This window comes from Staurois parvus, unplaced genomic scaffold (assembly GCF_062004578.1).
Source record: "Staurois parvus isolate SC_StPar_1 unplaced genomic scaffold, SC_StPar_1.0 ptg000013l, whole genome shotgun sequence".
Taxonomy (NCBI): domain Eukaryota; kingdom Metazoa; phylum Chordata; class Amphibia; order Anura; family Ranidae; genus Staurois; species Staurois parvus.
In genome coordinates, this window is record NW_028317809.1 from 5,949,550 (window position 1) to 6,020,908 (window position 71,359).

General features: G+C 44.4%; 1 long non-coding RNA gene across 1 annotated transcript; it reads left to right on the plus strand.

The window, feature by feature from the left end:
- Nucleotides 1–1,728: 1,728 nt before the first annotated feature.
- LOC149473588 (uncharacterized) lies at nt 1,729–37,000 on the plus strand. Its single transcript, XR_016312558.1, has 3 exons — nt 1,729–1,857; nt 18,484–18,618; nt 36,870–37,000. It is a non-coding gene; the product is annotated as an uncharacterized LOC149473588 (long non-coding RNA).
- Nucleotides 37,001–71,359: the final 34,359 nt, after the last annotated feature.

Consider the following 71,359-nt stretch of genomic DNA (forward strand, 5'->3'; position numbering starts at 1 on the left):
ACCCCTGCTCCTTGGTTAAAAGGGTTACAGAGATGGACCATATTATTATTATTATTATTATACAGTATTTATAAAGCGCCAATAGTTCGCTCAGCGCTGTACAACCATATCAAGAAGATGGAGAGAATTCTGGCTCATGAATTCAGGGCCGTAGATAATTTTATGTCCTTTTGGGGGGTCAGCAGCAGGTACTAAGAAAAAGTCTTTTTTTTTTTTAAAATAAAGTGCGCCAAATTCATAAAGATTGGAAAAAGAAAAACTATATTCAGTGGGTGTTACTGCAGTCTTAACAGCACCCCAAACACAGGCAGTAAATGCAGCACATTTGCCTGCACTGGATTGTATGGTACAAAACAACCATGCATTCTGGCTGCAGTGCTGTTCCAAAATCGGTGCATGCACGACTTTTTTGTGATTTGAGCCCTTTCAAAATGAATAGGCCCAAATTGCACCACCCTGAATTGTATGTGAATTGAACAGCAATGTGGCGTGGTTCCTGTGCGATTCATATGCAGGTCATAATGTGAACTTAATCATTCCAGCCTGACTCTGGCAGTTATCCTGTGGTACTCACGGCTGAGTCACAGAGTTGAGGGAGAACCCAGTGAGCACCACAGCATGGCTGCCAGTGCCAGGCTGGACTGCCAATAATGCAACAGCAATGGAAAACTCAGCCCAACCTCAATCAATATCATTAACCATTTGAAGACCAGGCCTATTCTGACACGTGTCTCCTACATGTAAAAATCAATATTTTTTTGCTGAAAATGGCTTAGCACCCCAAACATTATATAAATATATATATATAAAATGTTTGGGGTGCTAAGCCATTTTCAGTAAGAAAATACTGATTTCTACATATATATATATATATATATATATATATATATATATATATATTAGCAGAGGCCATAGAGAATAAAATGGTGTCGTTTTTATGTCACACGGTATGTGCACAGCGGTTTTCCGAACACAATTTAAAAAAAAACGCTTTAAACACTATAGCCCAATTTTCAGTAAAATGTAAAAGATGATGATACGCTGAGTAAATAGATTCCTAACATGTCACGGAATGGCAAACTACAATACCTAAAAATCTCCACATGTGGCTTACTACTATCTATCTATCCATTCAGTCATATCCGACCCTTGGTGCTTGCATGGACCGTCACTCGTATGCAACTTTTTCCATGAATTCTCTTAGCAATTATTTTTACAGGGTAGATTGCCAGCTCTTTCCCCAACCCCTACCATGCAGGAGATCCCACGTGGCCAGGGATGAAACTAGGGTAATTTAGACACTTACTACTATAATACCTAAAAATCTCCATAGGTGGCTTACTACTACAATACTTAAAAATCTTTAAAAACTTTTACAGGTTACCAGTTTAGAGTTACAAAGGAGGTCTAGAGCTAAAATTATTGCTCTCGCTATAACGTTTGCAATAATACCTCATATGTGTGGTGCTAACACTGTTTACATATGCATGCACGACCTAGGTATGTGTTCGCCTCTGCACAAGGAGGTGATGGGGGTGCTTAAAATTTTTTTTTTTATATATTTTATTTTTTAAAAATTATTTTTATACTGTCCCTTTATTTTTTTAACACTTTTATTTCAATCACAAGAAATGTAAACATCCCTTGTGATAGCAATAAAGCTCTTTATGTAGTCATCTGATCTCTCCTCTACCCTTGAAAGCATGAGATAAAAATAACTGCTAGATGTGAACAGGGCCTAACACAACAGCAATGGAAGACTCAGCCCAGCCTCAGTCACTGACATTGCCAGTTGCCACACAGTCTCTCAGAGTTACCTAATATGAACAGAAGAATGGCAGCAGCAGCACAGCAGTGGTAAGTCTGGAGGCACTCTCTGAGGCTAGGCCAAAAGGGAAAGAGGGACGCACCTGTGACCTGGAGAGCAGCCGTTCATTTATGCGGCAGACCGGCAGCTACACTATGCCCTTGTAAGCCTTGCATTCTGCGAGCCAGGGCCCAGGCAGAGCTCCTCCCCCCAAAGCCCATGGTGGGACGTACTGCAAGCCAATGGGAATACAGGGTGTAGAGAGTGGTGGGTGGGACTATGGGCACTGCTCCCACTGTGCTAAATGTGCTGCCTGGTGGTCAGGGCCGGGCTGACAACTCATGGGGGCCCCGGGCAATAGAAGATCACGGGGCCCCCTATTCCCTGCTCACACTCAAACATAACAGAACAGAAACATAACAGAAAGTGACATTCTACACACACAAGTTTACATTATATAATCAATGCATTGATCTCATGAATACACTGTCTCTACTCTTTCCCATTACTTTAGGACTCGTTCACATGGGCCACCAGGGGTCGGTAAAATCAGGCAGTAACAGCATAGTACCACCTTCTTGTGCAACCCATGTAAGTGTCTGAGGCTGCACCGCAACTGTTGTCATCGAATTCCCATTTTCTCTTCAATGGCACACTGCAACTGTCCCACAAAATGCACATGGTTGCAGGGTGATGGTGTGACATTTATAGGGATATAGCAGGCTGTGAGAAGGCAACGTATCACCTCCCATTAAACATGTCTGAGAAGTAATTCACCGTGGATTACTTTTCCAAGAGACAGCAATGGCTGACCCCTCTACCCATTCTCTCCCCTGATACTCCTGCACTGTTACCCCTCTACTCCCCAGATACCCCTTGCACTGTCACCTGTCTACCTCACAGATATCCCCCGCACTGTAACCCCTCTACCCATTTCCTCCCCACCGATACCCCCTGCACTGTGACCCCTCTAGCCATTCCTCCCCAATACACCCTGCACTGTGATTCCTCTTTTCATTTACTCCCCCAAATACCCTTGTACTGTAACCCCCTACACATGCACCACAGTACCACCCTCACTGTGACCCCTCTACCCATTCTTCCCCCTGATACCCTTGCACTGTGACCCCTCTACACCCCAGATACCCCCTGCACTGTGACCCCTCTAACCATTCCTCCCCAATACACCCTGCACTGTGATTCCTCTTTTCATTTACTCCCCCAAATACCCTTGTACTGTAACCCCCTACATATTCACCACAGTACCACCCTCACTGTGACCCCTCTACCCATTCTTCCCCCTGATACCCTTGCACTGTGACCCATCTACCCATTCTTCCCCCTGATACCCTTGCACTGTGACCCCTCTACACCCCAGATACCCCCTGCACTGTGACCCCTCTAGCCATTCCTCCCCAATACACCCTGTACTGTGATTCCTCTTTTCATTTACTCCCCCAAATACCCTTGTACTGTAACCCCCTACACATGCACCACAGTACCACCCTCACTGTGACCCCTCTACCCATTCTTCCCCCTGATACCCTTGCACTATGACCCCTCTACCCATTCTTCCCCCTGATACCCTTGCACTGTGACCCCTCTACACCCCAGATACCCCCTGCACTGTCACCTCTCTACCTCACAGATATCCCCTGCACTATGACCCCTCTACCCGTTTCCCCCCCACCGATACCCCCTGCACTGTGACCCCTCTATCCATTCCTCCCCAATACACCCTACACTGTGATTCCTCTTTTCATTTACTCCCCCAAATACCCTTGTACTGTAACCCCCCTACACATGCACCCCATCCCCCCATCCATTGTGACCCCTCTATGCCCTTGATACCTATGACTAAGTTCCCCCCATCCCGCCTCACCACTGTTTCCCTCCATACGCCCTAGATGTCCCCCAGCACTGTTATCTTATCAATACAATACCCCTTTTCTAATGCAAATACAATTATGTGAAGCTTTATGTGCTCCTCTCCAGCACTGTGACAAGGACTTACCTATGTACCATGTCATGCCGGCAGAAGGCGGTCCCAAACTCAGCAGCATTCACAGTCCACCACACAGTCACAGTTCCCCCTCACAAGGCTGCTTTCCGGATTCATGATGTAGTTGCTCACACGAAGACGACAGCTGTCAAATCTTCTGGATGATGTCAGGAGAGGGAATGTGCATGACGCGTTTCCAGGGACTTTGCCCTCTTTTTCAAATGCAAATTCAAAATGTACTTATACACTTTTTGGATTTGCTACACTGGATGGATGAGCATAACAACTCTTTTACCACAAGGCACCCTATTTTACTATATTTGTAACCTAAAAAGGTGGCTTTAATTTGCTGTTGGAATAATTTTTAAAGCAATTTTAATCACAAACGATAAAACACACAAATCCATTTAACTGATTATTGTATCACAGTTCCAAATTGAAAGTTACAAAACAGCCAAAAAATAACAGGTACAATTATTTTAATAAATGTCTTATTAACTTTTTAGAACCATTGATATAAATGAATACATATGGTTAACACTCAGTAATTACAGTTTTCTTAATTATAGTCATAGAGTTGTTATATTGGCTGTGAATCACAAAGGAATGCTCTCTTTATTCAAGAACACATTGAATGAGAACACATTGATAAAATATACACAAAACTCAAAAAGTGAGCAAGGTGTACTCGAATGAAAGGATGTTATCAATTAATTCATGCCAGTTTCTAAAGAGCTTACTCAAGGTGTCATGGTGGCTTTCATATTGGCTGACACAATCACATTTGGCTGTGAACTCCACATCCGTTCCTCTTTTAGGAAATCCATTCACCTTTTAAAAGAGAAACTTCCTCCTCTCAAAGCTGTAAGACCTTGGCGAAGTATATAAAGCAAATAGACTCATTGTGCAAATTTGAGGCCTCTTGATTATTAATTCTGCCAATGTTTTTGTCAACACAAGATTCCGGTACATAACTTCATAATGGTCACTTAGCAAATTTACCAACAGCAACAAAATTAGCATTAGACAACAAGCACTAATTGTGTTTTTTTCTTGGGGATGTATTTCATTAAACACTAATACCTCTTTAAACAGTCATTTTAATGCTTTATGCTAAAATATACCGGTATATTGCAAAATATGGAAGTTTTTTTTTTAATTTGTTTTATAATTCCTCTTCCTCTACACTGAGCTTTCATAGCACTGAACTGGTTGCTGGACCATTGTCCCAAACACTATTCATGTGCTTTAAACATTGCTAGAACATTTTTTTTTTTTACAAAATTCACTGATATCAAAGTATATTAGGTATTGCAAAGTCAGAATATTACAGTATTTCTTTCATGCATTACTGAGGGGCAGAAGATGGGGGTTGGCATACAATTCAGACCCCTACTAAGTGCTACACCAGAGAAACACCTAAAGCCAAATGGGTTTATTTACTAAAGCAAAATCTGGGTCACTTCTGCATATTAACCAATCAGCTTCAAGGTTTCATTTCCAAAGCTTATTTGAACAAGCTGAGATTAGAAGCCGATTGGTTTCTATGCAGAAGTGACTCTGATTTTGCACTCTCCCGCTGTAGTAAATAAACCCCACAGTATACATTCCTTTGCATCCAATGCAATTTGAACATAGCCTACAATTTTTCTGCAAGCTGCAAAAGAAACTGCATCAGTATGCTATAACATGTAGAAGCTAGAGGTAAACCTCCATTTATTGTGCAGATATTGTTACTGCATTGTTTAGTATTCTGAGTAATGCAGAAACTCTATTTGCATAATTGTAGGTGTTTTTTCCTTTTACTGCCATTTATATTTTCACTTTTCAGAATTTGGTTTTTTTATAGTCCCTTGAGAAATATACTGTAAATAAGTGTCACTAACAATGCCTTTACTTCTAAATCATTTTACTGAAACTTCTTCTTTTCTTTAAAAGAATACAGACAAATTAAAGAGATAAGAGCCATAGTCAGGGCTGGAATTCAGTGAAGCCTGTGGGTATACAACCCCTGCTAGGATTGCTTTTCTTTCTGGTTCTACCAGTGCAGACTTGGTCATAACTATCATGACAATGTGTAAAAAAGCTTATGTAAAGTTACTATGTTTCTGTTGATTGTGTCAATATCTGTAAAGGGAAAACTTATCAGCCCACTGTGCCTAACAGTAAATCCAGCCCTGGTCTTGAAGCAGCTCCAGCGATGGAAAATAGGAACAGGAAGAAATAAGATCCTGTCAAGGTCCTACCTTTTCCCTGAGGTTATGTTACTCCATGTGCTGGCATCCATCTTGGATTTCTGCTGTGCATGGTGGGAATCCTTTTATGCCTTCAGGTCTCTGAGGTCCATCCCCCAGAGGGGTGTGGCTGATGACATATAAGCCTGTGGCCCGCACATGCTCTTTGCACTTGTGTCTTTGTGTTGCTATTACTCTGTTCTGACTCTCGTGACTCTCCTGGTATCTGATTCGGCTTGTGACTCGACTATTCTTTGTATTCTCCTTTGATCTGACCCTCTGTTGCTGAACCCGGCCCGTGACCTGTGATTCTCGTCTGCTGTCCTGTACTGTTTTGTCCCGTTGTTGTTGACCTGGCCTGCCTGACCACTCTTTTGTCTCTTCCACCAGCTACACACCATTGGCGGCGGCCATTACCGCAGCTGAGGTGTCTCGGGGGCCGCGACCTGGTTCCTGGCTGCATCAAGTCCATCCCCACCATCAGGGGCCCTGGTGAAGGGCAGCCTGGGACTTAGACTCCGCGCCCTGAGGGACTTCGGTCTGTGGGTGGTGGTTGTCGTCAGCCAGTGCGTTACATTGTTAGGCCTGCCTGTCCGTTCCTTGGCCCCTGCCCTGACAGATCCACACTGGCTTTCAAAAGTGGAAGCAGGTCAATTTTTATACCACCTAAAGGATTTCGGTTTTGATAAAACAACTATAGCTACTTGGGTTCAAGGCAAACAAAACTACATAGATGTTAGACAAATGGTCAGACTAATATAATCCAACCACCTAATGTTTTTGTTTTCACTAAATATACATAGAGACAGAAAAAGATATTATGTCTAAATAATACAATTTTCAGCTTAAAGGATAAGTTTACCTTTCATGTTACACCCATATTCAGGGAAAGGACCAGCCCCCACTCCCCCGCCCCCATCGATCTACCATTTTGATAGCTAGTGGGAGATCTTCTCCCTCCACTAGCTGTTACAATTTAGAAAAAAAAAAGCAGTGTGGGACTCCCCCTGTCATGTCACTCATTCACAGTGTTCTGTGAATTGAAAAACTGCCTTTGCAGCTGTTGGCTTGCAGTTCTCAATGAACTACCATGGCGCTGATGAGCATTCTGGTAGTTCATTGATTCTTCCTGTCAGTGTGTATCAAGGTACGAGCTCACAAATACACTGACAGGTCTGCAGGAGTCCTGCAAGGCACCAACGTTCTGCTGATCGCTGATGCAATGCTTTCCAGGCTCCCAAAACAAAAAATATTAAATGCATGTGCAATTATTATTTATTTGTTAAAAAAGTGAACTTATCCTTGAAAAAATTAATTGGCTGGACTATTGTACTAGTATGGAAAACTAAGAACCTTTGAGCTGAGGGGCAAACACCACCAACCAGCACTTTAATGGTAGAGACAGGTTTACGTGGGCTAAAGGATGGTTGCCATGGTGTGGCAGGGATTGGAAGGCATGGTGAAAGGTTGGTTTTCTTAAAGAACATGGTTTATTGTGGCATATCTCTTTAAATCTTCCAGTATCCATTTCCATTGTAGCTTTCAACTTTCAGTCACATTACATATCACAGCTGCAAAGGAAACTGGTGAAAGCATGTAGCCATATGATGCCCAGCATCTTTGAGTGGCTATAAGGCCTACTCTGATCAATATTTGAATGGTGAAGTATCTCCACTCCAGGACAATCAGCCCAGCATATCTTATTAGTATTACACTCCTTGCCCCAGCTCAGTCTTTCCCTGAGAGTGAAGTTGTGTGAGGGCATTTATACAGTATTTTTCCTGATCATATGATAAGTAACATAAGTAAACACTATCAGTAATTAATTCTACACTATAATTTTGCTTTCAGCAATGTTCATTATTCTTTAACCACTTCCCGACTGGCCATTGCATATAAACGGCCGGACAGTGGCAGTGCAGGGTCGGGTGGCCGTTTATAAATGTCCTCCCCACACCCTGCTTGTGCGCGCTCCCTGGGAGCGCGCAGCACCGCGATCCGGTGCCGCTGTGTCCTCTGGACACAGTGAAACACCGATCGTCAGACGGGACCTCTGTACGAGGTCCCGATCATGTGATCACTGATTGGCCAATCAGTGATCACATGCAAAGTAGTAAGCAAGATGTCACTTGTGACATCATTGCTTACTACGTGTGAAATCTGTGAATGATCACAGAAGTCACATGGTACAAGGCTATTCACAACAGCCTTGTACCATGTGACAAGCTGTGACCAATCACAGCTCACTCAGTACTTCTCAATGAGTGCAAGAATGCAGACAGAGAGAAAGAGAAATGATTGCTTTTACATCCTATATGGGTGTAAAAGCAATCAGTGTAAAAAAAAAAAAAAAAAAATCTTCATCACCATGGTGACACTGTGCTGCTAGGGTGACAGTATGTAAAAAAAATAAATAAATAAAAAAACAATAATATAAAAAAATAAAATAAAAATGTAAAATAAAATGTTTAAAAATTATAATTTTTGGTTATAAACTAATTTGTTTTTTTGTTTTTTTTTTACTAAAAAGGTAACGGAATAAATTTTGGCAAAGATTTATGATGAAATATTATTTATTTGCAAAATTTTATAAAAAAAACACTTTTGTTCAAAATTTTTGGACTTTTTCATTTACATAGCAAAAAAAATTAAAATCCCAGCGGTGAATAAATACCACCAAAATAAAGCTTTATCTGTCTCAAAAAAATGGTAAAAAATTAATTTGGGTACAGTGTTGCATGACCGCGCAATTGTCATTCAAAGTGTGATAGCGCTGAAATCTGAAAATTGCCCTGGTCAGGAAGGGGGTAAAAGTGTCCGGTCTGGAAGTGGTTAAATTGACACAGGATGAAGGACCACCGTCCAAAAGCAATTTAATTCCCCAAAGGCAAAGAAACTGTATACAGTGTTGGCCTGGACAGCATCCAAACGTTTTACTCAGTGGAAGTGATGAGTTAATCAGTTTGCCCAAAACTTAGGACCATATCAGATCAAGACTAATCTTTGTTTACTTAAAGATATGAGCAAATCAATATGCCCAAACTTAGGAATATATCAGATCAAGACTAATCTTTGTTTAAAGAAAAGGATTCAGCAAATTAATTTGCTCAAACATAGGTTCAACTCAGATCAAGATACATCTATAAATGCAGAAATTCACAAAATTGTGGCAATTTGTACTAAAAGTTGCAGTGGGCACTCTAGTTTCATTAGCCGGTATGTTTTAGAAATCTCAGAATAATGGCAAATAGGAGTACAGTAGATTGGTACATTTAAGCCATGCCTGGATAGAATGCTTAGAGCTGAAGTTTAGTATATATTGTTTTGTTAGTGATACAGCACCAAACACGTGAGTATTTGTAATTATGTGTATCCCGCTATCTACAGGTGGCTGCTTCTGGTAAAATCATCCCTGCAGTGTTTCTTTCACATCCGCCAGAAACTGCCATGAGTGGCTCTCTTCTTGTGCTGTGAAGGTTAACATTTGCTGCTACTAAGAAAAGTTGTGCTATGAGCCTGTCCCCTTCTGCCTTCTCCATCATTCACAAAACTCATATTACTACACTATCACAATGCACTGTGAGTTCTGTGAATGGAGAGGAACAGATGAATGACAGGATCTCCACTACTCATTTAACCCTCTTCTCTATTTTGCCACAGACTCTTTCGATAACAAAATCTCTCTGGCCACACTTGCTCACCTCACTACACACAGATTTAGGCCCCAAACAATATAACCCTGGCAAACAGAAGATACCAGAAGTTTTCACCCTATATAAATTTGTCTTCCTAAAATATAATTCCTCCCTTGATGCTGACAGACAGACCTATTTTATTACTGTTATTGACACCCACTCAACCAGTCCTCATCAACTTTTTTCTGCTGTTAACTCTTTATATCATTCACCACCTCCTCCACCGAATAACAAATTTACTCCCAAGGACATTGCAAATATTTTCAAAAACAAGATAGATGTAATTTGTGATGAGATCACCACTCTACAGATATCCCCTCATATAACAAACCATGTCTACTACCACATTAAATTCTTTTCACTTTTGAACCTGTTACTACAGAAGAGGACTAACTTTTCTCTGATGCTCAACTTAACTACCTGCCCTCTGGACCCCATCCCCTCACAAATACTTTGGTCACTTTCTTGCTCTATTCTGTGCTCTCTAACCCACATCTTCAACCTCTGCATCTCTACTGGCAGCTTCCCTTTCAAAATATGTATTGGGCATCCTCATAGCCACAAATGTTTCCACACCAATATAGTGAATCACAAAACAAATGATCGCAAAGTGGCTTTAGTTAGCTCTCCACTCATAAGGAAACCCCTCTAACATGTTTCATCCATGTAGGGCTTAATCGTAGAGGTAGTAGAGGATTTTGTCCTGTGTGCTCACTATGCCCTCCCAGAGGTAGGGCTGTCATGGATTGATTGTGAACCAGCGTGACCAGCTCTCAATCATGTGACCACTGTGACAGCTCATCACAGTGGTCACATGATCAGGCAGACCTTTCTGCGCTTGGGCATAATATCCCATTTAAAGAGACACCAAGTTGGGTGGAAAAATGTTCATGCTTACATTCAAACTTTAAGCATGTCTGGCCTACAACTGAGTGAACTCCTACCTGGCCGATATCAAACTTCTAGACACCTACAGTCTGGCTTTGGCCCTCAGCACTCCACTGAAACTGCCCTTCTAAATCTCACTAATGACTTACTGTTAAAATGAATGGTCACTACTCCATAGTCATACCTTTAGAGCTTTCTACTGCCTTTGACCACACACTCTTCTTCAAAACACTTCACTCCAAGACTCTGCACTTTCCTTGTTCTTCTCCTACCTATCAAAGCGCTCCTTCAGTGTCACCCACAACTTAATTTCCCCTTCCATTTTTGTAGGGGTCCCCCAAGGCTGTCCTTGGACCCCTTCTATTCCCTGTCTACATGCCCTCCATTGGTCAATTGATTGCCTCCAAAGGCTTCCAATACCATCACTAAGGTGACAACACCTAAATCAGTTTTTCTACACCTCAGTTCACCCACTTAGTCTCCACATGCATTACTAATTTATTAACTGATATATTAGTATAGATGTCACACAGCACTGTATAACTCAGTCTTTCCAAAATTAAGTCCTCTCCTCTGACTTTTCCATCAAGATCATCCATTCTTTCATGTGAGGGTACTTTGTGTAATCCCTCTACTTTTGGCCCCACATCCGGTCACTATTCAAATCTTGCCTTCTTCAACTCTGTAACATTTCCAAAATATGCACCTTCTTAATCAATGACACCACCAAGATACCTATGCACTCCCTTGCTATCCCTTGCCTTGTCTATTGCAACTCCCTCCTCATTGGCCTAGCTCTACGCAAACTATTCTCTTTCAGTCTAACATGAATTCTGTTGCCAAATTCATCCACCTCACCAACCGATCGGTGTCCACCACCCTTCTCTGCCAATCCCTCCAGTGGCTTCTGATCACCTAATGAATAGAATTCAGAATACTGACAACAATATACAAGGCCATCCACAGCTCTGCCCTGATCACCTTATCCAACCTTGTCTCAAAATATCACCCAAACTGCCCTCTACGCTCCTCCAAAGGCCTCCTGCTCTCTAGCTTTCTTGCTATCTTTGTCTTTGCATGTAAACCTTTTCTAGAGCATCTCCCCTCCTCTGGAAGTTCTTACCGCAATTTCTCTGGCTACCTCAAACTATGTCCACCCTTAGACAATCCCTGAAAACTCATCTCTTCAGGGAAACCTACCCTTGCCTCTACTTAAAACCTTTTACCTTCTCCATCCACTAATCCCCCAGACTCTCACCAGTTGAGCCCTACTAACCCTCATGCTAAATGTTGTGGGCCAAAAAATATCTTGGCTTGGCATATAACTTGTTGATTTAAATACTGCCAACAAATAGTTAAATCTCTAAATAGCAAATAGATGTATTCACCAGTGTAGCCCTAGTAAACTCTTTTAAAAAGTTTATTAAAAACAGAATTAAACCTCAGAAAAAAATGTACCCCATTAGCTTTATGCCATAATGTATTAGAGTGCACAGCAACTAACTATCCCTAATCACAAACTGTCATCCCTATCTACTACAGGACACACTGGAAAATGACTACTGGGATCCTTCTATAATGAGGGAGGTGGCAGGGCCCCCATATTGACATCTCCAAGCCACCTGACCTAAATGTAAAGTCCAGAAAGTACATTTATTGTTAGTGGGTTGTTATGGTGTCAACATTGCACAGGAATGTGGGGTTTCAGTGAATAGGATGGGTAAATCTTACACCCACACTTGAGCTGAACTCAAACCTCATCCCTAGGTAGCCCATTGCAATGCCATTAATTTTGAATGGCACCCCAACTCACTAAGGCAATGCAGTACCATTGAACATGTCTTGCAGCGCAGCATAGCTCAAGGTAATGCAAGCTGTTATGTGTTGCATTGCAATGTGTCAGAGAAATGCTAACTGTTAATTTTTTTTATACATGCCGCATATAGAGCTCAATAATAAAAATGTGAATGGACCCTTAGTCACTAACCCAGAACAAGTGTGTAGATGAAAATGTTTAGCTTTCCTGATCCTGATACTTATTCTGGGTAAGTGACTTGTAATGTATTGAAGCCAGAGGCTCAGCATAACAAATAATATTCTGAACAAGGTCAGCTTTAGCAGTTTAAATATATCTTTCATAACAGGCTTCCTTTAAATGCCAGGTGACTAATCATAAAGATACAGTAGCTCAGAAGAAGAATATTGTGTACCATACAGAAGGAGACTTGTAGGAGGTTCTGCATTTCACCAGAGTTATTTTGCTTCAACTATTTTAGCTAAATCCTGCCTTTTATTGCAGCAGAAAAAGCTCTTCTGATCATCCTTTGTTACAATACTGCATTCAAATCTTTTCTGGGATATAGTTCAACGAAAAAATTTCACAAAAAGAGTGTAAAGGCATTTAAACGATGCAGAAAAGCCAGTTTGCAGCAGACACATACAGGCAATAGAAGTAATGTGCAAAAATACCATTTAAATCAGCATTTTCATTTTCAAACCACATGAGATCTTTTCAGCAAGATCTTTGGTTTTATCTGGAATACATGCTAATCACAAAAAGTGCCCATCTGAGCAACAGATATTACAGTGACAGTGTGGATACTAAGTTACATAAATAAAATAATCACATATGCATATGTACATGTACATGCTAACATAGGAAGATCAAAAGCAAAGCATACCTTTTTTATTTCTATATTCAATGAAATAAAAATAAAATATTAAAACCACATTTCACATGGTCCCATGGCCAATCTATACAGTCAGGTCCGTAAATATTGGGACATTGACACAATTCTAACATTTTTGGCTCTATACACCACCACAATGGATTTGAAATAAAACAAACAAGATGTGCTTTAACTGCAGACTGTCAGCTTTAATTTGAGGGTATTTACATCCAAATCAGGTGAACGGTGTAGGAATTACAACAGTTTGCATATGTGCCTCCCACTTCTTAAGGCACCAAAAGTAATGGGACAGAATAATAATCATAAATCAAACTTTCACTTTTTAATACTTGGTTGCAAATCCTTTGCAGTCAATTACAGCCTGAAGTCTGGAACGCAGAGACATCACCAGACGCTGGGTTTCATCCCTGGTGATGCTCTGCCAGGCCTCTACTGCAACTGTCCTCAGTTCCTGCTTGTTCTTGGGGCATTTTCCCTTCAGTTTTGTCTTCAGCAAGTGAAATGCATGCTCAATCGGATTCAGGTCAGGTGATTGACTTGGCCATTGCATAACATTCCACTTCTTTCCTTTAAAAAACTCTTTGGTTGCTTTAGCAGTATGCTTTGGGTCATTGTCCATCTGCACTGTGAAGCGGCGTCCAATGAGTTCTGAAGCATTTGGCTGAATATGAGCAGATAATATTGCCCGAAACACTTCAGAATTCATCCTGCTGCTTTTGTCAGCAGTCACATCAATAAATACAAGACAACCAGTTCCATTGGCAGCCATACATGCCCACGCCATGACACTACCACCACCATGCTTCACTGATGAGGTGGTATGCTTAGGATCATGAGCAGTTCCTTTCCTTCTCCATACTCTTTTACTCACATCACTCTGGTACAAGTTGATCTTGGTCTCATCTGTCCATAGGATGTTGTTCAAGAACTGTGAAGGCTTTTTTAGATGTCGTTTGGCAAACTCTAATCTGGCCTTCCTGTTTTTGAGGCTCACCAATGGTTTCCATCTTGTGGTGAACCCTCTGTATTCACTCTGGTGAAGTCTTCTCTTGATTGTTTACTTTGACACACATACACCTACCTCCTGGAGAGTGTTCTTGATCTGGCCAGCTGTTTTGAAGGGTGTTTTTTTCACCAGGGAAAGAATTCTTCGGTCATCCACCACAGTTGTTTTCCGTGGTCTTCCGGGTCTGTTGGTGTTGCTGAGCTCACCGGTGCGTTCCTTCTTTTTAAGAATGTTCCAAACAGTTGTTTTGGCCATGCCTAATGTTTTGCTATCTCTCTGATGGGTTTGTTTTGTTTTTTCAGTTTAATGATGGCTTGCTTCACTGATAGTGACAGCTCTTTGGATCTCATCTTGAGTTGACAGCAACAGATTCCAAATGCAAATAGTACACTTGAAATTAACTCTGGACCTTTTATCTGCTCATTGTAATTGGGATAATGAGAGAATAACACACACCTGGCCATGGAACAGCTGAGAAGCCAATTGTCCCATTACTTTTGGTCCCTTAACAAGTGGGAGGCACATATGCAAACTGTTGTAATTCCTACACCGTTCTCCTGATTTGGATGTAAATACCCTCAAATTAACCACTTGCCGACCGGCCGTTGTATATAAACGGCCGGACGGTGACACTGCAGGGTCGGGTGGCCGTCAATAAACAGACACAGTGAAACACCGATCGTCGGACGGGACCTCTGTACGAGGTCCCGATCATGTGATCACTGATTGGCCAATCAGTGATCACATGCAAAGTAGTAAGCAAGATGTCACTTGTGACATCATTGCTTACTATGTGTGAAATCTGTGAATGATCACAGAGGTCACATGGTACAAGGCTATTCACAAAAGCCTTGTACCATGTGACAGGATGTGACCAATCACAGCTCACTCAGTTCTTCTCAATGAGTGCATGAATGCACACAGAGAGAAAGAGAAATGATTGCTTTTACATCCTATATGGGTGTAAAAGCAATCAGTGTAAAAAAAAAAAAAAAAATCTTCATCACCCCTCACAAGTAGTACAGTGTCACCATGGTGACACTGTACTGCTAGGGTGACAGTATGTAAAAAATAAAAATAAAAATAAAAAATAATAATATAAAAAAATAAAATAAAAATGTAAAAAAAAATGTTTAAAAATTATAATTTTTGCTTATAAACTAATTTGGATTTTTTTTTTTTTACTAAAAAGATAACGGAATAAATTTTGGCTAAGATTTATGATGAAATATTATTTATTTGCAAAATTTTATAAAAAAAACACTTTTTTTCAAAATTTTTGGACATTTCATTTACATAGCAAAAAAAATATAAATCCCAGCGGTGAATAAATACCACCAAAATAAAGCTTTATCTATCTCAAAAAAATGGTAAAAAATTAATTTGGGTACAGTGTTGCATGACCGCGCAATTGTCATTCAAAGTGTGATAGCGCTAAAAGCTGAAAATTGCCCTGGTCAGGAAGGGGGTAAAAGTGTCCGGTCTGGAAGTGGTTAAAGCTGACAGTCTGCAGTTAAAGCACATCTTGTTTGTTTCATTTCAAATACATTGTGGTGGTGCATAGAGCCAAAAATGTTAGAATTGTGTCGATGTCCCAATATTTATGGATCTGACTTTATATACATCCATATCAATAAGAAATCTTGTAATCCACCAATATAATTGTGTAACATAGGTTAACTAAGCCTAAAAATATCAGTATTCAAGTAATATAAAGCACAATTATTACAGAGAGACATAAAATCTGTTGAAAACAAACATTATTTTGACACCAATACGACCAGCTTTAGAGTAAATTCAAAAGAAAAGGCTGGCAGTGATAGTCTCCATACAGCTTTATAAAAAGATCTTTTAAAAAGAGTGCTAAGAAAATCACTTTTTGAAACACAGTATTCCATAAACACCTTGTCCAAGTAGAAAGGAAAAAACAGAATTCCCAACATTTGAGAAAGGGGCAAGGAATAGTCAGTGCAGAACTGAAATATCATAGTAAAGCATACACTGGTGCAAATTTTAAAATACAATTATGGAATAATCTAACAGCGTATAGACCTAAAATGACTGCGGCAAACAAATACACTAGGTGCAAAACAGTTGCTTGTTTCCTATTGCTCTCAGCTGATTAGGCAGATATACATTAAGCTCCTACTTTCAGCTCCATGGAGAGCTTGTCTTATGTGCACTATTTAGTTGATGTAAATGTCCAACCAATAAACAATTTTTAAGGTTCTGACCATGGATGCATAAAAGTTTTTGTGCCTGGGTACCCTATTTTTTAAGATCTATAGTTACTTGTATGCATAAAACAAAAGTGGCAAGCTATCATTTTGCTATTAAGATGATTAGCCATCAACAGCCAGAAAGATCCTGGGACTTTTTAGATTTACTGTCCATTTTTACAAATGTTTTCCAGAATTATAGCTTGCCATGATCCCACATTCTACAGTATATTACAGTATTATCCAAACCAGGAAAAGATTTATTGCCCCTTGTGCCAACTGGCTTATGCAATATGCATACTAACCTAAAACTATGATAACCCCCAACTCTTCATATCCAACGTTTTAAAGATAAATCAGATGGAAGTGTGCCCAATTCATGGGCTGTGTAATTAAAACTATTTTACCAATCTCCTACATTTAAAGAAGAACTCAGGGATAGGCAAAAAATCACCCATTAGTACACCCCTACACAAAACACAAAACAGTTAATAACATTTTGAAAATCCTTACCATTTAGGAGAAAAGTCAAAACATAACAGCATCTGCTCTGCCAAGGAGGAGAAGTAACAAAAGGGATTACATCATATCCTCTGCTCTATGCAGTAAAAGGAAACTACAGTTCCCATCATCCACAAGGAATGGCAGTGAATGTGGGTGGGTACACTAGGCCTGTACATGTTGACTGTGTCTGAGAGTCCTGGTCCACCCACCACTGCAAGTGGGGCTGAATTACATCACTTCCTGGACAAAGAACTACAGAAGGGATGTGCCAAGACCAGTGATGGGTAGAATAAGAGGCATAGCAGCCACTGGTCTTACAAACAGGGAACCAAAGAAAATTACCAGTTTGATTTGAAAATGAATAGGCTATTTCAGAGCAACTACTGAGTGAACCAGAAGATGGATGACATATTCAGTGAAGGTAGGAAATCAGCAACAGGGACAAGTAAATAGGTTTTTGGCTGGAATTCTGCTTTAAAGTAATAAAATCCTGATATAACCACTGTCTAACCCATTTATGGTATTCAATTTGTTTTTTTGAACATTTTTTGACTGCCACACTAGATCAGTTGTGGATTGTCTGAACATGATTATGAAAATTATGACTTTATATGTTGAAGTCACTTGCATGAAGCTGATTCTGAGGATATGTTAATGGACATTCCTCCCTTCGTGAACCAGCAGCCAACACTTGGCATGCTGCTGGCTTTCAAACCCAGCTCTCAATGATAGCTAAGATCTTCAATGACAACTGGGACCTAATTAGAATGTTTCCAGATCATGTGATCATTATGTCAGCTCTGACATAGTGATCACATGCAGGCTGAAGGCTCCATTGGCAAAAATTAAAGCTTCCAGCCTGCAGATGAACACTACCACCTTCAGGCTGCAGTGTTAACATGCAGTGCCATCTATTTAAACATCCAAATGTTGGAAACAAATGCACTATTAAAAACAATACATTAATTCAACAATAGAAAAAAAGCACAAAAACGTATATGTCCTCAAAAATATGTATAAAAATACATAAAATATATAGCTACCTTCTCCATATTCACAATATTTGAATGACAGCAGCAGGAACCAATGGCTCCCACTGTTCTCAGCAAAGCCTATGAGAACGAGGAGAAGAGGAGAAGAGCCGCTGCTCTCGTGCACAGTGCTGGATTGAGATCGGGTTTAGTTATGTATGGGAGGAGGGGGGATGAGGGGTTGATACTTTAACCTAAACATTTTTTACCTTGAAACATTAAGGTAAAAATGTTTAGAATTTACAACCACTTTAACGTGGTATTAGACCTCAGAATCATTCAGAGGTCTAAGATTTCAGGTGAACATACTACATTCAAAATATTTTTGGGAGTATTTTGATTTTTGTCTGGTGTCTGTCTACTGTTTTGAGACAGTAGGCACTGTATGTTTTTTTTCTCTCTTAAAGGCTGAAGAACTCTGGATTGTTGGTGAACAGAGGAGATGAATGAATGACAAATAAAAAGAAGAGTATCGGTTTGGATATATTTATATGAATAAAGCACTATATGACCTCCTATAATCTAGAGGTCTATTTTAAACGGTGAGTACATTTCCAACAGTTTGAGGTCTTCATGTACACAAGATAATTTTGGAAGGTGGCACAGTATTACAGACTTGTGTGTGGGTGCACAAAAAAGTTATAAATAGAAGGGATATATATTTTTATTTTAAAGAGCACTACTATTTATATATATAGTACTAGGGCCTGTTCAAATCCCAACCACGGCACCACCTGCCTGGAGTTTGCATGTTCTCCCTGTGCCTGTGTGGGTTTCATCTGGGTACTCTAAAGACATTCTGGTAGGTTAATTGGCTCCTGTCTAAATTGGCCCTAGTATGTATGAATGTAAGTTAGGGTCCTTAGATTGTATACCCCTTGAGGGTTAGGGACTGATGTGAATGTACAATATATATGTAAAGCGCTGCATAAATTGATGGTGCTATATAGGTACCTGAAATAAATAAATATATATATATATATATATAAAATTTCTGTGGGACCTGATTAAGGACTTTATATTTAATGAAATTTGAACACTACACATATAATAAGATTGTTGACTTCAGTAGTCATAGTCCACAGTTCTCAGACAACTGTCTCCTTCTCCATTCAACACCTCACAAACAACTCCTGACAGCTTCCTGACTTTTTCAGCCCTCCCAAACAAGTGAGTTATTATTATTATTATTATACAGGATTTATATAGCGCCAACAGTTTGCTCAGCGCTTTACAATATAACGGGAGACAATACAGCAACAATACAGTTCAATACAGGAGGGTTAGGAGGGCCTGATCCTGGGAGCTTACAATCTAAGATTATTATTATACAGGATTTATATAGCGCCAACAGTTTGCTCAGCGCTTTACAATATAACGGGAGACAATACAGCAACAGTACAATTCAATACAAGAGGGATAGGAGGGCCCTGCTCCTCGGAGCTTACAATCTAGGAGTTAACCTGGAATCAGGGTTGGAAGTTCTTTCCTACCCACAATCTCTCTGAGCCTCCAAATTCTGGGTCCCACCATGTAAACACTTAATAATCCTGGTAAAGCTGAAAATCAGCTTTGCCTCTGTATTATATCACCCTGGGACTCCTCATCCTGCAGCCCAAATAATGGGAAAACATATCTGACTTCCAGGACTCATACTTGACATCCTGTACAGAGGATTCTGTTGCAGAATGGTGGATATTCAAAATGATAATGCTTTTACACTTGTCAAAAAGTACATTACAACCATTTTTCTGTGACATTTTCCTTAAATTGAGAAAGAGAAATATAGGATGAAAGAGAAAAGGGTTCAGAGGACTCTTCAGCCAGTCAGAAGACTCTTTATTGTTCAGAAAACATGGTCTTTTACTTCCCTTGTTAGGTAATCTCTGTGGTTGAAACTTAGTGCTGCATATTAAGTAGATCTTATGTTGCTTCCATTAGCACATTCTATCTCTGGTTTTGCTAAATTAATCACATTGTGCAAAGGTTGGAGGGTAGTAAGATGTTTTAAAGCCCAGCTTTCAGTTTAAACCAGCTAAATACATATGCCATACTGTATGCATAAAAAAGATATGAAAAGTCAGTTTATTTTATTTAGAAAAGTCTGTACCCTGCCAGTATGTTGTAGAGAAAGACTCTTGCTCTCTGTGGAAGCAGTGGACTTTCTGCAATTAGTTTGACTTGCCTCCTGCTGAGCCAGAGCTACAACTCTCAAATCAGCAGAGAACATGAGCTTTGCTGATTGGGGAGGTCTGGCTCTGACTTAGCAGGCAATGGGGCATATCCACTTAACATGTCCACAGGAAGACCACTACAGAAAGAACATCTCATCCCTTATAAAGAGCAGGGGTCCTTCTCTTCAGCATACTGACAGGCAACCAACTTTTTTATTTAGGCAATGTCTGCTTTCCAAAAGTAACAAATTCATGACTAATGCACCATAGATAGGCTTGTCCACTCCGACTTCCACCTTTACTTAACCATACCACTCCACACCCCCTTAACCGACTAAACTTTACAAAAAACATGACACCATTTTGGAGTAAATGGCCAACATGGCCTTTTATTAACAACTTCACATTTTAACATACATCAACCGTTCCTTAACAGAAACCAAAGAATTGTTGTTGGTCTTCAAAGGCACCCACAAACGATCCAAAATGCACCTGCGGACAACCCTATACACCAGGCCTCCAGCCGCAACCAACCAGCTCGGAGACAACCATACCGTCCGCAGTGCAGCACCACCACCTTCCAGTTAAACCTTGGTTAACTGGGAATATCCACCGGGCCCCCCATACCACGGATGGGGTCCCACACCATTGTTTTACCTTCCAAGATGAGAACCGCCTCCAAAGACCAACAACCGCCCACGAACCAACGAAAAAACCCCCCTTTCCAACCCGGTTGCCATTTTTTTTTTTTTTTTTTTTATTCTCACCTGCCTCCGGACGAGACCCTATACCCAACCAAACAGGGAGGGCGGGAGGGAAGCTCTGTTCCTTGCTACGTCCAGCTGCACTGACGCCCCTTCCGCAGAACCCCCCACCCTAAGGTACCACAAACCCCACCTACACTCCACATCTGGCCAATGCTATAATTCCCCAATCAATCCCCACCCCCTGGAGCTAAATTTAACCCTTTCCGTTCCCTACACCACTCTGGGCCTAGTCATGTATGCCCTGCGCTATTTCCATTCTTCCCTATTCGCTACGGGCATTTCTTTCTCAACTTATACCAAATGTACAAAACAACACCAATATACAATACCTGGTTACTCACAACCTTCAGCATATTATAAATATCACGGAAAGATTTTTCATTCATCATATCTTGCATGCTGGTTACATGATGGGGTCCAGGCAAGGTCAGTGCATTTTGTGGGTCACTGAACCCACTTCATCAGGAACTGTGAAGGATAGAGTTGTAAAAGAGCTGCACCATCTACCATCTGCTAAGTATTGGAGGCCACCACCTCACCAAACAAACCCCCTGGGAGGAGAGTAACAAAGACCAAACCAGCGTGGGGATCTCAGTGTCAGGACGTCCAGAGAGTTACAGGAAACTAAAAGCCCCAAGCTTATCAGTCTTGGGATAAAGATTGAGTGGCTTTGTTGTATGAAAGCTAACCTTCTAAATTACCATTATCAGTTTTTCAACAGGAAAAAGACATTCTGTACTCTTGTATATTAGAGACAGAGAGTGCAAACCCTCTGTAAGGATGGAGACAGGGATGATGCTAGCCTATTTTGTGCCCTAGGCAATCTACTTACACCCTCCCCCCCAAAAAAAAAACCAATTTTTTTAAACTGTAGAAAATATTAAATAAACAAAACATGAAACTGCTAAATTTCTTCTAATTTGCAAAAATAAGTGCCATAAGATGCCACCAGCACCAATATTAAAGACAAAATATATAGTAACGAAATATAAATTAACTGTAGTAACCAATCAGACAGAGAAACAAAAAAAAGAGACAGAGTTACAAAACTCTGCAGAGATCAGCAGCCGCCAGCCCGCTTTCAGTAAGGGACTAAGTCTAAGAGGAACACTGGAAGGAGCGGTAGCTCAGCTGCTACACTGGCTTCAGACACCCGGCATCTTCCTCTGTTCTTTCTTCTTCCCCCTCTGCCACTCCACTCCTCAGCTGAAGGATCAATCATGACGTGGTAGCATCCCACATGATCATTCAGCATCTGCTCCCCTCATCCCAACCGCTGTCCTCCCCTCTCCTCCTCCTGTCACTACCTACCATCCTCCTAGGCTCGGCTCACCTATAATGGCTCCTGCCAGGATGCAGATTCCAGGCTGCAGCTCCCAGGGAAGACAGGTGGCCTCCCAGCACTACACTGCTTCCTGCTCATACACATTGGGCCACAGTCATCCCACTCACATAGCGTTAACCCTCAAACCAGAGCACACCCTCGCCTATTGATTGGCTCCAGCTGTGTAAAAGAAGGTGGAACCAGTGCTAGAAACGTCTTATTTGGTCACTAGCCCAGCCACGGCACCTCCTGCCTGGAGTTTGCATGTTCTCCCTGTGCCTGCGTGGGTTTCCACCGGGTACTCCGGTTTCCTCCCACACTCCACAGACATGCTGGTAGGTGAATTGGATCCTGTATAAATTGTCCCTAGTATGTGTATGTATGAATGTAAGTTAGGGACCTTAGATTGCACACCCCATGAGGGTTAGGGACTGATGTGAATGTATAATATGTATGTAAAGTGCTGCGTAAATTGACAGTGTTATATAAGTACCTGAAATAAATAATTAAATTAATAGCCGACTCCCTGTTACAGTTGGAGGATTGTGTGTACTGGAGATGTTTGGACTGATCCTCGGATCAGAGACTGCTAAGAGATTTACTAAACGGTCATGTGTGTGGACACACTGTGAGACAATTGTACAGAGTAAAGATGCAATTATTCTCTCATCATTCCCTGTGTATGAGGAGAGGGAGACTCTTCAGAGAAATGAAGAATTCATGCAAGAGGTCCATAGGCCACAAAGAGAGAGCGCTGGCCTGTGCTGCACCCAGGTGCCCCTAGGTGGCAGTTCGGCCTAGGTGGCTGCCTAGTGGAAGCACCGGTCATGGATGGAGATATTATAACCCTTCCTTTAATTACCCTGTTGCTCTGGACCTGATCAGACACTGGTCTCCAACAGCAGGTACAACACAACCAGAAGAGGATGGCAGCTGGTGTTAGGGGTAGCTGCCATCATTTAATGGGGATGTGGTGCTGTATCTTATGAGATCAAGTGTAAACTCTACTGATATGGACTTCAATATGGTCCTAAGCACATTTATTTACTACAGGTACTTATATAGCCCCATCAATTTACACAGCTCTTTACATGTATATTATAAATTCATATCAGTCTCTGCCCTCAAGGAACTTTCAATCTAATGTCTCTAACTCACATTCATACATACACATACTAGGGCCAATTTAGACAGGAGCCAATTAACCTGTCAGCATGTCTTTGGAGTGTGGGAGGAAACCAGAGACCCAGAGGAAACCCATGCAGGCACAGGAAGAAAATGCAAACTCAAGGCAGTGCCGTGGTTGGGGTCTGTGTTCAAGCTTACCTTAAAGTTGTCAGATACAAAACAGGATTGTAGGGTACAAGGAAACAAGGTACAATTGTACAGTACAGGGCAGGGGCTGACTGACAATTTGGAAACTCGGGCACTGCCTGAGGGCCCGGGGTCAGTAGGGGGCCCCATGAGATTCCCCTGGTACCTTTTTCATAGGCTTTTTTGAGTTTGGGCAAGAACACAGGGGCCCCATGATCCCCTATTGCCCGGGGCCCCATGAGTTGTCAGTCCGCCCCTGGTACAGGGTAGTAAATACATATAAAAATATACAAATGGCAAATAAGAAAAAAAATTTGTGCATAAGATAAATAATGCCAGGACCAAGGAGATTATACATGAACCTACCCAGATATGAGCAGTATAATAGCAGCTGAGAAAGCAGCTGACAGCATCGGAGAAGCTACTCAACAGGAGCACCACTGCGTAAAGGATACAGAAGTGAAACTGTGGATATGAACCACAAAATCAATCCTGGAGCCCTGAGAAAATGGAGGAGGAGGGAAGGAGTAAAAAAAAAAAAAGGGGGGGAGGGCAAAAAGAAACAAAAGAAAAAAACTGAAACAGAGGAATGGAGAAAAGAAGAAGAAAAATACTTATGTAGCCAGGAGTGGGCAACCAGAAATGTCACAGACCTGTAAATTAGGGTCAGGGCTTAGCCCTGGCCTGCAAGGAGGTTCTTAGCTCAGAAGGTTCATGAAGCATCGTCCAAGAGAGCCAGATTTGGTGGCATTGTTTATAAGAATACAATTCACGCAGGGACGTAGATGGGGGGGGGGGTCAAGGGGGTTCAAACTCCTTCAGAGCATCTGCCAAAAATCCCTGCTTTGTTGCCAGCTGCACAGGGCACGAGCCACAAGTAGCAGAGCAGTCAGTGGCAGAGTGTCGTAGTGTGTGTAATAAAGCAGCTGCAGCAAGAGTCAACAGATCATTATGCTATTGCCACACTCACGCTGTTCAACGCTGGTATGTTGTGCTTGGGCTGGCTCAGGCTGACACAAATTTATACCGCCCATGGCCAGTAAGGGGCCCCATGAGAGGCTCCTGCCAGAGAGAAGACCAGGAGCCTCTAATAGGGGGAGTGCTGGCAGCTGGCTGCAGCTATGAAAACTACTTTCTAAATTGGGCAGATAGCGCAATTCCCCTTTTCTCTCCCCGCCCCTGAATGGAGGAGGAAGGAGGTTGAATCTGCTCCACCCCCTCATCCATATCCCTCTGAGTCTGCAACCCCCGGCATTCAGCCCGTGCTGTGCCTGTGACAAGTTTTGTTCAGGCGGGGTGTCAGGGACCCCAGATTTGTCCACAATCGCGCACGGGTCTGCGCATGCGCGGTATGCCCAGCCGCACCAGCGTGCGAGCATTGGGACCTGGGCACCCGCAACGGCAGCGGCGGTCGCGCATGCGCACTCACGATTGCGGATGCGCGCCTGGCACCAATCAGGGCGCAGGGCGCCCTATTTAAAACAGGTCAGGTCTGTGCTCTAATTGCCTTATGGTCTTACCTGTATCCTGTGTTCCTGATTTAAGATTGCTTTGTTGCCGATCCTGCCTGACCTTGTTGTGCTGATTGTCTCCTGCTCTGAACCTTGGCTTACCTGACCATTCTCCTGTCTAATCCCACATGTTTTGATCTCCTGTTACCGAACTCGGCTCGTGACCAGTTTATCCTTCTGTCTACTGTTTTGTACCGTGCTGCCTCCACCGCTACCGGCCTGACCTGCCCGACTCTACTCTTTCTACCTCCTTACATCAGGCTCTCACCTGCTATACACCTCCGGCAAGCGCTTCTACCACAGCTGGGTGCACCCAGGGGCCGCGACCTGGTTTCGGCCTGCTCCAAGTCCATCCCCACCATCAGGGGCCCTGGTGAACAAGCAGGTCGGGGCTTAGATTCCGCGCCTTGGGGAATTCCGGTCTGTGGAACGCTAGAGGCTACCGCCGGTAGGCCCCTAACACTGGGAATTTGAAACCAGCAGCAGCAACTACATCAATAATCTGGAGAGCAGCCTTGTGTGGGGGAACTGTGACTGTGTGGTGGGCTGTGGATGCCGCTGAGTTTCAGACCGCCTTCTGCCGGCATGACATGGTACATAGGTAAGTCCTTGTCACAGTGCTGGAGAGGAGCACATAAAACTTCACATAACTGTATTTGCATTAGAAAAGGGGTATGGTATTGATAAGATAACAGTGCTGGGGGACATCTAGGGCGTATGGAGGGAAAAAATGGTGAGGGGGGATGGGGGGGGAACTTGCATGGTCATAGGTATTAAGGGGTGACAGTGGGGGGGGGGATGGGTAGAGGGGTCACATTGTAGGGGGGTATTGAGGGGGGGATAATAGGTAGAGGGGTCACCACAGTGCTGGAGGGAATGGGTAGATGGGTCACAGTGAGGGGGGTATGCGAGTGCATGTGTAGGGGGGTTATAGTGCAGGGGTATATGGGGGGGTAAATGAAAAGCGGAATCAGTGCAGGGTGTATTGGGGAGGAATGGATAGAGGGGTCACAATGCAGGGGGTATCGGTGGGGGGGAAATGGGTAGAGGGGTTGCAGTATGGGGGATATCTGTGAGGTAGAGAGGTGACAGTGCAGGGGGTATCTGGGGTGTAGAGGGGTCACAGTGCAGGGGTGTCAGGGGAGAGAATGGGCAGAGGGGTCAACCATTGCTGTCTCTTGGAAAAGTAATCCACCAAGAATCGCTTCTCAGAGATGTTTCATGGGAGGTGATACGTTGCCTTCTCTCAGCCTGCTATATCCTTATAAATGCTACACCATCACCCTGCAACCGTGTACGTTTTGTGGGACAGTTGCAGTGCAGCCTCATATACAGTTGCAAGAAAAAGTATGTGAACCCCTTGGGATTACGTGGAGTTTTGCATGAATTGGGCATAAAATGTGCTCTGAACGTCATCTAAGTCACAACAATAGAAGAACACAGTCTGCTGAACATAATCCTACACAAACATTAGATGTTGCCATGGTTTAATTGCACATAACATGTAAACATTCACAGTGCAGGGAGGAAAAAGTAGGGAGGCTCTCAAGTCTCTGAGATGGTTCCTGATTGATGTTAAACGAGAGCTGTCTTTCTCCAGCCTGTCAGTCTTTTTCTATCACATCAAAGGGGTGTCTCCTGAGAACAAATGACCAATCATCCAGTTTGGGGACGGGTGTTAGGCGGTAACCAAGGTTATGACCAAATCCCTTACAATTTCATACTAAGGTCAATAACCTTCAATAGGTACAGGTAGTATCCTAGCAACTGGCAGATTAATATTTAGAATTATATTCCAAATGCAAAGATACCAAACATAGCATACCCTTGTTACTCAGAATAAAAGAGACTGCTTTTTCTCTCTTGCAGGTACTAGTATAGTGATGTAAGGTCTTGGGTAACTCATATTAAAATGATCTATCCGAATATATACAGTCATGGCCGAAATTGTTGGCACCCTTGATATTTCTCCAGGAAATCATGTATTTCTCACGAAACGTATTGCATTAACACATGTTTTGCTATACACATGTTTATTCCCTTTGTGTGTATTGGGACAAAACAAAAAAAGGGAGGAAAGAAAGCAAATTCGACATAATGTCACACAAACCTCCAAAAATGGGCTGGACAAAAGTATTGGCACCCTTTCACAACTGCGGATAAATAAGAATGTTACAAGCATGTGATGCTCCTGTAAACTCACCTGGGGCAAGTAACAGGTGTGGGCAATATAGAAATCACACCTGAAAGCAGATAAAAAGGAGAGACGTTCACTTAACCTTTGCATTGTGTGTCTGTCTGTGCCACACTAAGCATGGACAACAGAAAGAGGAGACGAGAACTGTCTGAGGACCTGAGAACCAAAATTGTGGCAAAATATCAACAATCTCAAGGTTACAAGTCCATCTCCAGAGAACTAGATTTGCCTTTGTCCACAGTGCGCAACATTATCAAGAAGTTTGCAACCCATGGCACTGTAGCTAATCTCCCTGGTCGTGGACGGATGAGGAAAATTGATGAAAGATTGCAACGCAGAATAGTCCGGATGGTGGATAAGCAGCCCCAAACATGTTCCAAAGACATTCAAGCTGTCCTGCAGGCTCAGGGAGCATCAGTGTCAGCGCGAACTATCCGTCGACATTTAAATGAAATGAAACGCTATGGCAGGAGACCCAGGAGGACCCCACTGCTGACACAGAGACATAAAAAAGCAAGACTACAGTTTGCCAAAATGTACTTGAGTAAGCCAAAAGCCTTCTGGGAAAACGTCTTGTGGACAGATGAGACCAAGATAGAGCTTTTCGGTAAAGCACATCATTCTACTGTTTACCGAAAACGGAATGAGGCCTACAAAGAACAAAACACAGTACCTACGGTAAAATATGGTGGAGGTTCAATGATGTTTTGGGGTTGTTTTGCTGCCTCTGGCACTGGGTGCCTTGACTGTGTGCAAGGCATCATGAAATCTGAGGATTACCAAAGGATTTTGGGTCGCACTGTAGGGCCCAGTGTCAGAAAGCTGGGTTTGCGTCCAAGATCCTGGGTCTTCCAGCAGGACAATGACCCCAAACATACGTCAAAAAGCACTCAGAAATGGATGGCAAAGAAGCGCTGGAGAGTTCTGAAGTGGCCAGCAATGAGCCCAGATCTAAATCCCATTGAACACCTGTGGAGAGATCTTAAAATTGCTGTTGGGAAAAGGTGTCCTTCCAATAAGAGAGACCTGGAGCTGTTTGCAAAGGAAGAGTGGTCCAAAATTCCGGGTGAGAGGTGTCAGAAGCTTATTGATGGTTATAGGAAGCGACTGATTTCAGTTATGTTTTCCAAAGGGTGTGCAACCAAATATTAAGTTAAGGGTGCCAATACTTTTGTCCAGCCCATTTTTGGGGTTTTGTGTGACATTATGTCATATTTGCTTTTCTGCCTCTGTTTTATATTTGTTCCAATACATACAAAGGGAATAAACATGTGTATAGCAAAACATGTGTTAATGCAATACCTTTTTTGTGTGAAATACTTGATTTTCAGGAAAAATATCAAGGGTGCCAACAATTTCGGCCATGACTGTACTTCATATTAATGTGCCCAGTTTCTGCTGAGGTTTATGAATTGTACGAAAAATGACTCATGTGGAATGTACGTTTTATGGCACGCTCTAGCCCTATAGGCCTAACAGGTCATAACTGACTGAGTTATTGTTTTACAATCGGGCAGAGGAAAGTGGTTTTCAAGCAGACCCCCTGGAACCAGACTAATTAGCGGTTTACAGCCCTGAAGCTTATCTATCTGTGTTTTATTTAGGATAAGAGATCCTCTTGACCTCCATTCAACTTATAGCTATGCATTCCATTGAAAAGGGAGGAGGGAGGACAGGAGAGAACATGGCTGAGACCTAACAAGATGGCTGTCAGGTACAGCTTCCTTGTCTCTAGTGCGAACAATCGTCACACCACCCACCGCTCTCTACACCTTGTATTTCCATTGGCTTGCAGTACTTCCCACCTTGGGCTTGGGGAAGAGGAGTTTTGCCTGGGCCCTGGCTCACAGAATGCAAAGCTTGCATAGGGCATAGTGTGGCTGCCGGTCCGCCGCATAAATTAACTGCAGCTCTCCAGGTCACGGGTGCGTCCCTCTTTCCCTTTTGGTCTAGTCTCAGAGAGTGTCCCCAGACTTACCACTGCTGTGCTGCTGCTGCCATTCTTCTGTTCATACTAGGTAACTCTGATAGACTGTGTGGCAACTGGCAATGTCAGTGACTGAGGCTGGGCTGAGTATTCCATTGCTGTTGTGTTAGGCCCTGTTCAAATCTAGCAATTTTTTTTATCTCATGCTTTTAAGGGTAGAGGAGAGATCTTGGGTCTTATAGACCGCAGATGACTACATAAAAAGCTTTATTGCTATCACAAGGGTTGTTTACATTTCTTGTGATAGCAATAAAAGTGTTAAAAAATAAGGAGGCCAGCTCGATCAACAGGACTGGCAGATCATGACCCAAACATTATCCAAATACTCGAAAAACATACTTATTTTGGAAAATGCCTATAAAATCTTCTGTAGGTGGTACTACACACCAGCTTGATTGGCCCGTTTTATCACATCTTACTCACCAAATTGTTTTCAGGGTTGCCAACAGGTCGGCACCATAGCCCACATTTGGTGGTCCTGCCCTTGGGTATGAAGACTCTGGAACAGGGTTTATGCCCTCCTCCGCATGTTTCACACAAATATTAAACACAACCCCTATAAGGTGCTATTATTTAAACCAATAGAAGACCTACTCCACCCCGAGCGACAGTTGGCATCACATTTGTTCACAGCCACCAAACTGACTATTGTGAAAGCATGGAAAACCCCCCTCCGCAGTTTTGAGGCAGTCAAACATCGAATGAACTTTATAATGGTTAATGAGAAGTTGACAGCCATACTGCTGGACACGCATGGCAAGTTCCTCTGGACTTGGCAACCTTTGATTAATATAGCCAGCCACCTAGGTTTGACAATGCCCTTCTGTCGCTTTAGCAACCCTATACCGTGATCCCCCAGGAGCCTTTTTCTTCCTCCTTATTTTCTTTTCTTTTTTTTTCCCCCACCCCAGTCCATATCACTCTTCCCATCTCTTTCCAATAGTCCAGTTCATGTCAATAACCTTTCTCCTCAACCCTCTCTTCCTACTTTTCTTTTTCTTACTAATCTTTCTTTCTCTCCTACCTTTCTTTTCAATTTTCCTATTTCTGCTACAGTCTTACAAGACATTCTCTTTTAATCTCCTACCATGGATCAGATCACTTTTCTGGATGTCTTGAAGTCAAGCCATCTTCCCCATTCCTTTATAAATTTTTCCATTTTACCTTTGTCTATATGATATAACTCATCCATCTTGTTTATATAATCAACCCTCTCTAACCAGCCCCTCATTGTTGGAGGCTCCTGTACCTGCCAGAATTTGGGAATAAGCCCTTTAACCGTGCTAATTAGATGGTATAATACACTATTTTTATACTGCTTCACCGGTACATCTGACCTATAAAATAAACACACCCAAGGATCCTACTGTATAGTTGTCCCCAGTATCTCTTGTATAAATTGGATTATATCTTGCCACAACCCCTGTATTTTTTGACAGTCCCACCAAATATGTGCCATTGTTCCCTTAGCTCCACAATCCCTCCAACAAAGCAGTGAGACTTCTACTCCTTGTCTATGTGCAACACTCTGTGTCAAATACCATCTCGCTAAACATTTGTAATTAGTTTTGACCGTGTTCATATTCATCAACCCATGCGTTAGCTTAAACATTTTATTTTTCTGTGATTCATTAATTTTTTTTCCCAGTTCCCTTTCCCATTTCTCTAAGAACAGAGGAGGACCCACCCCCCTCATTTCAGTAAGAATCTTATATATCCCAGAAGTGACATGTTTTGGAGCCATACTAGAACCCAACATCTTTTCGAACGAGAGCATGTCCTTCGCCATCCTCAGGGGTTGAGGCAACTTCGAAACAAAATGTCTTAATTGATAATATCTCAATACATCTAATGCCACAAATATCTCTTTTTTACTCTTTAAATCTTGAAAAGTGCACAACTTCCCCTTAATTATTATATCCCCCAACCATGCATCTACATCCTTAAACCATTTCCCCAAAATATTATCCTTCCCTGGCGGGAAAAAATCAGTTTTCACCAGGGGAATCAACAGTGAATTATACTTCCAATCCATTTGTTTATGTATTCCATCCCATACTCTTAACACCTCCTGCGTCAGTGTACTACTAGTCTCATCCATAATACGAAACTTTCGTGGTATCCAAATAATCCTCTCTAATCGTGTGTTACTTAAAGTGCCTTCTATTTTAACCCAACTCTTCCCCTGTGAATTATGTGTCCAGTCTACAATTCGTGACAGTATCACCGCTGCGTAATAATTCTTAATATCAGGCAAATTTAATCCTTCTTTTTCTTTCTTATTACACAGAAGTTCATACCTAATTCTTGTTTTTTATTAGCCCATATATATATTTAAGTATTAATTTTTTTATTATCGCAAAGAAGGATCTTGGATTATGGACTGGGAGCATATGAAATTTATATAGGAGTTTTGGGACTATCACCATCTTAACCAAACTTATACGCCCAATCCAAGAGACCCTTTACCTTGAAAGTCTTCTCAGGTAGCCCAATTCCTTCTTCCTCCATAAGAATGGGAAGTCCTTTTGTAGAGTTTGAGTCTCTTTCTTTGAAACATTAATATTCAAGATCTCTGATTTTATGGGGTTTATTTTCAAGTTTGAAAGCTCTCCATACTCTTTTAGTAATCTCATTAGGTTAGGTAACGTTAACCTAGGGTTCACAGTATACTGTATAACTGCATATCATCAGCATATGCCACTACCTTATGCTCTACCTCGTCTATCTTGATTCCTCTAATATCTACACTCTTTCTTACAGTCACCAACAAAGGCTCCAAGGATAAAACAAATAATAACGGGGATAGGGGGCATCCCTGTCTTGTACCATTGTACATCTTAAAAAACTGAGAGAGAAACCCATTTACCTTAACTGCCGCTGTCGGGCAATTATAGAGCTCCTTTATCCAACTCATCATCTTAGTACCTATTCCCAAGACCTCTGGGGTATTTATCATGAACCCCCAGTCTACCCTGTCAAAAGATTTTTCAGCGTTGATCGACAATATAATTGTTGGTAATTTTTCTCTTTTTGCCTTCTGTAAAAGAAACAATGTTCTTAAACCATTATCCCTCCTTTCCCTTCCTGGGACAAAAGCCCACGTGATCTAAGTGTATCCATTCAGGCATCAGCTCTTTTAACTTGATAGCGAGCACCTTCGCAAACAGTTTTGTATCTGTATTTAGAAGTGAATAGGTCTGTAACTAGCACATTGTGAGCTATCCTTTCCTTCTTTTAGAATGATCGTTATATACGCTTGCAATGATTCTGCTCTTATTCCCATTCCCTCTCCTAAGGCATTCATATATATATATATATATATATATATATATATATATATATACAAAACTTAAGGACCAATAGATGTCTAAATTCTTATAATACCCCACCGTATACCCGTTGGGACCTGGGCTCTTCCCCCCTGCTGTATTCTTCAAGGCCTTATTAATTTCCTCCTGGGAGATAACTTGTTCTAAAGACACTAATTTTTCTTTTGCTATTTTTGGCAGGTCTGCTGCCTTTTGATATTTCAGCCGTTTCCCCCTCAGCTTACACTATACAGCTTACCATCGAATTTTTGGAACGTTTCAGCAATATTGGTGGTGGAGTAGACCAGTTCTCCTTTTTCGTTCTTAATTTTTTCAGTATAGTTTATTGATCTCTTTTCCTTAAGTCTTTTCATCAGATATTTTCCTGGCTTATTCCCCCACTGATACCTTTCCTTTGAAACCCTATTGAAAATCCTCTTTGATTCCTGTTCCAATAGGTCTTTTAACTCTTCTCTTTTGAGTATGATGCTTGAATAAACCTCTGTGTCCTGTATCTTTTTGTGTGACTGTTCAAATCTATACAGTTTCTCCATCACCTCCTTTATTTTTCTCTCACAATCTTTCTTATTTTTGGCTCCTGCGGCTATCAGGATTTCCCTCACATACGCCTTATGTGCTTTCCAAATGGTGGCCACAGAGACTATCTTAGTTTTGTTTAGTAGAAAAAATTGCTCTATTTCCTCCCTTAGTCTCATCTCTATTTCAGGGTCCTGTATAAGTGTCACATTTAGTCTCCACATTGCCCTTTTGTTCCGTTCTCCTCCTTCCTTTAATCCTGCTGTAACAGGAGCATGATCCGAGATAAATTTCAATATTAGATTTAACCAATGAGTCCAATTGTCTATGCTCGATCATTATATAATCCAACCGTGAGTACGATCTATGCACCGGAGAGAAGGCAGGTATAATCTCTTTCTCTAGGATGTTTCACCCTCCATATCTCCATTTGATGTAACCTCTTTTTCAACATTCATAGTTTTTACCTCCTCCTCTCTGCACGTTCGATGACGTATCCATCCATGGGCCAAGACAAAAATTAAAATCTCCTGCCAAGACCAGCATCCCCCTCTTAAACTCTATAATTTTCCCCAACACTCCATACAGAAACAATTCTGGGTTTTGATTCGGGCAATAGATATTAACCAAGGTATAGTTTTGTCCCCATATTTTACCTCTTAAGCATAGGAATCGGCCTTCTGGGTCCACCAATCTCTCCTCCACAGCAAAAACCCACATAGACTACCCATCTCATGGACCTTCCTCCCACCCCACCCGCCCTCATCCCCTCCCTCCCACTGCTCCCCCTCTCTGCCTCAAAGTCTTTATGAAAGTCTGCACGCAATATTTCTTTTATGCTTTCAGATGTATATTGGTAAATGGATGCATTAGCCCCCCAGTACATATACAGTAGCTTATTCCTTCACCTATATACCACCAATGAGATATGTTGAAGCATACAATAACCAATCCTATCCTGTTTTATGACAGAAATGTTTAACTCTGTTATTCCTTGACCACAGAAGAACTACATGTTCACAACTAACTATTAGTCACAATGATGCTGATTCGCTATGAGATTTGAAAATGTTCACACAATATATTGTTAAAATATTCACATTCATGTGTAGATTAAATAAGTAAATGGGGATTTTCTTTTCATGTGATTATATAACTGATTTGAATCCTCACAAAATTTGTGTGAACATTCTCAAATCTTTCAGTAAATCAGCTTCAATGCCTAAGTTTATATAATTTTTTCACACAAATAGAGCTTTCTTTTGGTGGTATTTGATCACAAGTGGGTTTTTTATTTTTTGCAATATAAACGACAAAAAGACTGAAAATTAAAAAAAAAACAATATTGTTTACTATTGTCGATAATTTATATCTAATAAAAACAATTTTTAAAAAATCAAATTTTTTCATAAATTTTGTCCAAAATGTATTCTGCTACGTCTTTGCTAAAAAAAAAAAAATCCCAATAAGGGTACATACATTGGTTTGTTTGAAGGTTATATCGCCTGCAAACTATGTGATGTATACTGGAAATTCAGTTTTAAAATTTTTTTTGTACAACTAATGGCGACGATCAGTGACTTATTGTAATGGACCACCTGACAGCATCTCTAGCAACCCACTGGTCGGGCTTCCCCAGAGCGCGGAGTCTAAGTTCCGGAGCACTTGTTCACCAGAGCCCCTGATGGTGGGGATGGACTTGGAGCGCTCCGAGACCAGGTTGCGACTACTGGATATACCCACCAGTGGTAGAGGAGTCCGCCAGGGGCTCCCACGGGGTGATAGTCTGATGTGAGGGGACCAGGGGGTCCTAGAGGGATGGATGGATGGAGGAGCGAAAGCTAAGTCAAATAAGCCGAGTCGGTAGCCGGGGGGTCGGTGCGGTACAAAATAGTAGGCAAAGAATGGTCGGGTCACACGCCAGGTCAATAACAGGAGATCAGATCTAAAGGGGAACATCCAGGAGTGAAGTCAGGCAAGCCAGGGGGTCAGGATAGGAGAAGGCAGCAAGGTCAAACAATCCAGATCAATAGTACTCACAACACAGGTATCAGATAACAGGAATCGCAGAAAGACCATTCGGCAACAAGTGTCTGTGCAGGGCTGGTTTAAGTAGCCCGCCCTGCACCTGACAGGCGCAGCCTAGGTCCTAGTGCCTGCCCAGCACTGTCATAGACGACGGGTGCGCCTGGGTCCTAGTGCCGTGCTGCCTGCATGTCTTGACAGACACCTACGCATGTGCAGACCCATGCGTCGCGATGGTCCCTGACACTTATATTGGGACTGCGATAGTGGAGCGGGCAGTCTGACACTAACTGACTCTGGGGGGAACTGATTAACTGCCACTGACATCACCAGAGACATTAATACAGTGATCAGTGATAATATTATACACACTGTACTAATAACACTGGCTGGGAAGGAGTTAACCCAAGGGTGATCGAAGGGTTAAATGTTTGCCTAACTATGTGTAATGTGTGTAAAGTGTGCTGCTTTTACTAAGAGATCTCTAAGTTTCCTATCCCCTCTTTGCAGGGATGAGAAACACAGAGCTCTGTGTTGAATGTCAACACAGAGCTCTGGGCTGTGATTGTACCCAGCCAATCAGCAGGTCCCAGGCGTGAATCATTGGCCGGGACTTGTTGACAGGTTCCCTCTGTGTTCAGTCCAAGTGGGTGACGGCTGGGGGGGGAACGCATGCACTTGCCTGAAACCTGGTGGTATGTAGTAACGTATGGGTACGTTGCTTTGCCTACAGCGGCTCCCCGTTTGTATTCAATGGATAAGGGAAATACCGCTCAAGCAAACAATTGGTATCAAACCAAAACAGGTGCAGACCCTGGCTCACCACCACATAACATGCATAAGAAAGAAGGGTTGGCCGCACACCGGAGGCATGATGAAAAATGTACAAATGATTTATTGATCCATAGGACACCAAAAGCATTAGGACATGTGCATGGATGATAACGCATTTCACACAATCACATGCTTAGTCCGTACTACATTGTGGGCGATAAGTGGTTAAGAAATAAAAATCTCCCTGCAGCATGCAGTAACAAAGGACATCATGAACTGTCATGTGCTACAATTTATTAATAAAAGAACGTTCTCACTGTTACCTGTGGTTAGAAGATTTATTATACTGCAGGCAAAGGTCAATAGGCCTTGGATCTGATGCAACAATTTTAAGCAAGTATGAGCTTTAATGACTGTATAAGATTACATAACTTATGATATTTTTAAGCTTGAAAAACTCCTTTTAAATCTTCTCAAAAGGCTACTAATTTTTAAAACCTAATTCTGAACATCTCCGGAAAACATGGCTTACTAAAGTCCACAGAGGGCACAATCTAACAAACACTTCTTATATAGTACATACTGTGTCTTTTAGTACGTTACATTTAAGAGGAAGAAACAATATGTTCCAAAATTTCACTGGCCCAAAAATCACAAGCTTTCTAATAGGCAGCCGATTATTCATAATGTGTCAAAGTGAATTGCACAGGATAATTAGACAAAAGAAAATAAAAATCTTTTGTGAATAAACCAAAATGACTGTTTACTCCTTTGATTAAAAGGCTGCCTTTCTAATGTAAAGACCATGCTAGCTGATTGAATTTGTAATTGAATTCACTTGAATGAAATCTGTGGGTTCTTTTTTTTTTCAGAACTTTTCACTGTACAGATGGCTTGAAGCAGCTGCTATCATCAATTTATTCAACACGGAAAACCAGAAGCCACAACATCTAGACAGGCACAACATAATTAGAATACATAATAAATATTTTTTTTTCAAGCATTTATGTGCTCTTTCTTAAAAAAACAGTGTTGTGTTCATTTCATGATTATACCTCTATACATTGAACATCCGTATACTCTAAATGATCTAGGAATAGCTAAGGGTGGGGATGCGGGTTCTGCTTTCTATTTGCCACTTTCAGTATTAGGACCCTTCTAAGATGGCAAGCTTCATATCTATACTCATAGCAGCTTGACAAATATTGGAAAAACATTATAGGCATTGACATTTATGCAGACCAATGTCAGATGAAGCTTGCCTTATGCCACTCATAGAAGGCAAACCTGAGACAAGATCCTCTCCCATTTTATGGTAGGAATAATCAGCACAATGAGAGGACAATTTATTTTGTCCAGACTAGACCTATTTTATGTAACACTACTTTCTCTCTTCAAAAGTTGTCATATGAAAGTTTGAAAATCCTGCTTTGGCGTGTTCTGTTGATAACTTGCATATTGTAAAAGCATAATGTTTCTGTTCAAAATCTGCTTAGATAATGGCATTTGTGACCTTCATAACCTTTTTTAGGACTTGAGCAGTCAATGTCATTAGAGTCAAAGTGGAATGCACTAAAGGACCTATGTTGAAGCAGTAGTAACTATGCCAAAATTACAGACCCATCTCTCTTTTGAACTTAGATATCAAATTTGTTATTAAAATTTTGGCCACAGGACTGTTGCCTTATATAACAATTATTGTAAATCTAGACCAGGTGGGCTTTGCCTCTTCCAGAGAGGCCAGGGACAATATGATTAAGGCATTTGCTATTATACATGCTGCCTGTTCCAGCTTCATCCCTCTATTGTTGTCATCAACAGATGCTGAAAAGGCTTTTGATATAGTAAACTGGAAGTTTATGGAGGGGATGTTGGCCCACTTGGGCTTGGGTAATAGGATGATGGCCTGAATTAGGGCAATTTATTCCCACCCCATAGCACAGGTAAAGATAATGGACATTTATCCTCCCCATTTCAGATTACCAATGGGACCCTGTCATTGCTGACTTTTATTCTCACATTAGAACCTTCATTAGGAAGGATCAGGGCAAATCTGAGTATTGGGCCTATTATAGGTAAATCCCCTCCCTTGAAAGTAGCAGCTTACACCGATGATCTTCTCTTTTTCATAACCAATCCACTGGTGACATCGCCAAAGTGGCTGAGGGAGATGGAGACATTTAGTGACCTATCATATTTTCATATAAATTACCAAAAATCTGAGGCCTTGAATGTTTCTCTTTCAGAAACTGCTGTATGACTCCTTAAGACTGATTTTCCATTTAAATGCGCAGATATATCAATCAGATACTTAGGCATTAATCTCCCTTAGGATGTCGCACTCACTTTTACCCTTAATTATCCTCCCCCCTTCTCCAACAGATTTAGCAAGACCTGCATAGATGGCATACAGGGACCTTTTCTTGGTTCAGTAGATGTAACATTTTAAAAATGAACATCTTATCGTAAACTTATATTATACTCTCCCAGTTCGTTTGTGACTTTTTGGAACATCTTAAACATGCAATTTCATTGACTTATGACATGCCTACCTTGCCCAAACTAGGTTATAGATCATCATACATTGTTAAATGGAAACGGGATCTTCATATTTCATTCACCTCAGCTCCTTTTTTTCCATATAAGACCTCAATATATTTGAGGTATCAGGAATTAGGCTTCATAATCCTCACCAGATTGTATTATACACCATCTTGCCTAAGTAACATGTTCCCACTGAGCTCCAATTATTATTATTATACAGTATTTATATAGCGCCAACAGTTTGCTCAGCGCTGTACATTATAATGGGAGACAGTACACGAGACAGCACAGTAACAATACAATACAATACACAAGGGGTTCGAGGGCCCTGCTCCTTGGAGCTTACAATCTAGGGGGGAGGGGATAATGGTACAGGAGGAAATAGCTGTGGGGGATGGAGTGGTAGGAAGAGTGGAGGAGATCAGCAATTAGGTGAAGGCGGGGTAGGCTTCCCTGAAGAGATGGGTTTTCAGGGTGCGCCTAAAGGTGAGGAGGGTAGGTGACAGTCTGATGGATTAGGATAGTGAGTTCCAGAGGATGGGGGAGCCCTGGAGAAGTCCTGGAGATGGGCATGGGAGGAGGAGACCAGGGAACTAGAGAGTAGGAGGTCTTGTGAGGAGCAGAGAGTACGTTTTGGGTGGTAAATGGATATCAGGTCAGTGATGTAGTTTGGGGCAGTGTTATGAACAGCTTTGTACATCAATGTTAGTAATTTGAATTTTATGCGTTGGGCAATCGGAAGCCAGTGGAGGGATTGGCAGAGGGGGGTGGCGGATACGGAGTGGTTAGTAAGGTGGATGAGTCTGGCCACAGAATTCAGGATAGACTGAAACGGGGATAGCCTGTGATGAGGTAAGCCGGTGAGGAGGGAGTTACAGTAGTCAAGTCGTGATATAATAAGAGAGTGAATGAGTTGCAATCTTTGCTGGAGATGTGGGAAGGCCATAGGGGACCTACTACATGTTTTTTGGTCATTTGATAAGGTGCGACCTTTCTAAACGGAGGTCTTGTGTATTACGCAAAAAGTGAAAAACCAGTTGTTCCAACTAGACCCTGCTTCCTTTCTGTTACACCATCATACCACACCTGTGGATTTCCTGCGGCTTTCCTGCAGGTTAGCTGCCCTTTGCCATAGACTTCTATTTTATCTTGCGGGTATGGTTCAATTTATGAAAGTGGACCAAAACTCCTGCATTCAAGATATAATAGAAGTCTATAGCTCAGTGTAGCCGTCACGTACCTGATTGGAGACTGAAATGACGAGGTCGGCCTCACTTGTGTCACTAGCCCTGACCCCACTGGAAGTGGAACAGAGGGTATCTAGGGACCAGGGGGACAAGAGTGCCAGCAGATGTTGTTTGCAGCTCTTGCAGCTGGAGTCCTTAAAAGACTGATGGACTACCGATTCAGGAACAGTAGTGATACTGTATGCAGAGCTGGTATGGTAGGTCACCAGGTGTGCACCAGAGCAAGGCAGGAAGCTGGGATGGGAGACAGGAGCAATGTCATAGGAATAGCTGGGGTCATCAACGGGTGGCCAGCAAGGTACCAAATCATAAGCAAGCCAAAGTCAGGAGCAGAGCCGAAGTCAGGAACAAGTATCAAGCAGGAGAGTAATCAAGAGTCAGGTCAGGAACAAGCCAGATCAGCAACAAGGAAATCACACAGGAACGAGCAGGAAACAGGGAACAGCTGAAGACCAGTCAGCACTCAGCACAGGCAGAGGCACTTGGTGCCAATATTCACCGTATTCACCGCATTTCTGTGCGCATGCACATTTCTATTCGCCAATCGTCTCACCGGGATTCCCTTACAGCAGCTAACCTGCAGGAAAGCTACAGGTGCACTCTATGAAAGCAGCCTACTAGCTGCTAACCCTTTTATAGGTGCTAATATGCTCACTGAAAAAGAGCAGTGCATGCGTTGTTTAATAAATTGACCTTAAGAGGTTTCAGATGCCAGGAGGCGGGCATTTCAGTCGTGTGACTGCCATGATTGGCTTTCATAGCGGTCACATGATCAGAAAGCTCACAATCACTAGTAGAGCCCACCAGTAACTGTAGCAGGAGCGGGGGGGGGGGGGCACACACTCTCCACAGAGCATTGTTTACATTATGGTACGCATATACAGTATGCGGCCTCTAGGCATTAAAGCCCACCCAGGAGCCAGAGGCCACATATTTGCATAATGGAGGAAGGATGTTAACAATACTTGGAGATCCAGGCTGAAAGTGTTACTGTCTTACACCACATTTCCGATCAGTATATACCGTATCTTATTTATATCTTGATCATTTTTAACAGTCTTCGCAACTGATGAGTTCAGAGGCACATGTAGTTTATTGTGATTGCCATGTAGTAGTTCAGCTGATGATGCTTTTGTAGTTGCATGTTTAGTGGCTCTGTATATATGTAAGAACTCTGTAGTAAAACATTTTCCAAGATTTCCCTGTAAGATTCACAGGCTGAAGAGCATCTTTAAGGCTTCTTTTTAATCTTTCAATCTCTCCATTTGCTGGAGGGTAATAAACTAAAAATTTTCTGAAAGGATTCAAACTCAGATGAAACAAATTGTGGTCCATTGTTAGACATGGATTCATTTGGTTTACATACCCTGCTAAAAACTATGGAGAGAAACATCATTGACATACAGTAGCACATGCTATGTTTGAGACAAAAGCAATTTCTGGCCATATACTGTAATAAACCATTAACTATATAGCAAATCTGCAGTACACGTGTGGCTCTGTGGGAGAATCTACAAAATCAATAGCAAACTTCTCTCAAGCAGAATCAGATAATGGCACTAACTGAAGTGGTAGACTTTGTCTGACAGCAGATTTGTTATGACTCTGACAAGTAACACAAGACTGTATAGCATTTAGTACTTGGGCATCAATGCCTGTCCACCTGTATAGTTCACATAGTCTTTGCTTTGTTTGCACAATTCTTTGGTGACTCTGATGTGCAAGTTGTAAAAGTTCTCTCTCAGTGTCTCTGGTACTAATAAGCGATGAGATCCATGGCCAATATAGCCACCAAGTAAGAACAATCCATGTTTAAACTCTAGTAAGGTAGAACAGGGTTCAGTCCTGAGTTTGTCCATTTGCTTAGTAGAATGTCCTATTATTGCTCTTGTACTGGGCATCAAAGACAAGCATATTCTAGTAATTTCCTAAGTTCTTAGGAAACAGTCTCTTAAAGAGAAGGGTAAGCATCTTAATATCTGACCCACTGGTTTAAAATCTGTTCACACATTAATTTTGTGTACAAAGTTCTTTGCACAGCCCAGTGAGATGGTGCTGAGTAGTGAAACATTGGACACTGGCAGCATAAGGGCCACTGGAGATGTTGTAATAAGACCATCCATTAATTGTAGATTTATTGTAACAAAAAGATCCCTGCCAGTATAGCAGTGCCTTCCTTTACAAAGAGTTCAGTTTGCACACTAGTTGATTTAAATTTTACAGTCAATAACAGGTAGTCAAGCACAGGAACATGGTCTCCAAGCTACCTAACCATCAGAGTAGTTTTTGCAGGGTAAGCAGCAATTGTACCCTAACTAACTCTAACTAGATGACACTGTATATCAACAAGAATCACCATGTTTTCATAAAATACCATTGTTCCCCTTTTTTCCATCATTTTTGCACCTACGTGCTGATGATGTCCTCCAGCCTCTTTCGGCCACATCCTGTCTGTACACATATCATTGCTCATGGCACACTTTCTGAGGGTAACAATGGTGAAGCATGATTTAGATATTAACAGTGATAATGAGCCACATAAATATAAATAAATAAAAAAAATTTAAAAAAATTATGCGTGCAAAAATCCAAATTGTGATCTGAAAATGAATCTTCTAAATAAATCCAAAATCACTAAAAATCATCCAGTGTCCAAAAAATATTTTTCTTATGTAGTGAACTGTCCAAAGATATGCGTAGTCATACACGGTTCTTCCTTGTTCCCATATTACCTCAAAATAAAGAAATAAACATAGTGCATTATCCTTATAACTTAATATGCCTACAAAACACCTCAGTGTACCCGTGTGGGAAAATATATATAAATAAATGAAAACACTATGTGCAACCAGCACTAAGTGACTGCAAACGTGAAAATCTATCACAGCAAGAAAAAGTGAAAGTGAATGCACAAACACAAACAAAACAAAAACCAAAACACAATATCTCCTGTCAATCGATGTACTGTACCGTACCAAATTGACAAAAAAAACCAAGTACAAAACATACTGCAAATCCTCCCTTCAATTGCAAAACAAATGATATGAACTCATACACTCAAATAGTGAAAAAGGTGTCTTCTGTGAACCAAAACTTGTCATCCAGTGCACCTTCCTTACCAGAGGACAGGTAAACAGGGCTTAGAATAGACCACCAGCTATCCTGGATCCTGTCTTCGAATGCTCTGCACAATAATGATGGTCAGTGGTGTATTTTGGTTTTGTGCTGCAATAGGCAAGACTAAAATCGGGCACCCCCCCACATCTAAATTTGTCCCACCCCTTCATGTTTAAGATCCACCCCTTCATCTGCAAACTCCACCCCTTCCTATTTAGGCCCCACCTCTTCCTATTAGAGCTCTGCCCACCAACAACGACGAGGCGCTATTCCTCCCACTGACACCAATGATAGGGCACTATTCCTCCCACTGACACCAACAATGGGGCACTATTCCTCCCACTGAAACCAACGATGGGGTACTATTACTTCCACACTGATACCAATGATGGGGCACTATATCTCCCACACTGGCACTAATGATGGGACACTATTCCTCCCACTGACACCAATGATGGGGCACTATTCCTCCCACTGATACCAACGATTGTGCCCCATCATTGGATTGGTGTTAGTGGGAGGAATAGTGTCCCATCGTTGGTACCAGTGGGAGGAATAGTGCCCCATAATTAGTGCCAGTGTGGGAGATATAGTGCCCCATCATTGGTATCAGTGGGAGGAATAGTGCCACTTCATTGGTATCAGTGGGAGGAATAGTGCTCTATCATTAGTATCAGTGGGAGGAATAGTGTCCCATCATTGGTGTCAGTGGGAGGAATAGTGTCCCATCATTGGTATCAGTGGGAGGAATAGTGTCCCATTGTTGGTATCAGTGGGAGGAATAGTGCCACATCATTGGTGTCAGTGAGAGGAATAGTGCCCCATCATTGGTATCAGTGGGAAGAATAGTGCCCCATCATTGGTGTAAGTGTGGGAGGAATAGTGCCCCGTCATTGGTGTCAGTGGAGGGGGGGAAATAGTGCCCCATCATTGGTGTCAGTGTGGGGGAGGGAATAGTGCCCCTTTGTTGGTGTCAGTGGGGGGGGGCATAGTGCCCGATCGTTAGTGTCAGTGGGAGGAGGAATAGTGCCCCATTGTTGGTGTGAGTGGGAGGGAAATAGTGTCCCATCATTGGTATTTGTGACACCAATAATGGGGCACTATTCCTCCCACTGACACTAATGATACTTACCTTGCTGACCCCTGCTCCAGCCTGGGCTCGCTCCCTCCCTCTCCCATCTGCAGCCAGCATACCTGGCTGCAGCAGCACCATCTGCACGGTACAGACACTTACCAGTCAGCTGTCTTCCTTCTCCAGCCGCTCAGGCAGCTCCCTCACTCAATCTTCTTTGATCTTTGTACTGCCACTCGACTCCTCCTCTCCAAGCTCTGCCTCCTTGTCGGCGCTTGGCCACCTGTGTGCCTTTCCTGAGCTACAGTTCCGGCGGCCAATCACCAATGAGGAGGCGGAGCTGTTGAGTGATCCCGGGGGTGTGGCCAGATGACAGGGGCGGCATGTCATCCCGCCCACACATCGCGATCCAGGGAAATGAACACACTGGACCCGCTGACCGGACAACCTCTCTACCCACTCCTCCAGCAGCACCTCGTGGACTGGTTCGACGTGGGACTGAGACACGGAGTCGCAGACCCAGGTAAGACACAGCAGCCCACCCCTGTACTAAGTGTTCCTTCCGAGGGAAAATGGGGGGCGGCGCTGCCGCCATGCCACCCCCTAAAAAATGCTGCCCTAGGCAAACACCTTGTTTGCCTTGCGGCAAATACGCCCCTGATGATGGTACCACAAAGAGAAAAATATAGCAATAGTGCAAGACCTCAAAAGAACTTAAAGGCACATTAATAGAACTGCTTACATTTAAAGTTGCAGAGTTAGCTCAGCTAAAACAACCAGCAGCAAAAGTATAAAGCTCACTATCTCCCAGATGGATAAACCACTTCCAAGATGGCCGATTCAGAACTTTCGGCTACATCATCTGCCATCACTTCCTGACATGTTTTGTCACTCTGACTTATTCATAGGATAAATAAGGATAGGTGAAGCATGCTTAAGATATTTCCCTGATGAAGTCAAGTGACCTAGCGGCTGGAACTACAAGTTTTCTTGCTGCTAGAAGCTGTTTATTACACTGTCAGCATATTATTGATGCAGTTTACAGTACCTGTGTACACTGAGGAATAGGTGCATATTTAATGTGAGTGTGGTTTTAAAGCTTTTTATTAAATGTATTTTTGAGCAGTACATACTATGTACTTACATTTTGTTTGTTGGTGCTGGTGAAACAGATTAGTGCCTACAGAGTCTGGACCTCAGGAAGGGGAAAAAACTTTATATATACACTATAATATACAGGTCATCCTTTAAAGGTGAGAGCACAACTTCACTTGAGGTGGAAGAGAAGCAGAGTGAATCAGAGGAGATACTGCACAGAGTGAATGAAAGTTCTTTGGAAGCTGTGGTTGACATTCTTTGAACAACACAGTTGGAGTGTAATGGTTTATGTTGACACATGGAATGGAACTTTCTTTGGATTACACAAGTATTGGACTTACATTTTTTATGTTCTTACACACCACATTATATTTATTTTATTTGATTTACTGTATTGTATTGTATTTAAATGAGTAGCACTGCACTGTTATACTTTATTATGCCTTAGGTATGCTTTAATCCTCTATATTCATTCCAAAATAAATCATTCACACTTCAATCCAAATGCAATCTCCATGAAAGAAGAAAGTTGCATAGCATAACATGAATACAAAAAAGTTGCCCCTTTTTTCCTATTTCTTATATCAGTATGCTTAATCAAATGTAACTGTAAATTCTGCTTTTGCTGTACTACTGCACATATGCTAGTAATTATATTCAACTTTAAAGCACAAAATAGCATAATGTCAGCACAAAAAAAAAAAGTAAAGAGATGGAAATATTATCAGAAAGAAACAGTTGGTAACTGTGTCCTGAACCTATGATGCTCTATATCAACACTAGTACTAAACACTCTTACAGGCCCTTCTTGACCTTTTTTTAAAAACATTATGTAATAGGGTGCTCCAAGGTTACATAGTACGTTATCACTTGACAAAAGGTCATATGATTCTGTTACATTAGCCCATCCCATTTGTGCTCCTTTGATAAGGGAAAAATATGGTGCTGTCTGATAACTGTGAACTTGTGCAAGAGACATGCAGATTTGCAGACAATAGCCTAATATTTCTCTTTTTCTGTCACTTTTTTTTTTTTGCAGAACATATTCCATGAAAGTTACACCATTGCCGTAGCAGCAATTAGGAATTCAGCTGATGAGAATATTCTGAAACATGAAATTGTGGCTGAATAGACCGTATCTAGAAAGTTTAAATGCCTGAATGATTCTCCATTGTTAGAAAGAGAATGTATCAAAATATCTAGCGGCTCTAGAGAGCAGATAAAATTCCAAGTGAGAACATCATGCACAATGACTTCAAATAATCCACTTTATTTTATTTTTAAGCATTAGCCTCATGTAATTTTCTTGAAGCTATTTGAAGTGAGTGTATACATAAAAATAACAAGATGTTTGCGCAACGCTAACAAACTGAGCTATGTGTTGTCAGCTAAGTAAAGAAATGATCAATAATGTAAATTAATGTTACATTTAGCTCTGCATATAAATTTCCTAATAGATTTCAATTTTGTAATTTTACCCTTGAGACGTTCTCAGGAGCCGTAAATGCTAATAGTATAATTAAACAATTTGTAGTTGTCTATATCTTTCTTGTGCTCCCTGATGCCTTGTTGTTGAATTTAATACAATCCAAAACTGGGTCATTTTAGCTAGCGATTGCAACTTCTTCAAGCTTTGTTAGAAACAATCAATTAACAGATCATGAAAACCCACAACAATTAATTTAGGACTCACTAAAAACAAGATCACATTAAGTTTGATTCATGAAAACTTGCAAGTAGAGATGAGCGAATCGAAGTAGGCGAAGTGGAATTCGAGTCGAATATTGGAAAATTTTCGATTCACGCCGAATCCGAAAAATAGCCTACTTCGGACGCGCGAATCGAAATTTTTCCTAAAATGGCAGCGGACATGTGTGGCGACGGAGCGGGGATGTCTGGGAAGGCGCGCAGACAAGGCGCGCTGACCCATAATGCATTCCTTAATGACATGTGATCGCATTAGCCAATCAGCAGCCAGCCAGCCAGCACTGTGTAATGGTCGAGCTATAAATGGCGGCCATTTTAGAATTCTTCATTTGCCTCCAGTCATTCAAGAGAGGCAGACCGCTCTGTATTAGGGACAGAGTTAGGGCCACAGAAACGTTACTTGGGGACAGAGAAACGTTACTTAGGGACAGAGAAGCATTACTCAGGGACACAGAATTGTTAATGAGGGCCACAGAATCGTTACTTAGGGCCAAAGAAACGCTAGTTAGGGCCACAGAATTGTTACTCAGGGACAGACAGAATTGTTACTGAGTGCCAGAGAATTGTTACTTAGGGCCACAGAAACGTTAGTTAGGGCCACAGAATTGTTACTCAGGGACAGACACAGAATTGTTACTGAAGGCCACAGAACTGTTACTTAGGGCCACAGAAACGTTATTAGGGCCACAGAATTGTTACTCAGGGACAGACAGAATTGTTACTGAGTGCCAGAGAATTGTTACTTAGGGCCACAGAAACGTTAGTTAGGGCCACAGAATTGTTACTCAGGGACAGACACAGAATTGTTACTGAGGGCCACAGAACTGTTACTTAGGGCCACAGAAACGTTATTAGGGCCACAGAATTGTTACTCAGGGACAGACAGAATTGTTACTGAGTGCCAGAGAATTGTTACTTAGGGCCACAGAAACGTTAGTTAGGGCCACAGAATTGTTACTCAGGGACAGACACAGAATTGTTACTGAGGGCCACAGAACTGTTACTGAGGGCCACAGAAACGTTAGTTAGGGCCACAGAATTGTTACTCAGGGACAGACACAGAATTGTTACTGAGGGCCACAGAACTGTTACTTAGGGCCACAGAAACGTTAGTTAGGGCCACAGAATTGTTACTCAGGGACAGACACAGAATTGTTACTGAGGGCCACAGAATTTTTACTTAGGGCCACAGAATTGTTACTCAGGGACAGACAGAATTGTTACTGAGTGCCAGAGAATTGTTACTTAGGGCCACAGAAACGTTAGTTAGGGCCACAGAATTGTTACTCAGGGACAGACAGAATTGTTACTGAGTGCCAGAGAATTGTTACTTAGGGCCACAGAAACGTTAGTTAGGGCCACAGAATTGTTACTCAGGGACAGACACAGAATTGTTACTGAGGGCCACAGAATTGTTACTTAGGGCCACAGAAACGTTACTCAGGGACACAGAATTGTTACTGAGGGCCACAGAACTGTTACTTAGGGCCACAGAAACGTTATTAGGGCCACAGAATTGTTACTCAGGGACAGACAGAATTGTTACTGAGTGCCAGAGAATTGTTACTTAGGGCCACAGAAACGTTAGTTAGGGCCACAGAATTGTTACTCAGGGACAGACAGAATTGTTACTGAGTGCCAGAGAATTGTTACTTAGGGCCACAGAAACGTTAGTTAGGGCCACAGAATTGTTACTCAGGGACAGACACAGAATTGTTACTGAGGGCCACAGAATTGTTACTTAGGGCCACAGAAACGTTACTCAGGGACACAGAATTGTTACTGAGGGCCACAGAACTGTTACTTAGGGCCACAGAAACGTTAGTTAGGGCCAAAGAATTGTTACTCAGGGACAGACACAGAATTGTTACTGAGGGCCACAGAATTGTTACTTAGGGCCACAGAAACGTTACTCAGGGACACAGAATTGTTACTGAGGGCCACAGAACCGTTACTTAGGGCCACAGAATTGTTACTCAGGGACAGACACAGAATTGTTACTGAGGGACACAGAATTGTTACTGAGGGCCACAACCGTTACTTAGGGCCACAGAATTTTTACTCAGGGACACAGAATTGTTACTGAGGGCCACAGAACCGTTACTTAGGGCCACAGAATTGTTACTCAGGGACACAGAATTGTTACTGAGGGCCACAGAACCGTTACTTAGGGCCACAGAATTGTTACTCAGGGACAGACACAGAATTGTTACTGAGGGACACAGAATTGTTACTGAGGGCCACAGAAACGTTAATCAGGGACACAGAATTGTTACTGAGGGCCACAGAACCGTTACTTAGGGCCACATAAAAGTTAATCAGGGACACAGAATTGTTACTGAGGGCCACAGAACCGTTACTTAGGGCCACAGAATTGTTACTCGGGGACAGACACAGAATTGTTACTGAGGGACACAGAATTGTTACTGAGGGCCACAGAACCGTTACTTAGGGCCACAGAATTGTTACTCAGGGACAGACACAGAATTGTTACTGAGGGACACAGAATTGTTACTGAGGGCCACAGAAACGTTAATCAGGGACACAGAATTGTTACTGAGGGCCACAGAACCGTTACTTAGGGCCACATAAAAGTTAATCAGGGACACAGAATTGTTACTGAGGGCCACAGAACCGTTACTTAGGGCCACAGAATTGTTACTCGGGGACAGACACAGAATTGTTACTGAGGGACACAGAATTGTTACTGAGAGCCACAGAACCGTTACTTAGGGCCACAGAAACGTTAATCAGGGACACAGAATTGTTACTGAGGGCCACAGAACCGTTACTTAGGGCCACATAAACGTTAATCAGGGACACAGAATTGTTACTGAGGGCCACAGAACCGTTACTTAGGGCCACAGAATTGTTACTCACGGACAGACACAGAATTGTTTCTTGAGGGACACAGAATTGTTACTGAGGGCCACAGAACCGTTACTTAGGGCCACAGAAACATTAATCAGGGAAACAGAATTGTTACTGAGGGCCACAGAACCGTTACTTAGGGCCACGTAAACGTTAATCAGGGACAGACACAGAATTGTTACTGAGGGACACAGAATTGTTACTGAGGGACACAGAATTGTTACTGAGGGCCACAGAACCGTTACTTAGGGCCACAGAATTGTTACTAAGGGACACAGAATTGTTACTGAGGGCCACAGAACCGTTACTTAGGGCCACAGAATTGTTACTTAGGGACACAGAATTGTTACTGAGGGCCACAGAACCGTTAATTAGGGCCACAGATTTGTTACTTAGGGACACAGAATTGTTACTGAGGGCCACAGAACTGTTACTTAGGGCCACAGAATTGTTACTCGGACAGACACAGAATTGTTACTCAGGGACACAGAATTGTTACTGAGGGCCACAGAACCGTTACTTAGGGCCACAGAATTGTTACTCAGGGACACAGAATTGTTACTGAGGGCCACAGAACTGTTACTTAGGGCCACAGAATTGTTACTCAGGGACACTGAATTGTTACTGAGGGCCACAGAACTGTTACTTAGGGCCACAGAATTGTTACTCGGACAGACACAGAATTGTTACTCAGGGACACAGAATTGTTACTGAGGGCCACAGAACCGTTACTTAGGGCCACAGAATTGTTACTCAGGGACACAGAATTGTTACTGAGGGCCACAGAACTGTTACTTAGGGCCACAGAATTGTTACTCAGGGAAACAGAATTGTTACTGAGGGCCACAGAACTGTTACTCAGGGACAGACAGAATTGTTACTGAGTGCCAGAGAATTGTTACTTAGGGCCACAGAAACGTTAGTTAGGGCCACAGAATTGTTACTCAGGGACAGACACAGAATTGTTACTGAGGGCCACAGAATTGTTACTTAGGGCCACAGAAACGTTACTCAGGGACACAGAATTGTTACTGAGGGCCACAGAACTGTTACTTAGGGCCACAGAAACGTTATTAGGGCCACAGAATTGTTACTCAGGGACAGACAGAATTGTTACTGAGTGCCAGAGAATTGTTACTTAGGGCCACAGAAACGTTAGTTAGGGCCACAGAATTGTTACTCAGGGACAGACAGAATTGTTACTGAGTGCCAGAGAATTGTTACTTAGGGCCACAGAAACGTTAGTTAGGGCCACAGAATTGTTACTCAGGGACAGACACAGAATTGTTACTGAGGGCCACAGAATTGTTACTTAGGGCCACAGAAACGTTACTCAGGGACACAGAATTGTTACTGAGGGCCACAGAACTGTTACTTAGGGCCACAGAAACGTTAGTTAGGGCCACAGAATTGTTACTCAGGGACAGACACAGAATTGTTACTGAGGGCCACAGAATTGTTACTTAGGGCCACAGAAACGTTACTCAGGGACACAGAATTGTTACTGAGGGCCACAGAACCGTTACTTAGGGCCACAGAATTGTTACTCAGGGACAGACACAGAATTGTTACTGAGGGACACAGAATTGTTACTGAGGGCCACAACCGTTACTTAGGGCCACAGAATTTTTACTCAGGGACACAGAATTGTTACTGAGGGCCACAGAACCGTTACTTAGGGCCACAGAATTGTTACTCAGGGACACAGAATTGTTACTGAGGGCCACAGAACCGTTACTTAGGGCCACAGAATTGTTACTCAGGGACAGACACAGAATTGTTACTGAGGGACACAGAATTGTTACTGAGGGCCACAGAAACGTTAATCAGGGACACAGAATTGTTACTGAGGGCCACAGAACCGTTACTTAGGGCCACATAAAAGTTAATCAGGGACACAGAATTGTTACTGAGGGCCACAGAACCGTTACTTAGGGCCACAGAATTGTTACTCGGGGACAGACACAGAATTGTTACTGAGGGACACAGAATTGTTACTGAGGGCCACAGAACCGTTACTTAGGGCCACAGAATTGTTACTCAGGGACAGACACAGAATTGTTACTGAGGGACACAGAATTGTTACTGAGGGCCACAGAAACGTTAATCAGGGACACAGAATTGTTACTGAGGGCCACAGAACCGTTACTTAGGGCCACATAAAAGTTAATCAGGGACACAGAATTGTTACTGAGGGCCACAGAACCGTTACTTAGGGCCACAGAATTGTTACTCGGGGACAGACACAGAATTGTTACTGAGGGACACAGAATTGTTACTGAGAGCCACAGAACCGTTACTTAGGGCCACAGAAACGTTAATCAGGGACACAGAATTGTTACTGAGGGCCACAGAACCGTTACTTAGGGCCACATAAACGTTAATCAGGGACACAGAATTGTTACTGAGGGCCACAGAACCGTTACTTAGGGCCACAGAATTGTTACTCACGGACAGACACAGAATTGTTTCTTGAGGGACACAGAATTGTTACTGAGGGCCACAGAACCGTTACTTAGGGCCACAGAAACATTAATCAGGGAAACAGAATTGTTACTGAGGGCCACAGAACCGTTACTTAGGGCCACGTAAACGTTAATCAGGGACAGACACAGAATTGTTACTGAGGGACACAGAATTGTTACTGAGGGACACAGAATTGTTACTGAGGGCCACAGAACCGTTACTTAGGGCCACAGAATTGTTACTAAGGGACACAGAATTGTTACTGAGGGCCACAGAACCGTTACTTAGGGCCACAGAATTGTTACTTAGGGACACAGAATTGTTACTGAGGGCCACAGAACCGTTAATTAGGGCCACAGATTTGTTACTTAGGGACACAGAATTGTTACTGAGGGCCACAGAACTGTTACTTAGGGCCACAGAATTGTTACTCGGACAGACACAGAATTGTTACTCAGGGACACAGAATTGTTACTGAGGGCCACAGAACCGTTACTTAGGGCCACAGAATTGTTACTCAGGGACACAGAATTGTTACTGAGGGCCACAGAACTGTTACTTAGGGCCACAGAATTGTTACTCAGGGACACTGAATTGTTACTGAGGGCCACAGAACTGTTACTTAGGGCCACAGAATTGTTACTCGGACAGACACAGAATTGTTACTCAGGGACACAGAATTGTTACTGAGGGCCACAGAACCGTTACTTAGGGCCACAGAATTGTTACTCAGGGACACAGAATTGTTACTGAGGGCCACAGAACTGTTACTTAGGGCCACAGAATTGTTACTCAGGGAAACAGAATTGTTACTGAGGGCCACAGAACTGTTACTTAGGGCCACAGAAAGGTTACTCAGGGACACAGAATTGTTACTGAGGGCCACAGAACTGTTACTTAGGGCCACAGAATTGTTACTCGGACAGACACAGAATTGTTACTCAGGGACACAGAATTGTTACTGAGGGCCACAGAACCGTTACTTAGGGCCACATAAACGTTAATCAGGGACACAGAATTGTTACTGAGGGCCACAGAACCGTTACTTAGGGCCACATAATTGTTACTCAGGGACAGACACAGAATTGTTACTGAGGGACACAGAATTGTTACTGAGGGCCACAGAACCGTTACTTAGGGCCACAGAATTGTTACTCAGGGACAGACACAGAATTGTTACTCAGGGACACAGAATTGTTACTCAGGGACACAGAATCGTTGAATTAAAGAGTATGTCAGACAACATGCAGAGGAGTGGCAGAGGAGGCAATGTTTTAGGAGCGAGCAGACGTGGCAGCAGAGGAAGGGGTCGAGGCAGCACTATTCGCAGCCAGAGGCCAGTGCTCCCGGTGTCATCCAGCGGTCGTGTCTCCACCGACAACCCTGCCATCGTCGATTGGTTGGCTCGGTCGTCTTCCTCTTCCCAGGTCACCTCTGACACCTACAGCCAACAGTCGGTGGGTACGTCAGACACAACCGTTAGTTGGCATGGCCCGGGACCAAGCCCACTGAAATCACGTGTCCTCTACCTGCCCCTGTCCTTTGGTGTTCCCTCACCAAGCGAAGTATCGCATGCTGTGGGCTCAGCCCCACTGTACAGTGAGGAAGAGCTAACAGAGGGCGGTCAGGAACGGGGGGAGACATCCGCCTTTTCAGCAGCCAGGCGAAGAAGTAGTGGCGAGGAGAGTGGCTCGGTAGCCGGTCTAGAGACAGGTCTGTCTCCTGACCCAGACGCAGCCGAGGGGGCTAGCAGTGAGGCGGAGACCCTACTTGATGATGAGGAGGTTGATCGCACTTGGCAGCCTCGTCGTCATCAGGCAATTTCTTCCGCATCATCAGGAGAAGAGGGTGGCAGCTTGGCAGCGAGCGAAACAGTCGGTGGGTTGCCCAGGAGACAGCAGCAGGGTCGCAGCAGTGTCAGTGGAGCCAAACGCCCACGGAGTAGAGCACCAGCTCCACTGCAGCCTACCACCACGGCCAGTAGTGGTGCCGGTGTGCACGGAGGAAGCAGCAGTCAGCCAGTGAGGAGTATCGGGGGCAAAGTTTCCTACTCGGCGGTGTGGCAATTTTTTGTCAAGCCGCCCGAGGAAGTAAACGTAGCCGTATGTCGACTATGTGGCCAGAAAGTCAAGCGTGGCCAGGGGGCCCATGTTGGGACTACAGCGTTGCGGCAGCATATGCAGCGTCGCCATTTGGTGGCCTGGGAAAACCGTGATAAAGATACGGCGGTTCTGCCCGCCCCAGCCCCCGCTCCATCACCCGCTCCGTTACTTGCTCCGTCACCCGACGTCAATCGCCCTCCATCAGCCAGTCAAGGCTCCAACACCTCTGCTGAGGGGAGTTGTCGCTCGTTGGCATCTTCCGCTCGTTCAGATGCTCCTTCTCCTGCTACTCCTCTTCACGGATTCCGTCAGCAGTCTTTCTTGGAATCCGTTTCCAAGAGACAACAGTTTGCGAGCACGCACCCGACGGTGCAAAAGCTGAACGTCCTCCTGTCCAAGTTGCTGGTGCTGCAGTCCCTCCCTTTCCAAGTGGTGGACTCAGCACCTTTCCGAGAAATGATGGCTTGTGCCGCGCCGCGGTGGAGAGTGCCAAGCCGTCATTTCTTCGCCAAAAAGGCAGTGCCAGCCCTGCATTCACATGTAGAAGAGATGGTGGGCCAGTCTTTGAGCATGTCGGTCTCTGCCAAAGTGCACGGCAGCACCGACGTGTGGAGCTGTAACTACGGTCAGGGACAGTACATGTCATTTACGGCCCACTGGGTGAACGTGGTGCCGTCACAGCCGCACCAGCAACTTGGACAGGTCACGCCGCTTTTCCCTCCACGTTTGCACGTCCTTGGTCCGGCAAAGATGTCCGCCTCTACCACCTCTTCTTCCGCCGTGTCCTCAGCCGCCACCTCCGTGCCAAGTCCCATTACCCGACCGGCATATCACATGTGCAGGGCGAAACGGTGTCACGCTGTGCTGCACCTGGTATGCCTTGGCAAACGTAGTCACACAGGGGAGGAACTTCTCAGTGTAATGAACAGAGAAATCGACAGATGGCTGTCTCCGCGCAAACTCAAAATCGGAACCATGTTGACCGACAACGGAAAGAACATGGTGTCTGCTCTGCGTCAAGGAAGGTTGTGCCATGCGCCATGCATGGCTCACGTGTTCAATCTGGTTGTCAAGCGGTTCCTAAAATCCACCATCCCACTGCAAGACATCCTTAAAATGTCACGTAAACTTTGCATGCATTTCAGCCATTCCTACACCGCAAAGCACACCCTCCTTGAGCTGCAGCGGCAGAACGGAATTGCACAGCATCGCCTGATCTGCGACGTTGCAACAAGGTGGAATTCAACCCTACACATGTTAGACCGCCTTTATGAACAGCGAAAGGCCATCACCGATTTCCTGATGTTACAAGCGGATAAAGGTACTCCCCTGTGTAACTTTGATGTCAGCCATTGGCAGCTCATGCGTGACACCTGCCGCTTGCTCAGGCCCTTTGAGGAGGCCACGCTATTCGTGAGTCGGCAGGACTATGGGATGAACGACGTCATTCCTCTGTTGCACGTCCTGGAACAAATGCTGTTAACAATGGCTGGTCAGGGTGCGGTAGACATGGCGCACAGATCTCAACGCCACATGACCCCTGTGGGGGCAGGACAGGAAGAAGAGGAGGAGGTAGAGGAGGACATTGGTGCTCAGGAATTATTGAGTGAAATGGGTGGTTTTTCCACTCAGCGGACAGGAGTGGAGGAGCAGGAGCATCTGGTAGAGGAGGAGGAGGAGGAGACAGAGGACCCAGACGCACCGTGGCAGTATGCTGTGGAGATGGAGGCAGGGAGTCCCTCGCATTCCTTGGCACAAATGGCCCATAGCATGCTCGCTTGCTTGCGTAGCGACAGCCGAATAATAACCATCAGACAGAGGGATGACTTTTGGCTGTCCACCTTGTTGGACCCTCGCTACCGTTCAAAAATGGTGGCCTTTCTCACACCTGCTGAGAGGGAGGCCAAAATAACGTACTATAAAAACCACCTATGTAGTCAGTTGGTCTCTGCCTTTGTGCGCCAACGTCCATCCTCAGACACTGTGGGCCCTGTGCGCTCGCGTTCCGCTGCCATGGCAGCAGGGGAGGGGTGGGGTGGTAGGAGCAGTGGCAGCTCCACCAGCAGCGGCTGCCTCAGTCTGCAGTCGATGATGAGTAGCTTTCTTCACCAGCGCAGTGAAGAAACTACTAACCAGCCGCAGCAGCAGCAGCAGCAGCATCAGGTGGACCTGGAGCAGGACCTCAAACAACAGGCTTGGGCCTACTTGGACAGCACCCTGCCAACCGAGGTAGACAATCCCCTTGACTACTGGGCAACAAAACTTGACCTTTGGCCCCAACTAGCTGAATTTGCCCTTGAAAGGCTGTCATGCCCGGCCAGTAGCGTGGCATCGGAGCGCGTGTTTAGTGCGGCAGGAGGTATTGTAACTCCGCGGAGGACACGACTGTCCACCCAAAGTGTGGAGAGACTCACGTTTGTGAAAATGAATCAGGCGTGGATTAGTCTGGATTTCAAACCACCAGTTCCTGACACAACTGACTAAATCCGCCATGAATCATGCCTCAAACATGTGCCACTTTCAGGTCTCCTCACACACTGCTGGTGTGTTCCATTTTTTGTCATAGGGTGCTGGCAGATTACGGGCCTCCCATAGCTGCTGCCAGGCCCCTAATCTGCCATGGGCCCCTATACCGCCTCCTCATGCTGCTGCCAGGTCCACAGTCTCTTATGCCATGTGCCACTTTCAGGTCTCCTCACACTGCTGGTGTGTTGAATTTTTTGACATAGGGTGCTAGCAGATTACGGGCCTCCCATAGCTGCTGCCAGGCCCCTAATCTGCCATGGGCCCCTATATACCGCCTCCTCATGCTGCTGCCAGGTCCAGAGTCTCTCATGGGTCCCTGTACGGCCTCCCATTGCTGCTGTCTCCATTGCCACACTCTGCCATGTGCCACTTTCAGGTCTCCTCACACTGCTGGTGTGTTGAATTTTTTGACATAGGGTGCTGGCAGATTACGGGCCTCCTATAGCTGCTGCCAGGCCCCTAATCTGCCATAGGCCCCTATATACCGCCTCCTCATGCTGCTGCCAAGTCCAGAGTCTGTCATGGGTCCCTGTACGGCCTCCCATTGCTGCTGTCTCCATCGCCACACTCTGCCATGTGCCACTTTCAGGTCTCCTCACACTGCTGGTGTGTTGAATTTTTTGACATAGGGTGCTGGCAGATTACGGGCCTCCTATAGCTGCTGCCAGGCCCCTAATCTGCCATAGGCCCCTATATACCGCCTCCTCATGCTGCTGCCAGGTCCAGAGTCTCTCATGGGTCCCTGTACGGCCTCCCATTGCTGCTGTCTCCATCGCCACACTCTGCCATGTGCCACTTTCAGGTCTCCTCACACACTGCTGGTGTGTTCAATTTTTTGACATACGGTGCTGGCAGATTACGGGCCTCCCATAGCTGCTGCCAGGCCCCTAATCTGCCATGGGCCCCTATATACCGCCTCCTCATGCTGCTGCCAAGTCCAGAGTCTGTCATGGGTCCCTGTACGGCCTCCCATTGCTGCTGTCTCCATCGCCACACTCTGCCATGTGCCACTTTCAGGTCTCCTCACACACTGCTGGTGTGTTCAATTTTTTGACATAGGGTGCTGGCAGATTACGGGCCTCCCATAGCTGCTGCCAGGCCCCTAATCTGCCATAGGCCCCTATATACCGCCTCCTCATGCTGCTGCCAAGTCCAGAGTCTGTCATGGGTCCCTGTACGGCCTCCCATTGCTGCTGTCTCCATCGCCACACTCTGCTATGTGCCACTTTCAGGTCTCCTCACACTGCTGGTGTGTTGAATTTTTTGACATAGGGTGCTGGCAGATTACGGGCCTCCTATAGCTGCTGCCAGGCCCCTAATCTGCCATAGGCCCCTATATACCGCCTCCTCATGCTGCTGCCAGGTCCAGAGTCTCTCATGGGTCCCTGTACGGCCTCCCATTGCTGCTGTCTCCATCGCCACACTCTGCCATGTGCCACTTTCAGGTCTCCTCACACACTGCTGGTGTGTTCAATTTTTTGACATAGGGTGCTGGCAGATTACGGGCCTCCCATAGCTGCTGCCAGGCCCCTAATCTGCCATAGGCCCCTATATACCGCCTCCTCATGCTGCTGCCAAGTCCAGAGTCTGTCATGGGTCCCTGTACGGCCTCCCATTGCTGCTGTCTCCATCGCCACACTCTGCCATGTGCCACTTTCAGGTCTCCTCACACTGCTGGTGTGTTGAATTTTTTGACATAGGGTGCTGGCAGATTACGGGCCTCCTATAGCTGCTGCCAGGCCCCTAATCTGCCATAGGCCCCTATATACCGCCTCCTCATGCTGCTGCCAAGTCCAGAGTCTGTCATGGGTCCCTGTACGGCCTCCCATTGCTGCTGTCTCCATCGCCACACTCTGCCATGTGCCACTTTCAGGTCTCCTCACACTGCTGGTGTGTTGAATTTTTTGACATAGGGTGCTGGCAGATTACGGGCCTCCTATAGCTGCTGCCAGGCCCCTAATCTGCCATAGGCCCCTATATACCGCCTCCTCATACTGCTGCCAAGTCCAGAGTCTGTCATGGGTCCCTGTACGGCCTCCCATTGCTGCTGTCTCCATCGCCACACTCTGCCATGTGCCACTTTCAGGTCTCCTCACACACTGCTGGTGTGTTGATTTTTTTGACATAGGGTGCTGGCAGATTACGGGCCTCCCATAGCTGCTGCCAGGCCCCTAATCTGCCATAGGCCCCTATATACCGCCTCCTCATGCTGCTGCCAAGTCCAGAGTCTGTCATGGGTCCCTGTACGGCCTCCCATTGCTGCTGTCTCCATCGCCACACTCTGCCATGTGCCACTTTCAGGTCTCCTCACACACTGCTGGTGTGTTCAATTTTTTGATATAGGGTGCTGGCAGATTACGGGCCCCCCATAGCTGCTGCCAGGCCCCTAATCTGCCATGGGCCCCTATATACCGCCTCCTCATGCTGCTGCCAAGTCCAGAGTCTGTCATGGGTCCCTGTACGGCCTCCCATTGCTGCTGTCTCCATCGCCACACTCTGCCATGTGCCACTTTCAGGTCTCCTCACACTGCTGGTGTGTTGAATTTTTTGACATAGGGTGCTGGCAGATTACGGGCCTCCTATAGCTGCTGCCAGGCCCCTAATCTGCCATAGGCCCCTATATACCGCCTCCTCATGCTGCTGCCAGGTCCAGAGTCTCTCATGGGTCCCTGTACGGCCTCCCATTGCTGCTGTCTCCATCGCCACACTCTGCCATGTGCCACTTTCAGGTCTCCTCACACACTGCTGGTGTGTTCAATTTTTTGACATAGGGTGCTGGCAGATTACGGGCCTCCCATAGCTGCTGCCAGGCCCCTAATCTGCCATGGGCCCCTATATACCGCCTCCTCATGCTGCTGCCAAGTCCAGAGTCTGTCATGGGTCCCTGTACGGCCTCCCATTGCTGCTGTCTCCATCGCCACACTCTGCCATGTGCCACTTTCAGGTCTCCTCACACACTGCTGGTGTGTTGAATTTTTTGACATAGGGTGCTGGCAGATTACGGGCCTCCCATAGCTGCTGCCAGGCCCCTAATCTGCCATAGGCCCCTATATACCGCCTCCTCATGCTGCTGCCAAGTCCAGAGTCTGTCATGGGTCCCTGTACGGCCTCCCATTGCTGCTGTCTCCATCGCCACACTCTGCCATGTGCCACTTTCAGGTCTCCTCACACACTGCTGGTGTGTTGAATTTTTTGACATAGGGTGCTGGCAGATTACGGGCCTCCCATAGCTGCTGCCAGGCCCCTAATCTGCCATGGGCCCCTATATACCGCCTCCTCATGCTGCTGCCAAGTCCAGAGTCTGTCATGGGTCCCTGTACGGCCTCCCATTGCTGCTGTCTCCATCGCCACACTCTGCCATGTGCCACTTTCAGGTCTCCTCACACACTGCTGGTGTGTTCAATTTTTTGACATAGGGTGCTGGCAGATTACGGGCCTCCCATAGCTGCTGCCAGGCCCCTAATCTGCCATAGGCCCCTATATACCGCCTCCTCATGCTGCTGCCAGGTCCAGAGTCTCTCATGGGTCCCTGTACGGCCTCCCATTGCTGCTGTCTCCATCGCCACACTCTGCCATGTGCCACTTTCAGGTCTCCTCACACACTGCTGGTGTGTTCAATTTTTTGACATAGGGTGCTGGCAGATTACGGGCCTCCCATAGCTGCTGCCAGGCCCCTAATCTGCCATAAGCCCCTATATACCGCCTCCTCATGCTGCTGCCAAGTCCAGAGTCTGTCATGGGTCCCTGTACGGCCTCCCATTGCTGCTGTCTCCATCGCCACACTCTGCCATGTGCCACTTTCAGGTCTCCTCACACTGCTGGTGTGTTGAATTTTTTGACATAGGGTGCTGGCAGATTACGGGCCTCCTATAGCTGCTGCCAGGCCCCTAATCTGCCATAGGCCCCTATATACCGCCTCCTCATGCTGCTGCCAAGTCCAGAGTCTGTCATGGGTCCCTGTACGGCCTCCCATTGCTGCTGTCTCCATCGCCACACTCTGCCATGTGCCACTTTCAGGTCTCCTCACACACTGCTGGTGTGTTGAATTTTTTGACATAGGGTGCTGGCAGATTACGGGCCTCCTATAGCTGCTGCCAGGCCCCTAATATGCCATAGGCCCCTATATACCGCCTCCTCATGCTGCTGCCAAGTCCAGAGTCTGTCATGGGTCCCTGTACGGCCTCCCATTGCTGCTGTCTCCATCGCCACACTCTGCCATGTGCCATTTTCAGGTCTCCTCACACTGCTGGTGTGTTGAATTTTTTGACATAGGGTGCTGGCAGATTACGGGCCTCCTATAGCTGCTGCCAGGCCCCTAATCTGCCATAGGCCCCTATATACCGCCTCCTCATGCTGCTGCCAGGTCCAGAGTCTCTCATGGGTCCCTGTACGGCCTCCCATTGCTGCTGTCTCCATCGCCACACTCTGCCATGTGCCACTTTCAGGTCTCCTCACACTGCTGGTGTGTTCCATTTTTTGTCATAGGGTGCTGGCAGATTACGGGCCTCCCATAGCTGCTGCCAGGCCCCTAATCTGCCATGGGCCCCTATACGACTCCTCATGCTGTGACGTTGCAACAAGGTGGAATTCAACCCTACATATGTTAGACCGCCTTTACGAACAGCAAAAGGCCATCACAGATTTCCTGATGTTAAAAGCGGATAAAGGTAATCCCTGTGTAACTTAGATGTCAGCCATTGGCAGCTCATGCGTGACACCTGCGCTTGCTCAGGCCCTTTGAGGAGGCCACGCTATTCGTGAGTCGGCAGGACTATGGGATGAACGACGTCATTCCTCTGTTGCACATCCTGGAACAAATGCTGTTAACAATGGCTGGTCAGGGTGCGGTAGACGTGGCGCACAGATCTCAACGCCACATGACCCCTGTGGGGGCAGGACAGGAAGAAGAGGAGGAGGTAGAGGAGGACATTGGTGCTCAGGAATTATTGAGTGAAATGGGTGGTTTTTCCACTCAGCGGACAGGAGTGGAGGAGCAGGAGCATCTGGTAGAGGAGGAGGAAGAGGAGACAGAGGACCCAGACGCACCGTGGCAGTATGCTGTGGAGATGGAGGCAGGGAGTCCCTCGCATTCCTTGGCACAAATGGCCCATAGCATGCTCGGTTGCTTGCGTAGCGACAGCCGAATAATAACCATCAGACAGAGGGATGACTTTTGGCTGTCCACCTTGTTGGACCCTCGCTACCGTTCAAAAATGGTGGCCTTTTTCACACCTGCTGAGAGGGAGGCCAAAATAACGTACTATAAAAACCACCTATGTAGTCAGCTGGTCTCTGCCTGTCTGCGCCAACGTCCATCCTCAGACACTGTGGGCCCTGTGCGCTCGCGTTCCGCTGCCATGGCAGCAGGGGAGGGGTGGGGTGGTAGGAGCAGTGGCAGCTCCACCAGCAGCGGCTGCCTCAGTCTGCAGTCGATGATGAGTAGCTTTCTTCACCAGCGCAGTGAGGAAACTATTAACCAGCCGCAGCAGCAGCAGCAGCAGCATCAGGTGGACCTGGAGCAGGACCTCAAACAACAGGCTTAGGCCTACTTGGACAGCACCCTGCCAACCGAGGTAGACAATCCCCTTGACTACTGGGCAACGAAACTTGACCTTTGGCCCCAACTAGCTGAATTTGCCCTTGAAAGGCTGTCATGCCCGGCCAGTAGCGTGGCATCGGAGCGCGTGTTTAGTGCGGCAGGAGGTATTGCAACTCCGCGGAGGACACGACTGTCCACCCAAAGTGTGGAGAGACTCACGTTTGTGAAAATGAATCAGGCGTGGATTAGTCTGGATTTCAAACCACCAGTTCCTGACACAACTGACTAAATCCGCCATGAATCATGCCCCAAACATGTGCCACTTTCAGGTCTCCTCACACTGCTGGTGTGTTCCATTTTTTGTCATAGGGTGCTGGCAGATTACGGGCCTCCCATAGCTGCTGCCAGGCCCCTAATCTGCCATGGGCCCCTATACCGCCTCCTCATGCTGCTGCCAAGTCCAGAGTCTCTCATGGGTCCCTGTACGGCCTCCCATTGCTGCTGTCTCCATCGCCACACTCTGCCATGTGCCACTTTCAGGTCTCCTCACACTGCTGGTGTGTTCCATTTTTTGTCATAGGGTGCTGGCAGATTACGGGCCTCCCATAGCTGCTGCCAGGCCCCTAATCTGCCATGGGCCCCTATACTGCCTCCTCATGCTGCTGCCAGGTCCAGAGTCTCTCATGTGTCCCTGTACGGCCTCCCATTGCTGCTGTCTCCATCGCCACACTCTGCCATGTGCCACTTTCAGGTCTCCTCACACTGCTGGTGGGTTCCATTTTTTGTCATAGGGTGCTGGCAGATTACGGGCCTCCCATAGCTGCTGCCAGGCCCCTAATCTGCCATGGGCCCCCGTACCGACTCCTCATGCTGCTGCCAGGCCCGTAATCTGTCATGGGCCCCTGTTGTCGCTTGTTGGCATATTCCGCTCGTTCAGATGCTCCTTCTCCTGCTACTCCTCTTCACGGATTCCGTCAGCAGTCTTTCTTGGAATCCGTTTCCAAGAGACAACAGTTTGCGAGCACGCACCCGACGGTGCAGAAGCTGAACGTCCTCCTGTCCAAGTTGCTGCTGCCAGGCTCGTAATCTGTCATGCGCCCCTGTACCGCCTCCTCATGCTGCTGCCAGGTCCAGAGTGTGTCATGGGCCCCCGTACCGACTCCTCATGCTGCTGCCAGGCCCGTAATCTGTCATGGGCCCCTGTACCGCCTCCCCATGCTGCTGCCAGGTCCAGAGTGTGTCATGGGTCCCTGTACGGCCTCCCATTGCTGCTGCCAGGCCCGTAATCTGCCATGGGCCCCCGTACCGACTCCTCATGCTGCTGCCAGGCCCGTAATCTGTCATGGGCCCCTGTACCGCCTCCTCATGCTGCTGCCAGGTCCAGAGTGTGTCATGGGTCCCTGTACGGCCTCCCATTGCTGCTGTCTCTATCGCCACACTCTGCCATGTGCCACTTTCAGGTCTCCTCACACTGCTGGTGGTTTCCATTTTTGTCATAGGGTGCTGTATGGCCTCCCATTGCTGCTGCCTCCACCGCCACACTGTGGCTCCACACTCTGGTTTTGGCCCCGTGACTGGCCAAATGAGTGAAGTGTGCGGTGATTCTAAGATCGACGGCACTCATCTGCATGTCATACTGACTGACAGTATTATTTCTCTTCCCCAGCAGACTCCAAGGGCATTTAAATTAAAGGTACAGTGTTCTGCACTAATTTTAAGTCTCTCTGAAGCCTAGAAACACCCTTTTTTAAGTTAAATTCACAGCGAATATATTCGACTCGAATCGAAATTTTTCCACGAATTCGCCGAATCAGTCGAATCGAATTTTTGAATACTTCGCTCATCTCTACTTGCAAGCATAGTCAAAGATGAACAATAGTTCTTTGAAGATATAGGGGTTGATTTACTAAAGGCAAATACTGTTCACTTTATAAGGTAAGGTGCCAGCTTCCCCAGAGCCTAATGAATGAGGGAACGCTCTGCTGACTTCCATCATCCAATCATGTGCAAGAAAAAAATGCTGTTTTTTTTTCTAAAGTTCCCTTGCATGCAATTGGGTATTCTTAGCAAAGTGAATTTTCACCATGTTTACTAAGCTCTGGAGAAGAAGCCCTTGCATAGTGCAATTTCCCTTTCAAACTAAACAGCCTATTTGCGTTTAGTAAACCAACCCCATGGACTCCGTGCACTCCCTGCAAAAATAAAGAGCATTCATTGGGGACACCTACTATTACTCAAGACGGCAGGTGGCTCTGTAGAGATGTTGGAGGAAGAGGTCCTGGCTAGGAGAGGTACTTTGGAGAGAGGGGGAGGTATGTTGATAGCATTTTTCTACACTTTTCACCTTTTTCTTTCTGATGTTTTCAGTCTCTAACTTCTACTACTGAAGGTGTTATGGAAGGCAGGTCAAAACTCTCAGGTGTTTTCTTTTAAATAATGTTGAGAAGAAGAATATAGTATGGTGTGGATGCCTCTAAACTAACCTGAGTTACTCAAAGTGGAAGTAAACTGCATCTGAGCACCACAAACTGAAAATGTTTTTCAATTCATTTTTACTATTTAAACCAAAAAAAAAACAATGTTTTTCACATCCTAGCAACAAGGCAGGATGTTGGGTAGTTAGAGGGGAGTTCTTCCAGAGGAGTCCAAACAGCCTACAGGTTTTACATTGACATTAAAGGGGAACTACTCTGCATCTGAGCATAACAAAGCAAAAATACTATTTAATTTATTTCTAATGTTCAAAGCAAACTCAGTCACCCATCCATGTCTCCATGCTTTATTTTACTGAGAAATTACTTTGAAAAACACCACCTAGCCATTTCTGGCCATGGTCATCTTGAGTATAGGTAGATGATTCATTTACTTCCTGGAATCCATCTGCCCTTAGGCCAAGTGAGGAATGTCATACGTCAAAGAAGGAAAAAATGCCATCCAAATTGATACGATAACTGTATCTTAATAATATCTCCAACTCACTTATGTAAAAGTGTGGATTATGAACCTGAAAATTCTGGAAAACAAAAATTGCAGTTGGCTAGTGCAGAGCCGCCTGGAAAGTGGTTAATTAAATCCTATGCGGAGTAATGTATTACTACAAAAAATAAATGCAATATTTTGTTTATTTGATCACTTAGATCATGAAAAAGGTTGACATTGACAGGGTGAACATGTTGCAATCATATTTGAACTAGAAGCTAATTCTGGCAACATTTTCAGGTCCTGGACCTTTCCCTATGACAGTTAGCAAGGATGCTATGAATAGCCATACCGTAGTACCCATAACCTGCATGATCCAAACTTTGTAATCCTGTCCTGTTTTTTCTTTCATATACTTTTTTTATTTATGAAATTAAACATATATGATGTTAGATTGAGTTCCAGCCCTTATTTCCTTGCATTATCTAAAAAAAAAGAATTAGCCGAGTATAGACAAAAACAAGTCAACACAACAAAGAATCATAATCAACTCTTGTTGTAAGAACAGGGGTGTATTTAGGTTTTGTGCTGCCCTAGGCTGCCATTGACCAACAACACCCCAGCCCCACTCTAGAGAGCCTTCCACTATCACTGCCCCCCCATACAGCTCTGGATGTCTCCGATAACAAGAGTCAGGCTCTGCATACACCATCAAGAAGACCGCAGCCTCTCTAAGATTTTGCATAGCATGTCATAATAATTATATATACCTTATGGTACAATTTTTTGATATACCTCCTACTGGTAGTGTAACCAATGTGGTCATGCTGCAAATGCTTTAGACAAGGGTTTTTGTCATTGTTTTTGCAGCATATTCATATCTAGACCAGTCTTGGTGTGGTTTTATGTGGTTTTAGGTCTGTGAGTATTATCTCATACTGAGGTGATGGTGAACTGGGGTAATTAACCTATTGTCTACTAATAATGTTTAATAAAGAATAATTTTTGGAAATTTTTCTGAGTATCGCATTCTGTCCAAAATGTAGCCGCTTTCCTGTGAATCTCTTTTCACAACTCCTTTTTTCTCTAAGATCCCACCTGGTACCCATGCTGCGTGTGTCCCTTCTGCCATCCTTTCTTTTGGGGGATGGCGCTGCCCCCCTGAAAATTGCTGCTGCCCCCCTGAAAAATGCCGCCCTAGGCAAATGCCTTGTTTGCCTTGTGATAAATACACCCCTGTGATAAAGTGAGCATCTTTGGCACTAGCCAGAGAAGGCTGATTCAGACCAGAAGTAGATGGAAAGTGGGGAAGGTAAAGGAGGACGGTGAGGCACTGAAGGGGGCTGGGAAAGAAATAGGACCAAGGTGGAAGATTACACACAGCTCTCTGCTCTATGCTCTGTAGTATGTGACATATGTTTCCCACACCCTGAAAATGCTGTGTAAAAGCTGTACTTTGAATTGCTGTAGAGAAGTGAGGATTGCAGGCTGTAGAGAAGAGAATACCGCAGATAAACAAGTACAACTTATGTAGAAGGATTTGTTTAATCTCTGTGTATCACCTGAGGCTAGTCGCTTCAATGACTTAAAATGGGAGTAAATTCCCCTTTTTGGTTTGTACCTACAGATAAGCCTATAATAGGGCTAACCTCTGTCACAGAGTCACAGAAGCAAAAAATAAACTATTATTTTAATCTATTTGTGGAAGAAGGAAGTGGGAGGAGCCAGGTGCAAATACATTGCTTTATTGGGTGTAGGTCCTGCTTTTAAACTCCTGGCAGCCATGTGTCAACGCTATCAGCCATCCAGAAAAGGGTCCGTGCTCACTTTGCCAGTTTCAAGTGCATAAGAGTACTCATGGTCAACAAAGCTGAAAAAAAACGAATCGATACTAGCAGAAATGAAAAAAAAGGTAGGAGACCTCAAGTCACATGGTTTACAGACCACAGAGATAAACTGCTGGTGATAATCTGTATATAGTTCATTCGTAAATGAGATTTAACCACCTTCCGCCCGCCCTATATTACAATGACGGGCGCAAGGTGGTTCTCTCGTTCTGATAGGACGTCATATGACGTCCTACCATTCTCACTGCGCATGCGCGGCTCAGGGAGCGTGCAGCGCGGCGATCGCCGGTGCGCTGTGTCCCTCGGACACAGCGGATCACGGAAAGAGCCGATGATGTCGGCTCAGTCATGTGATCAGCTGTGTCCAATCACAGCTGATCACATGTAAACACGGAAATGCCGCTTATCGGCATTTCTCTCCTCTCGAGCTGTCACGCTGACAGCTCAAGAGGAGAGGAGAGACGGTAATCGGCTTTCCGTGGAGGGGACATGTACACTGATCATCAGGGCACTGTTGATCAGTGTGCCCTGATGATCAGTGCAGCCCCAGAAGTGCCACCTGTCAGTGCTCATCAGTGCCACATGCCAGTGCCCATCAGTGCCACGTGCCAGTGCCCATCAGTGCCACATCAATGCCACATATCAGTGCATACCAGTGCACATCAATGCCACATATCAGTGCCCATCTGAGCTGCCTTTCAATGTCACCCATCAGTGCCAATAAGTGTCACCTATCAGTGCTGCCAATCACTGCCAGTCAGTGTTGCCTATCAGTGCCGCCTATCAGTGACAGTCAGTGCCGCCTATCAGTGCCAGTCAGTGTCGCCTATCAGTGCCAGTCAGTGCCACCTAACAGTGCCAGTCAGTGCCGCCTATCAGTGCCAGTCAGTGCCGCCTATCAGTGCCAGTCAGTGCTGCTTATCAGTGCCGCCTATCAGTGCCGCCTATCAGTGTCATGTATCAGTGCTGCCTTTCAGTGCCCATCAGTGATGCCTGTCAATGCCCATCAGTGCAACCTACCAGTGCCTCCTCATCAGTGCCCATCAGTGCCACCTATCAGTATCCATCAGTGCAGCCTATCAGTGCCCATCACTGCAGCCTCATTAGCGCACATCAGTAAAGGAGAAAAATCACTTATTTACAAAATTGTATAACAAAAACTAAGAAAAAACTTTTTTGTTCAGTGGTTTTTGGTTTGGTTAAGAAAAAATAAAAATCCCAGAGGTGATTAAATACCACCAAAAGAAAGCTCTATCTGTCTCAAAAAAATTATAAAAATGTCATATGGGTACAGTATTGCATGACCGCGCAATTGTCATTCAAAGTGTGACAGCGCTGAAAGCTGGAAATTGGCCTGGACAGGAAGGGGGTATAAGTGCCCTGTAGGCTAGCGATTAATATTGATTGACAAATAGCATTTATGCTCCCTTTAAAGACTTTTCAAGGGAACATATCAGAAATAGAAATAAAAACTCCAAAAAAATGAAAAGAGTTATATTAGTAAGATATATATTGTGTTCTGGTGCATTTATTTCTGAAAATGTATTCAAAGAGGGGAAAGAATATATTAAAGTTGTAAAATATATGGTTACAATGTTCTATAGTGTAATTATGGCTTCTATTGTTGCCTGATTAGTAACATAATACAAAATGCACCATTGTCTGATCCTGGATGATTGCATTTTGTTTCCTCCATAGTCTGCTCAGGGATGGCTTTTTAATGCAAACAAATTTCAGCAACTTGTGACACCTTTGTTACATCTCCTTTTCAGAAATGACGTCAATAAAACATTTCCTGGATTTGATGCAGCAGGTTGTGTTCATTGAGCGTTCAGACTATTTGAGCTTTAGCTGACTTTTCTTTTCCATTATATAAACTATTTGCGTGACTAACAATATACCAGAAATTTCTCTTGTTCTGAGCCGAGGGATTATCCATGGCAACCACGGTTCTCCTTGGGGATATTGTGCTTTCATTTTTCTGTTTGAAATATGCAAATTGCACATACTTTAAGTTATCAAGGTCTCAGCAATGACTAAACACTAATACAAGCTGACACCTAAAAGTTTAATTTTACAAGAATATATGAAATTGTACATATACTTATTAGGTTTTTAAAGAGTAAAAATGAAAGAGACCCTGTCGTGTAGTAAAATGCCTCTAGGGAACCTCATACCTGTTGAGAAGAGACTGACTACTTACCTCCCCTGCTGCCTGTGCCACTCAGTGCTGTTCCATGGCAGAGAACTGGTCCCCTGAACACATCTGGGTCTATATGGTCCCTCAAAGCATTTGCTAGTTCCTCCATTTGGCCTCACATCACTGTAGGATCTTTTGGTCTGTTAAACATATTAAATGTGTTTTGATTTCAATTAATACATGCAAAACAATACCAGCTGGTTCTGACAAAAATTGAGTGAGGCAGGCCATAGACAATGTGTTTTATGTCCTGAAACCACGTGAATCCCTCCCACAGAGCTATTGTGTTTTCCTGGTGGCAATAATCACATGAAAAATCTGACAGGTTGGTTGCTGGTTGTACCCAAGTTGTACAATTGAATTATGTACAATCAGCCTGCCCATAGAAGGTTTGAATCTCGACAGGTTCTACCTGACTCCTATCTCTACTATATGGGACGCTACTGAATGACAATCATCCAACTCTCACATTCCATACATGGTTTCTTGCCCCATATGTTCCCAAGTTGCACCTTTTAGCCTTTCTCGCCCCCCTTCCTCTAAGTGTGTATGTTGGAGGTTGTATGGGCATCTGCTAAGGTGACGAGACAATGTTGTCTTCTTAGTTTGGTGAAGTTATGGTGGTGGTGTGCTCAGCTTCTGTGTGTATACACATTTGTTTTTTTTTTCTAATAGAAGCCCTTTGATAAAGTTGTATGGTCCCACATGAAACTATCTTTGGGGAACGATTTTCCCTATGCACATATGTATCGAACCTCTGCCGGTTCCTGCTGAACTGGTCAAGACTTAAACCATCTGTGGCCGGCTTAAGCTTACAAGTTCTTGTGCACTCTACAGTTTTGTCTCAAGCAGTGTTTTTAGCCCTGCCCAGGTCACCTCTGTGAACTACAGAACACCTCCCATGTTGAGAATAGCAGAAGGAAAGGTATTCTGAAGTCGAGATCAGTAGTGAGTAGGCTAGAGTGAAAGCACTGCTCCTCTTCCTTTGATTCAGTAAAATAAGTGAGCATTGTCACCTTAGAACAGGGAGTGTGTTACTAGTAGGAACACCAAGTCAAAATAAAAGAAAAGTAGCCTGAGAATAAGATAAAACGAATGCAGCCAGCACATCTAAAGACCGATTAGCTGCAATATATTACATTTTTGTTCTTGACTGACTTACTGCAATTTATGCTCTTGAAGTAAGCCATTACAATATACTGGCAATATTAGTGAACCTCATTTATCCAGGTGTGTTAGCAGAAACTAACTGTAGTGTCCTGCAAGAACCTATGGCATTTAAGAGTCATTCTCTGATTGTTGTTGCTCAGTGCTGGAGTTATTAGCAGGGGCGAACAGACCATTTGGAAACTCGGGCACTGCCCGAGAGCCCAGGGTCAGTAGGGGGCCCCATGAGATGCCCCTAGTGTCAGGGACCATCGTGACGCATGGGTCTGCACATGCATAGGTGTCTGTCAAGACATGCAGGCATCAGGGCACTAGGACCCAGGCGCACCCGTCGCCTATGACGGTGCTGGGCAGGCACTAGGACCTAGGCTGCGCCTGTCAGGTGCAGGGCGGCTACTTAAACCAACACTGCACAGACACAAGTTGCCGTATGGTCTGATCTGGTTCCTGTGTTCCTGTTGTTTGAGATTCGTTGCTGACCTGCCTGGACCTGGCCTCTGCTGACTTCTCCTGCTCTGACCCCTGGCTAAGTTTGACCTCTCTTTTTGGATATCCTTACCTGATCTGAACTACTGGTAGCGACCCCGGCGAGTGACCTGACTATTCTTCTGCCTGCTCCCTTGTACTACGCTGACCCCTCTGTTACCGACCTGGCCCGTTTGACCACGCTATTGCTCAGCCATCCATCCGACCCGCACGGATTAGCTGCTACTCTCCAGACCTGTCTGCCTCTTCACGTCAGGCTCTCTACCTGTCATTACCTCTGGTGATTCCTCTACCTCAGGTGGGTGTACTCAGAGGCCGCGACCTGGTCACTGTCCGCTCCAAGCCCATCCCCACCATCAGGGGCTCTGGTGAACAAGCGGACTGGGGCTTAGACTCCGCGCCCTGGGGAATACTGTCCTGGGGACTGCTAGAGTACACCAGGTGGTCCATAACA